Source organism: Marmota flaviventris, chromosome 7 (assembly GCF_047511675.1).
Source record: "Marmota flaviventris isolate mMarFla1 chromosome 7, mMarFla1.hap1, whole genome shotgun sequence".
Lineage (NCBI taxonomy): Eukaryota > Metazoa > Chordata > Mammalia > Rodentia > Sciuridae > Marmota > Marmota flaviventris.
This window is the reverse complement of record NC_092504.1, coordinates 120,256,201-120,328,289: the sequence shown is the minus strand read 5'-3', so window position 1 is coordinate 120,328,289 and position 72,089 is coordinate 120,256,201. Positions and strand designations below refer to the sequence as shown.

At 35.2% G+C, this 72,089-nt stretch overlaps 1 non-coding gene across 1 annotated transcript; it reads right to left on the bottom strand.

Annotated features, from left to right (window-relative positions):
* Window positions 1–30,892: 30,892 nt before the first annotated feature.
* Window positions 30,893–30,966, bottom strand: Trnai-gau (transfer RNA isoleucine (anticodon GAU)). Its single transcript has one exon. It is a non-coding gene; the product is annotated as a tRNA-Ile (tRNA).
* Window positions 30,967–72,089: the final 41,123 nt, after the last annotated feature.

The window sequence follows — 72,089 nt, the reverse complement described above, 5'->3', positions numbered from 1 at the left end:
ATTGAAGGGTTTGCCTCCTCTGGCTCCTGGGAACTTGTGCTGTCCTTTCCTCTTACCTTCTGTAACATCCATCTCCATCTCTTTTGCTGGTTCCTTCTTATTTCGCTGACCTCCCTGCATCAGAATTCCCCAGGCTCTGACCTGGAACTGCTTTTCTATTCCACCACATACATTTACCTAGATTTCATCTAGCCCCACTTAAACATCATCTCTGTGTTAACAACTGGCAACATATATTTTTTTTTCAGCCTGGCTCTCTCTCTCCTTGGCTATTTCATGTTTCCATTTGTAGGTTACAAAACCATCTCAAAGTTTTTATATCAAAACCAAGTCTCTGATTCTCCTCCAACAATCTTCCCATCCTCGACAAATAACATCTCCATTCATCCAGTTACTGAGGCTCAATGCTCATCCTTGAATATTCTCTTTTTACACATCACATATCCTATTCCTTAGCAAATCCTGCCAAATCTACCTTCAAACTCTATCAGAACTGAAAGCTTCACACTATCTTTACTATTAACACTCTAGTGCAAACCACCAATCTCTCACCTAAATGATTAGAGTAGCCTCCAAACCAGCCTAACTCTACACACTATCTGCAGTCTATTCTCAACCCCGTAACCAGAATTTTCTCACTAAAACAGAAGTCAGATCATACCCTTTGTTCAGAAAGCATCCACGGATTCCAATATTACTCAGCACAAATGGAAGTCTTGCAATGCCCCCTATGGCCCTCCCTTATCTCTGACCTCACTTTCCCTATCCTTAATCCCTCTTCTGGAACCACAAAGCTTTCCTTGATGCTCTGGTCAGACCAGGCATGCCCCCACCTCAGAATATTTACATTTGATATTTCTTTTCTTCCAGTACCCTTCCTTCAGATCCCAGCAAGATCACAACCCTTTACTTCCTCCAGGTATATACTCAAATGCACCCTCTGGGTAGACCTTCATCAGCCATCTGTCTACAACTGCAATGTTCCACATCCCACTTTCTGATTTACTTTCCCCCTTAAACCTGATGCTTTTAACATATTTTGTGTTTTCCTTATTTATTATCGATCTCTCCATGATGGAGATTGCTAGCTGATTCCAAAATGACTTTCTCTTACTCTAGGGTCCACAGGTGGACCACGTTTCCCAGGAACTCTTGAAGTTAAATGTGGACAAGTGACTGAGTTCTGGCTGCGAGAAGGTGGGCTAAAACAGTAAGTTCCACGGGCAGTTCTACTGGTCCTAAACACATCCTCCACACTCTTTTTCCTCTCTGGCTGCAGGAATGGAGGTGATTCTGGGACGGCTTTGGAGACAGCAGAGCCACAAAGTGAAAGAAGTCTGTAATTTTTAACAATCTGCCTAGAGGAGACTGATTAAATGAAATAGATTGATTAAAAAAATAAATAAAATTGAAAGAAATTGAGCCACTGATAATTAGGAGTGTAATTTATTACAGCAGTTAGTCTTCTCTTAGCTTATGTATTTGCTCCTTAGAGAGTAAGGTCTATTAGTGTGGTATTTTTAACTTCTTTGTCAATGATGTATCCCCAGTGCTTATACCACTTACTGGCAATCACTAAATATTTGAAGAATAATGGATAAATAAATAAATGATTAAAATTCTCACAGTGTAAAAACAGGCACTCTAGAAAGGGATGAGGACTTTGGTAGAAGAATCTTGTTGTCAATGATAGTTGACAGAAGAAAAATAATATCTTAAGACATCTGAGGGATGTAGAACTATAGGTCAATGTGCACAAATTAGTAAGAAGTCATATTGACATCAAATGCATTTTTTATTTAATATATATTTTTATCATCTTGCACAAATCGAGAATACATGTTCTTTTTAAGCATTTATGGGGCCCTTTCTTAAAGTGCCTATATTCTAAACCACATGAAATGTCTCAGTAGATATTTGAATAATGCAATTGTCAAAAATTAGCTATAAAGATAGCTCATTAAAAGTCTACTCCTCAACAACTTATTGATTAAAGCACAATCACTAGTCAACATAATGCTAAACTACCTTACTTCAAGACTTACTATAAAGCTGCAGTCATCAAGACAATGTAGTTTGGATGAAGAAATACATAAATACATCAGCAGAATGAAGCAGGCAGGAAAGAGATCCACATAAATACAGTCAACTGAGCTTTGATAATGGAGCATAGGCAAAACAAAAGAAAAAGTATTATTCAACAGATGGTTCTGTAACAACTGGACACTGAGGTGCAAAAATGAATCTAGACAGAGAATTTACTCCATACTCAAAAGCTAACTCAAACTGGGTCACCAACCTAAATGCAAAATGCAAAACTAGAAAACTCTCTCTAGATAACTTAGGGAAAAGTCTAGATGACTTTGGTTCAGCAATGATTTTTTTTAATGCAACACCAAAGGCATGATCTATGAAAAATATTGATAAGCTAAGCTGAATTTAGTTAAAATTTAAAACTTCTCTGTAAAAGACACTACCTAGAGAAAAAGACAAGCCATAGTCTAGGAGAAAATGTTTGCAAAAGACATATCTGATAAAAGACTATTATTCAAAAATATACAAAGAACTTAAAACTAAACAATAAGAAAACAAACAATCCCATTTTAAAATTTGCCAAAGATTTTAACAGCACTTCAATTTAAAAAAAAAAAGATATATAAATGGAAAATAAGCATATGAAAAGATGCTCTATATTATATGTCATCAAGGAAATACAAATTAAAACAACAGTGACATACCACTAATATATCTATTAGAAGGACCAAAATATAGATTACTGATACCACCAAAAACTAAATATATTCTTACCGTATTATAAGTCCAGCAGCTTCACTCCTTGATATTTATTATAAGAGTTGAAAACTTATGTCCAAGTGAAAGCCCACACATAAATTTATAGGAGCTTTATTTATAATGGCTAAAACAGAAACATTCAAGATTGTCTTCAATAGGTTGGAATATTATTCAGCACTAAAAGGAAATGAGCTATCAAGACATGAGAAAACAAGGAAGATACTTCAATTAATACTGATAAGTGAAAGAAGCCAAACTGGAAAAGCAATATAGTACATGACCACGATTAGATAACATTCTTAAAAACACAAAGGTATGGAAACAGTAAAAAGATCACTGGTTGCCAAAGGTAAAGGAGGAGAGAGAGATTAATAGAGCACAGAGGATTTTTAGGGAAGTGAAAATACACTGTATAGTGGTAAACACATGTCTTTGTACAATTGTTCAAACATACAGAATGTGTAACATCAAGAGTGAATCCTCATGTAAACTACAGACACTGGGTAACAATGAGGTGTCAGTGTAGGGTCATTAACTGTAACAAATCCATCAGTCTGGTGGGGATATTGACAGTGTATCTCTGAGGGCAGAAGATATAATGGAAATATCTGTACCTTCCTGTAAAAACTGCTTTTTTTAAAAAAAAAATCATTTTAAAAGGGAATAAATCACAATGGAAATTATGAAATATTTAAATCTGGGAATAAGTGAAAATATAACAAATCACTACAAGTGATGGTATCAAAAAGCTTCTTCACAGTAAAGAAAGATCATAAAAATAAAGCCTACAAAATGGGAGAAAATCTTTGCCACTCACACCTCTCAGAGAGGGTGTTAATTTCTAGGATATACAAAGAACTCAAAAAGTTTAGCACCAAATAAACAAATAACCCTGTCAATAAATGGCAAAGGAACAAAACAGACACTTTTCAAAAGAAGAAATACGAACAGTCAACAAATATATGAAAAAAATTCAATATCTCTATCAATGAGATGAAATCTCAATGTAGTTTTAATTTGCATTACTGGAGAAATGCAAATTAAAACTACATTGAGATTTCATCTCATTTCAACCAAAATGGAAATTATCAAGAATACAAGTAACAATAAATGTTGGCGAGGATGTGGGGAAAAGAGTATACACATGCATTGCTGGTGGGACTGCATATTGGTGCCACCACTCTGAAAGGCAGAATGGAGATTCCTCAGAAAACTAGAAATGGAACCAGTTATACTACTCCTCATTATATACCAAAGACCTTGAAATCAGCATAATACAGAAAGGCAGCTACATCAATATTTGAAGCAATTCAATTCACAATAGCTGATCTATAGAATCAACCAGTTGCCCTTCAACAGATGATGGATAAAGAAATTGTGGTATAAGGGGATATTACTCAGCCAAAAAAAAAAAAAAAATGAATGACTTTTGTATGGGTCTGGAGACTATAGTGCTAAGTGAAATAAGCCAATCCCAAAAAACCAAAGGTCAAATCTTCCCTCTGATATATGGATGCTAACACACAATAAGGAGGGGAGGGGAAGACTGAAGTTTAGTGCATTAGACAAAGGGGAATGAAATGAAGAGAGGGCGGGATAGGAATAAGAAACACAGTGGAATGAATCTGACATAACTTTCTTACATACATATGTCGAGAGCTACATAGGAGCTGGGAGTCTCCTAGCTTTGAGCAATGGAGATGCAGAGACTGGCTTCCCTGACCAGGAAGCAGGTGGATCCCCATCTCTGCTCAGCAGAGGAGCAAAGCTTTGGGTGTGGGTGTTACCCAATGGAGTGGGCTGCCTTCTTGTTCCTTTGTAATACTACCCCTGACCTTTTTTGGAAAGAACATTCCATGGAACCTTCCTTTGTGTGTCCCCCCCCCTATATAAGAATAAAGAATTCAGGTGGTGCTCTCTCTTTCCAACAGACCTCTAAGGTTGAGAGCCATCACAGAACCCAAGGAACAAGGATTTTCTGTCTGTGTGTAATTATTTTGTGCCAACCCAAATTTACCTGGAGTGATCCTGAATGATTTAGTTGCTTGTGGAGGCAGGTGGTGCCTGAACAGGGAATTTTACAAATTTAGTGGGTCTGGAATTTCTCTCCAGAAGTTAAGTGTGCTTAGGATTTCAAAGTATTGTGGGTTGATTTGTAGAAAATAAGTGAATTAGATAGAAGAAAAAAATTGTGATGTTAAACTCAAAACATCTGGGAATTTTTCATCTTTAGAAAGAGAAAAAAAATTTATTTTGCAATTCTAGAGATCCTAATTAGGCACAAAGAATCCTCTCCCAAGGGAAAAGTGCTTTGATGGGTATTTCTTAGATTGCTTTTGTGAATTTTTGTATTTTGAAAAATAAGGTAAAGTTTTGGGGGTTTATGTGCTAGAAATCTGTGCTTGGAGAGTGAGGGAAAAAAGGAGAAATGATTTTTTTTTTTTTACAGTGAGACTTGATACAGAGGATTCTTTATCTATCGAGAAGTGGATTTTATTTTTCTATTGTTTTTTGAAAATACTCAATTTATACTAAATCTCTTCACTACATTCTTGTCTTACCAGGTTCAAAAATGACCTTGACCCAACTATTGTTCTGGGACAGATGTAAGGTTTTGACCACTGCCTATGACTCTGTCCACCCCCAGCAGTATTTTTACTCCTTGGAAAACTCAGTCTAAATGCCACATGCAAACTGCCTAAAGATTTGGTAACAGCACCAGTGTCTGCTGAGGGGCCCATTTTTTAAGTTAAAAGATTTTGAGATGCTCACAGGAGAATGCACTACTAAGGGGAAGTATAAAAGATGGGAGCACACTGGCTCTGTGCCATGGTTGGGGCAGGATAAGGACAGCTGGGGAAATTATGGGGACTCCTGGTGGCTTGAGGAGACGGGTGTTTGCCCTGGGCGACAGAGGACAGTTTGCTGGTTGCGATACCACTCCAGGCAGCCACAAGATGGCCCACAACATCATGGACAACTGGTGGGACATGTCCCTGTGTGATGCAGTTGCAGAGGGACCCCCTGCGGGGAAAGGCAGACATATCCAACGCAGTGTGACCAACTGGGGAAGCTCTGGGAGTACTTGCCCTGAACAGGACCCTGCCTTGGGCAACCGCGTGGCTGCGGGCACCACCATAGCTTCCCACGGCTCACTCCTGGGGCTCACCCGCTTGCATCTTCTTCCCAGACTCAAAGCCCAACCTGGGGGGACAATCACAGGCATGAGAGGCCAAGTCAGCCCGAGGGGCCCATGGCAGCAGTGGCTGTAGCTAGTTGCAGCAGCCATGCCTACTGGTTCCACACTGGTCTATCACCTTGACAATCACTCACAGGAGCACAGACTGGACAGCACCAAACCATGGACATGTATTCCCAGGCACAGCAGAACCTCAACCAGGACTGCTATGGTCAGAAGAGAAAATGCATGGGGTAAAAGTTCTAAAATTTCAAGCAAAACTTTGGGTTATGTTCTGGTTCCAGGCTTCTACATGGAAGAAGTCTCAGGGCAACATGGCGGATGAGTCCCACCTCCTGCATTTTCCCTGGGCTTCCCATTGGTCCCTCCCACTGTCACTTAAGCAGGGCTTCCAGCTCTGCTTTTCAGCTATTATCATACTTCTTTCTCACAAAGGCTGACAACCATTACAAGACCTGTGCCCAGCTGTTAAAAAAAAATTCCTTCATGATTTTAATACATTCCCACTAAGAAAGATATTTCCTTTTCAGGCAAAGTCAGGTGTGACAGGCTTCTACATTGCTACTTTAATCCTGACATGTTCTCAAAGCTAAATAACCTGATATTTTCTCTATAACTATATTGTTTTTAAAATAAATTGCAAAAATAATCCTAGGAATAAGAGATACTATGCATACCTTTGTTCACAATTTAACTTTCTTTTTAGAAACTATATTCGGATGAATTTGACCATCATGAAAACAAGCTGGCACCAAAAATGTTTACACAGTAATTTCATAATGGTCAAGTAATCCTTATTCTTTTCATTTCTAACTATGTGTTAGGATGGCCTTAGGCCTGAGCCTAAGCAACTCCATTTTTAAAACTCCAATTTGAAACCTGCAGTCTCACCAGGCACACTCACAGATCCCTCCAGTATGGCCTCAGACAAGTTACTTCCCCTCTCTCCCTGTTAAACAGAGTGAAGCCCCTGGCAGGCTGTCCTCACCTGATGAGAGGGAAAGGCGAGAATATCAGGGTGAAGACCACCAGACCAGATGTTTCTGACCCCAGGGTAAATGATGTCATTGAGAAATCCGGTGGTAGCTGATAAGGATTGAAAGGGGGGTCAAAAGCCCCCAAATTTAGTATAAATAATAGAGCTGATGACCAGGGATTCAGCCAGCGGAAACAAGGATGCACTTGAGCTGGAGAGCCTGATGTGGACCTGACATCCCATCACTTGTCATTGTTCCTGAGCCTCTGGGTGATCCTCACTGCTCTCAAACTCTACAGCCTTGGTGAGAGCCACAACTTCTCCCTTCAACCCTCTTCTCAACTGTTTGTCCACTCAATGGCAGGAAAAGCCTGCCTTGGTTCTGGATCTAGTCACCGCGGTCTGAGTGAGTGTGCATCTGCTGGACTTAAAACCTAAGGCTTCAGACTTTTGAACTTAGCATGCAGAGGGAATGTCTGTCATTAGCCTGTCATGATTAAGTGTGTTTTGCAGTGCTTAGAATTAATCTAGAATTGTTTGCTGTGAATTGATTATGCCTACAATTAAGAATTGTCATTTTCTTGATTAAGAACCTATAGAGTGAAATTGTATTGAGTAATTTGAGTGAATAAAGCATTGAAAGGGGCAGAAGCACGTGGACATTCTTTATTTCTCCCCTCAACTGCATACGTCGCAATTTTGCCCCATGGCGACACTATGTAATTACAAGAAATAAATAAAATGTACATAAGGATCTTATTTTAACTACATCATGTGACGTCACCAAGATATAAAAAGTGCACTCCTAATCAATAAGTTAAAAATGGATCTAAATATTTTAAGAACCACATGGTTTCATAAGATTTATGTAGTTGTAAGCTATACCTTTATTCTTAATGCATATTTTTCCAGGTACTTAAATAATCTATATACTTTACTTTATATGATAATTAACATATATGTGCCTATTTGCTTCTAATTGTTTTCCCTCAACAGGAAGCATGTAATTCATACCTTTTATACATGCATTTATCTGATGCTCTACTTTTTATAGCTAAAAATATTTAAGATAAATGTAATTTACTATAAAATACTTAATTCAAGAGATACTTGAATAATAAAATCAAAATATAACCATCAAATGAAATGATAGATACGATTTTGTAAACAGAGATGTCCAAAAGGCATTTCATTTAAAGAATCTATTCTTATTAAAAAAATAACAATTATTTAGATTCAAAGATTTATAGGAATTCTTCCAAATATAACCAAGGAAGAATTCTAAAAGGAGACAGAAGGAAATACTTCTGCGGAGAGAATAAAAAATTGGAAGAATACGCAGAGGAAGAAAGAAATCATCTCTAGATAAAATAAAAGGTCTTTATATTCTAAATTTTAATAATGAAAGAATTTTTCTGAATAGGGAAATCCTTATATGATTGTCTAGAAAATGATATAGGAAATTAAGGTAGTTTGAAAATAGATTTATATATGACTAGATTAACTATATAAACTGACCAATTCTAGGATATTTCAGGATATTCCCCTGATACTAATATACTGAAGTAAGCTAAGATTTTTGTCCATATTCTGACATGACAGAGCTTAATTATCATTAAGCTTATACATAATGATTTTTGCTATTTGAACAAGGACTTAATTTTTAGTGAATAAAATTCACACATCTTTGGCTTAACAATAAATATTGCCTTGAGTTCCAATTTTGAAACTTCTATTTTAAGACTAAGACTTAATTGATTCCAATAATTACTGCTAATCTTGCATATGTTAGTGTTGAATAATAAAGTTGCAAACTTTATAGGAAATTCATTTTTATCATATAGGGTTCTCTGAATGGACCTATTCTCCATAAAATATATGATAAGACTTGTATGCTACTCCCTATCCTGGGAAATAGCATTAATGAGATTTTTTTAAAGACAACTGAGAGACACCTATTTAAAAAAAATATATTGTAAAATATAAGGATATTTTGAGATCTTCTTTCAGGAAGGGATTACAAGTTCCTTTAGTTTGTCCATTTTACATGCAATATCAAAATGGCTCATCTAGTCTATATACTGGGAAATTACAATGTTTAATAAAAGATGTCTCACTTTTATATCTAGCCTCAATTACTGCCATCAGAGAAGGCCTTTAAACATTGCCTACTGGAAACAAAGATCAAAGGAGACGTCTCAGACTTGATAGAGACCAAAACAAATTCAGAGAGAGTTTTTTAAAGGTCCAAATACATGTATTGTACTGTTTTAAAATTTATGCCAAATGTCTAACCTCACCTAGAAAGATATATGCTAGCACTTAGTTAAATTTTTAGGTAAAATAACACCCTAAAATAATTTTTAAAAAGATTTATCTTAACCATGTCCCAATAACACAGAATAGGGACAAATGTAATAGTTAGTCTGAAGTACAGACAACTCCCCAAAACAGATTAATATCCAACAGATAAACAAAATGCCTAAAAATAATTTTAGTAAGCCTTTAGAAAAATTCTACTATTTTCATGGAGAGGCTCAAAAAGACAGTACAACACCCTGGATTTATAGGGGGCCACTAATTTTCAAAAGATGAGTTTATCATCCAGTTTGCCCTAGACATTCCAAGGGATTTACAAGGTCAACCTAGTCCCAGCCAAGTTTGGATGTTACACCATAGTTAAATGAAGACCAAACAGAAGAAAGGGAAACATAGAGACAAAAAGAACTAAACTGCTAATCTTACCCCCAGATAAATAAGCTACCTGGGTAAAAATTTTACTCCTCTTCAAAATTATAAACAGATTTTGGAAGCCTCTAAACATTGAAACAGGGCCTTACTTCAAACCCCTGTCAACAGTTTGTCACTGAGAAAAATAACCCTAAAAATAGTCACCCCTAAAATACTAGACAGACAGCCATAAATAAATCAGCTCAATAGCCAATAGTTTATCTCAATAGAAAGCTTCAAATCTAATAAACCCATTCTCTATCTTAACTAAAGACAAGGTAATGCCCTACATCATACAGTGGTATTTTTAAAATTAGTAAAGTCATAAATCATACATAATTATTAAAACTAATCTTGCTACATTAAGTAAAATTATTAAAGATGTTTATACAACTGTTTCTTTATACATAAAGGTTATTTTGAAATAAATCCCTCAATATGTCACTGCTAACTCAATATCATATAAAATTCTAAATTAGATCACTGTCTTAAACAATACTGTTGACTTGTTTTTACCCATTAATTTTTAAGGTAGTAACTCCCCATTCTTAAACCAACATGAAGCTTTATAACAATAATAACAGTGTTTTTATAGATAAGTAAATAGAGGGCTATCCATTTCTCTACTTCATTTTTTATTAATGTTAAAAAACAAAATATATTTCCTATGTTTATTAAACACATGTATTTTCTATTCTGGAAAGATGTCTCTCTATATATTTCTCATGCCCCTAGTGAAGGCCACAACTCCTAAATTAAAAACTCTGTCTCACTTCTTTCCAAATTAAGATAATTATTTAAAATTCATCTAGAGCTAATTTCAAAGTACAAATTTTTATATACAATTTATTATATTCATTATTAGTAATCCTGTTAAAGTCAAAATCAAGCCATACATTTAGTAAAGGCTAAGTTTCTATTTAACATGGTTCCTTTCCAATTCATGAATGTTAAACTCAACATAACTAGTAGATGACCTTAGTCAAATTTTATGACATGATTTAGTAAGTTAAATCAAATTTCAAAAGAGTTTAAACCAGTCATCATGGAAAGGCTGAAAACCCAGACACAAGAAGGTAAATCTCCCAGCTGCAGAGTTTACAGCCATTCAAGTTTCACAAGCCTGTAAGGTAAGTAAAAAATTACGAAGAGACTTCTGTGGACCCAATTTCTCAAGTCCACTTTTAATGTACTTTACAATGTGGACTGGAAAATCTAGTTACCCATGTAACTAGATTAATTATATAGACTATAATGGTCAGCTACCTATGTTGATTCTATGATATATGTTGGTCCTTAGAAATTAAGACTATATATCTGGACAATTGTCAACATAGAAAGATTATTAAAATATTTTCCTAAATAGGTCAGTTATTTACAGACTGGTTTCCTAGAATTGACAAGGACAATTGCAGAAGGCTTAACCCTCAGTGAGATGGCATCCAAAAGGATGTCTGATGCTTAACTTCTGCCTCCAGAATCTTTGCATTACTGACAGACCTAAGAGATTCCTTAAATGTGAGAATTAAGAGAAAGGATGATAAATATCCTGTAAAAATGCAACTTGCCTAATTGTATAACTATTTATAATACAGGAAAAGGACATTTATCCTTCATCAACATTCCTTTGTCATATTGTCAGCTAGCATTTTGGAACCGTGGCATGCTGAAATTGACATTCAGGCTTGAAACGGGTGCATGCCAATTAACCAGATCTAGGCAAGCTCTTGATCTCATGATCCTTGAAGTGACTACTTAAAATACAATTATAACTGTTATGGCTATGTATCAAAACCTACAATATGTGAATTTTCTTAATAATTTGTCTTAAATTACTTCCAAGATCCTCCATGGTCAGATGAATACTGATGGAAGGATTAGAACTAAGTTGAACACTCTAGAAACCACTGCAATGAATAATACAAAGGAGCTCTCTCTGCCCTATGGCTTGAAGAAAGGTTTAAATGCCATGCCAATTAAATATGTCTGTGTTACTATGGCCAAACACAATGCTTCCCAATAAAATTGGGGAAAAGATTAAAAATCTGATGAGTGTTTGGCAGAGTAATAATAATAACCTGGGTCTTTTGAAGTGAATTAAATGACTTTAATCCTAAAAATGTGTTGGAACATTCTATATGATATGTTATTGGATATGTTTTTCTACTAATTCCTTTTGTGTCTCAATAGTAGGTCATGAAGACCTTGGACTAAGAATCCAGTGACTGGAAGAAATGATTCCCTAATTGCCTTTATATATTAAGAAAGAGGAAATATGTCAGGGCCTGCCACATAGGAGCTGAGCACCCCTAGCTTTGAGCAAAGGAAATGTGGAGACTGGCTTCCCTGACCAGGAAGCAGGTGGATCTTTATCTTCACTCAACATAGGAGCAAAACTTTGAGAGTAGGCGTTACCCAATAGAATGGGCTGCCTTCTTGTTCCTTTGTAATATTAAACCTGACCTTTTGTGGAAAGAGCATTCCATGGAACCTCCCTGTGTGTATCCCCCCTAAGTAAGAATAAAGAATTCAGGTGGTGCTCTCTCTTTCCAACAGACCCCTAAAGTCGAGAGCCATCACAGAACCCAAAGAAAAAGGATTTTCTGTTTGTGTGTCATTATTCCCGTGCCAACCCAAATTCACCTGAGTGACCCCAAATGACTTAGTCACACATCATGACATATATATATGAATACACTGCAGTGAATTTCACCATCATGTACACCCACAAGACTGGGATCCTAATTAAAATAAGATACATTCCACACATAAATATATCAAAATAGATTCTACTGTCATGTATAACTAAAAAGAACCAATAAAACTTTTAAAAGAAAAAAATGCAACATGTCATATCTGTGGAAAGCAGGCAAAGTAGTATTAAGAAGCAAATTCATTGCCTTAAATATATTTATTAAAACAAAGTAACAAATATTTACAATAAACATTCAACCTTAATAGATAAGCAAATATATATGTATATATTTATATATATTCATATATATTTATATATATGTATATTAAATGCAAGGAAAGTAAAAGAAAGAAGCTAATAACAATGAGAAAAAAATCAGTAATATAAAAAAAAAACCTGCCAAAATATGGCATAGCAGAAGCCATCAACAAAAGCTGATCATTTGTAAATAATAACACAGTATACAAAGGTCTAGGTTCCAGGGGCTGCAAAAAAAAGGAAGGAAGGGAGGAAGGGGCAGAAGGAGGGAAAGTGAGACAAATATGCAATACCCGGGACTAAAGGCCAGGCTGAAGACAGACAGGCCAGGTAAGGCAGCATAGTAAGGAAGGTCCAAACCTCCAAGACCACACAAAGATTCTAGGTCTTACATGGAAAATAATAGAGAACAGGAAAAAGATTCCAGAGAAGAGCATGATGCACACTATTGGGAGAGGCAATACTTAGTGCATCAGGTGCCCGTGAGCTAGCTCTTCCTTCTAAGTAAAGGAAGAACTTTCCTTCTAAGTAAAAAGCTAGCATTACATAAAATAAAATCAATGTAGGCTAGAAGGCCTTTATTAAGGACTATTTATAGAAGATTAATATAATCTAATATAGAAGATTAATATAGCAGAAGGCTGAGAGTGAATTTCATTGTTCTGTTACATATGTGAATAGCTCATTAATAGAAATCAAGGTATTCATTAAAAAAGCACAGCCAATCTTCCTCCAGAGAAGAATCCCTCATGACACTACTTTCCAGGGTTCTTGATTACATATGCTAGGAAACAGCTTGCCGGCATGGAACACTGATTATTTAATTTTTATTAAACTGAAAAATGTAAACATTAACCAGTGAAGTCAGAGCGTTAGTTTTATATATTTTTATAGACCTATATTTACTTTCTTATATTTGGCATATTTCTGAGGTATGTCAGAACACTATAGGGAAATTTAGAAAGTCAATCAAAAAAATAAAAACCACAGGGCTAGGTGTGCAGCTCAGTGATGCACCATTTGCCTAGTGTTTCTAAGGCTCTGGGTTAAATTACTAGTACCATAAAGAAAAAAATAAATACCAATTGTGAGCGACAAGTATAGGTTCATTGGCAGAGTAGTTGCCTAGCATGTGTGAGGCACTGGGTTCAATTCTCAGCAACACATATATAAATAAGTAAAAAATAGTGACAACTAAAAAATATATTTTTTTAAATTTAAAAATCATTTATCAGTGTAGTAAATAAGAAGTAATAAAATTAAGATACAGTAAAATAATGTTAGGTAAAATATTAAGAAAATTGCATGGTGGATTTTTTTAATTATATCTAAGAGCTTAAAAATGTGGAAGTTCTTCATTGATCAGGAAATTTGAAGCATATGTGAATTTAAAAGTAATGAATAAAACAAAATCAAATTAAGTCAAAAATTCTTTGAAGTTAGCCTCTGATGGCTTATCACCAGTGACAGGGACATGGAGCTTTATCAGGAGGGCAGCTTGAAAGATGACACTAGAATCCAGTCTGGATATCCAGACTGCATACTCTAACCATCCTGCTACCTCTCTAGCATGCATCAGAGCAAACTGGGCCAAATATAAATGAGTAATCAAACATTTAATGCCACCTTCTGTGAGGCAGTACTACAGAGCTAACTGACAGGATTTTCTTACTCATGCAGCCCCTTCCTTAAGAAGATGGAAGCATTGACATCCAGAGTCTAACTCTAACCAGAGTCTAGCTCTTGCAAGCTCTGCTCCTCTGGCCCTTTCTAAATGGCAATCAATGTCAGAACACTATAAGGAAATTTAGAAAGTCAATCAAAAAAACAAAAACCACAGAAGCATACTTACTCTCAATTGCTTTGCTATTGAATGTTTCAGATAAGAGTTTTACATGATGAATTTGCAAAAAAAGAATGTTTAGTTTAGATAAAATTTTTAAAAGCCCATTCAGTTGTAGCTCAGGGATAGGATTCTACACAGACCTTAATAGTCTTTAAAAGGCAAATCCCCAATATTTTATTTATATGACTTTTTTTTCCAAATTACTCTTATTAGGGGTTTCTGGAGATGTTAATCTGTTGTCATGCTGCCATTTTTAGTAGTGGCTTTAGTAAAAATGTTAAATTTAAATACATATTTACATTTACATGGGGTGCACACACATGTGTATATATGCATGTGTGCACACACAAGCATACACATTCACAGCCAGGACTGTATTCCCCTAACTCCATATGAATTTAAACAACAAAGGCCAAGCAGTACATTCAATGAGTGAGATTAAAACTTAGCTCTAATCTAACATTGGCCTTCATCCTAAATATAATATGGCTTCCTCTCTGTACAGTTTATCATCATCACTGTCATCACCAGAAAGCAATGGCATAGACAGTACATTATGCTGACTAGTGTACAGGCCAGCGTGATTTATATGACATCAGAGAGAACAAGCAAAAACACCTAGAATGCCTACTAAGCTGTTGGTTGAAAAGTCAGACAAGCAGGCACCAAATCCAGATTTGGCAAAATAAACATTTGCAATAGTTGCAGAGTATTGTATTTTTGCATGTAGAGTTGAGGAAGCATACCAAAATACATGCAAAAGACATGATTTTTAAGAGGTTCTAAGGAGAAAAAGAAATGTAGAGAAGCCCAAATTCCTGAAGGGAGATGCTTCTCCCCTAAATTGGAAGATGAGAGATAATCTCACATAGGTTCATAAAATATGAGAAACTGGGATAGGAAGCCCTCAGGGTAGGACTCTCTATGCTAGACCCTTTAACTCATTATCTTGTTGAAGATACACATAATAGCTCTGGTTTTAGTAATAATAATCTCAATTCTTAAGGGCATTTGAGTTTGCTCTTGGCCAAAGAACTACAGATGGCTAAGCCAGGATTCAGCCCAGACCCCACCTACTCAAAAACTCCAGCTCTTACACACTGGGCATCCTGCCATTCACTATGAAATAAACAAGCAAAAACTCCCACAGGAAGATGCAATGCCTCGTCAGGAACTGGAGGAATCTCTGCAATAAGGAGAAATGACTGAGAGCAGAAAGTACTCAATGGCCCGGCAGATAGAGAGGAGCAAAGTGCCTTTATTTGCCAGGGAAAGGATGAATTTTTCTGAAGGAAAAATAAAGTCCAAATTGACCTTATGAACAAAGTGCTGGGGTCAGTACTTGGTTACCAGGAAAATCTGGACTGAACTCAGGATGCTACAATACCCCCACTGCAGGAGCAGGCACTACAGACATCATAGCTGGATCAACATTTGCCATCCTGTGAGAAGTTTCTTAACAAAAATAACAAGATTCAACATTTGTGTCAATCTGGATGCTGCAAAAATCAGGAAAGATAAGTAAGAGGGCCCCAGAGTGATATTTGGGTCTGCCACCAACCCAGAAAATGATAAGGCAGAGCTGAGAGCCACTACATATAGGAAAAAAAAATAATGTTTTCTTCTCCCAAATCACTTTAAAATCATTTAAACAGATAAAAAATACCAAAATCTATTTCTTCATAAAATGGCCTTGTAAAGTTTAGAATGTGACTAATATATTTATGGAACCGATGGGCTGGCTAATGCTGGGATCAGGAAAACCAAGAGTGAAGGTTGAGTTCCTCAGGAAAGTCTGCCTCTGAAGGAAATGCCTCCAGTAATAATAGTCAGCACCTGTGAAGCAGGAGGCAGACACGGAGCAAACCAAAATCTCTGTGAGAGCTACTCAGGGAAATCAAAGATAAAGTATTGTTGAAGATGAGAGGAAAGACCATCAGGAGCTCTTGGTTTTCTCTATTACAGGTTGAATATCCTTTTTCCAGAATGCTTGGAATCTGAAGTGTTTCCGAGTTCTGACTGGTTTTTTTTTTTTAATTTTGGAATATTTGCATACATATAATAAAATCAGGGGTTGGGCCCAAGTTTAAGCATGGAATCACTGATGTATCATACACACTTACTAGCCAGAGTCTGGATGTAATTTTGTTCAATATTTTTAATAGTTTTGTACATGAAATTTAAGTTTCGCAGTGCGGAATTTTCCACCTATTGTATTGTGTTGGCACTCAAAAAGTCGTGAATTTTAGAGCATTTTGGATTTCAGATTTTCAGATTAGAGATGCTCAACCTGCACTGTATTTCCCTGATGTGCTAAACATTTACTATTTTGAAATCATCACCCCACAAATGGCAGAATTGTTATGAAAGAATCTTTGCATAACAAAGATAGTTAATGAAAACAGAAAATTCCCTGGGTCCTCAACGGCACAGGATTTGGTTCTCAGGTTTGTAAATTAAGAAATTCACTACATATAGCTTTTTTTTTATTTTTAAATTCATTGTCACTATTGCTTCTCTTTCTACCTTAATGGGAAAAGGTAGGAAAAAAAGGAAGGGGGGGATTAATGCTTAACCTAATAGTAGTAAACATATTTTTTCTTTACCTAGGACTAACTGAAATAATTTTACCTAGTGAGATTTCTAACAATAACAAATATTATGTTTTCAAAATAATATACAGAGAAGGATCATATTTCGTAAAAATATAAATCCAATTATGATACAAAACTATATGCATTATATCTTTTAAAAGAGGGACTAGGAAGAAGAAAATACTAATAAGATGATTTTTATAAACAAAAATCACCTCTCATCACCAAAATGGCACTGTACGTATTTTTTATAGTAACTATCATAAAAATCTTAATGGAGTTAGGTATTCTCAGACACTGTCATTCACGAATTTTCAACTGGGTAACATCTTTGCCTGAGAAAACTTGACACATACATTTTTGTTGTTTTATTGAAATTCTTACTCTATAGCTCAACTTTTCAAAGATCTGTATTCATTTCAAAATACCTCCATAATATATTTTTCTTTTAATTATATTTAATTATTCAGTTCCTATTATTTTAGAAATCACACAAAATCACTTCTCAAGGAGATGACAGTAAATAGCAAATCCCATCCATGCATGAGGCTAGCATAGTCACGGAGAGCAATATCTTGTACTCTTGTCCCCAGTGTCTAGGGTGCATCTTGTTTTACATATTTCCTACACTGATGATGTTGGTGAGTGTGAAATTTCCAATACTGCAAATATGCATTTTGGTTCCAAACTAAATGGTCTGCTGAACTGTGTCATCACCACTGCTGATCATTAGTATTTCCTAAGGAAAATTATAATGGTATGAAGAACCAGTCCTTATGTGTAAATAGCATTTAAAAATATAAAAGAATGAATAGGAAGGTAAGTGGGGCTATGAATACATTTTAAAATATTCTAGAATGGACTTTTGTAAACATACATGTACTAGGAATGCCAGTTTAATAGTTTAGAGTATTTACCATTTTTAACTTAGAAGTCTGGCCTAATTTTAGTTATATGGGCCTACAGAGGAAAAAAAAAATCTGTCTGAAGTAAGTGTGACAACCAGTCCCATGTCTCATTGAAAGTCACAGCCCCAGTGAAATTTATCACCACTGTAAGTTCCCAGAAAGATAACTCAACTGGAGATGAGGTTGTTTTCACACATTTTATATTTTGCTTAAAATTAAGCTATTATTTCATTTTTTAAAATGTGAAAGATGGGTATATTAAACCATGGCCAATCATGACATAAGCAGAAACAGTTTCATATCACTCTGGAGCCTTGTGTGATTCAGAGATTGGATTAACTGCAGCATCCAGTGACCTTGCCCACATTACTATCTCTGCTGATAATAAAACCAGAGTTAGAATTGGAAAGTATATTTACTAGATAAAATCATTTTCTATCCCAACTTTGGATGGGGATATAAAGCCTAATAAATTGCACAAATAACCAACAGTCAATAAGAAAAAAAAAAACAGTTAAGCAGAGATATTATGTCAAATATCATTGCCTCTCTTTAAACATTTTTGGAGAAGCACATCTGGAAGTTAAAATCGAAACTTATTTAGGATCAATTTTCTGAACAGCCTACACACCTCTCAGGAACGTTAATGTTTGCCGCCAAGAGTCCCAGCATGCAGAATCCAGCCTGTGACGTTTCTGTCTGTAATAAGATTATCCCAATATTTTCCCCACTCTAATCAGGGTGAGGTTACTCAGCAACAGGAGCTCTTAAACAGGGACCAAGGATCATTACGGAGAATACTCATGAGACTTGGCAATTGAATCACATACTTACTGAAGGATTAAGATGTGTGAATACTCTGTGGAATTACTTGGCACTAAGAATGATGAACAAAACAGCTGACAAACTTGAGCCTTTGAGGCATTTTATGTAACTTGTCCACCAGAATAATTAAATTCTCTGCTGCAGCTGAAACTAAATATAGAAAAAAAATATTTAGAGATAATTTAAACTATTTGACATATTACATTAGATCAAATGCTTTTCAAAGGAATATTAAAACCTCTACAGATCATATAGTAAAATATGCAAATAATCTTCCATTATAAAGATTTATTGGTGTTTGCATTTAAATATAAGGAAGTTTTACTAACCCTACATTAGAACTTACCTAACTTTAGAATTTCTCACTAAATGTCTGTCCATTCTTGACCAGCTTTCATCCTGAATCCCTTTCTCATTCTAAAAAGGTCTCTTAGTAGAATTTATCTGCACCCATGTATCCAAATACCTCCTGAGGTCCAGAATATATAGTTTGACGCCTGTTGGACGTATCCCACCAAGTAGTCCATCAGGAATCACAAACTCAAATTTGCCAGATAAGACCCATGGATTTTCACATTTAAAACAAGCCCTTCTCTATATCTGTGCAAATGAAATGACCAACCATTCTAAGTATGGTATGCACATGGGGGGAGAGAAAATACAGCCCAAGTTCCTCAAAAGTGCAAAGTGAGATTAGAGACCAACCCACACCAAGCCTAGATCACCAAAATGTGTGGTGCTGTACAGATAAAAGAGCACACAAAACATAGACCATGGCCAGGCACAGTGGCTCATGCCTGTAATCCCAGTGGCTTGGGAGGCTGAGACAGGAGGATCTCGAATTCAAAGCCAGCCTCAGCAACGAGGCCAGGCCCTAAGCAACTCAGTGAGACCCTATCTCTAAGAAAAATACAAAATTGGGCTGGGGATGTGGCTCAGTGGTTAAGTGTCCCTTAGTTCAATCCCCTGTACAAAAAAAAAAAAAAAAAAAAAAACATAGACCATGTTACACTAATAAAAAAAAAAAGGATGGAGTGATTATATTAATAGTAAAGTCTATTTCAGAGCAAAGAATATTATAAGGGATGAAAATATTACTCTATAATGACAAAATGGTCAACTCATCAAGAAGGTAAAACAATCCTCAAGGTTCATGGACATAATAACAGAGCTTCCAACTGCTTTAAGTAAAAACTATATATAATACATATATTTTTACATATATATTTTATTTTTATTTACATATAAAATATGTATTTACATATATATTTGTTTTTACACATATATTTGTTTTTTACATATATATATATTTTACATATATATTTTTACAAATATATGTATATATGTATATATACATATATAAATAATTGCAAAGATAATTCCACAAGTATAGTTGAGAACTTTAATATCTTTTATATCAATAATTAATATATTAATATAAAAATATATAAAACAGTAATATAAAAATAGAAAAAAGTAAGAATACACAATACTATCAAGCGACATGGATAAGACAGGGTCTTCCCAAGTTACCCAGTCTGGCCTTGAACTTATGATCCATGTGCCTCAGTCTCCCAAGTTGCTGGGATAACAGGTGTATGCCACTGTGCCTGGCTTCCTATATCTATTGTTAAAATTGATCATGTAGTTAAAACTTTTTAACAAACAAAACTCCAGACACAGAAAACTTTACTCCTGAATTCCACCAAATATTTACAGAAAATACAATATCGATTCTACACAGGCTCTTCCAGAAAATTGGAAAGAGTAACTACTTTCCTGAGGCAACAACTCTCATGAGGCATGGATTAAAGACATAAAAATTACCAAAACTAAATTTAAAAAAACCTACAGATACTAACCTTCATGAATATGAAAATAAAAAACTTCCACAAAATATCAGCAAATAAAACTTTGCATGGAAAATAAAAAGGGACAACAAGGATATGATCATGATAAAATAGAGTTTACCCCATAACACAAGTTGGTTTAACAATCAGATATCTATAAGCATAATTCACCATATTAACAAACTAATAGGTAAAAACCATATGATCATCTCAATATTCAGAAAAACACGACAAAGTCTAATATGTGCTCTTAATATTATAAACAAACAAACTAAACCTCTTTGCAAGCTATGAATAGAAGGGAATATTCGTGTCCTGGCAAAGAACGACTATGAAAGTTTTACAGTTGGCATCACACTAAATGACATAAGACTAAACAATTTCCTCCTGCAATCAAGAACAAGGCGAAGATGGCTGGAATCATCCCTTCTTTACAGCAGTGCACTAGAGATTTGAACCAGTGCAATTGGCGAAGACAGTGAAATAAAAGGCATCCAGATTGCAAGTGAAGAAAAACTCTATAATTTCTTCAGTTCTCTTACTATCATAGCTCTAACTTTATGATTTAGATTTTCTCATTTTTACATATCTTAAATAATGAAGGAATTCCATAATTATATTAAAATTAGAACAAGGATATCTATCAATAATTATGTACTTCCTATAAATAACATGATTATTTTTGGTGAGATGATCAGGAAAAAACTGCTATCTGTTTAATAAACTGAATATTATTTGATGCCAAGAACCTCCTAACAACCACTTTGAAATCTGTTTTTTTAAATGCCTACTTAACTTTTGACCTAGAATTATCATTTAAATATTTGCTCCTGATAAACACAATGTCTAATTATAGGAAGCAAGTAAAATTAAAACAAAAGAATAAAGATGTTAAGGTTTGGATATGAGATGTACCCCAAAAGCTCACATGAGTCAATGTAAGAAGGTTCATAGGAGACATGATTGAAATGTGTCTTCACCCAATCAGTAAATTAACCCCCTGATTAGGGGTTAACTGAGTGGTAACTGAAGTGGTGGGGTGTGGCTGGAGGAGGTGTGAATTGGGGCGTGACTTTGGGACAGTGAGTGGAGAGTGTCTCTCTCTCTCTCTCTCTCTCTCCTTCTTGATCATGATATGAGCTGCTTCCCTCTGCCACACTCTTCCACCTGAAGTCCTCACCTCAAGTCTGAAGGAATGGAGCCTGCTGTCTATGGACTAAGACCTCTGAGATCATGAGCCCCTAAGAATTTATAATAAAATCACCTTTGCTCCTCTACAGTTGTTCTGGCTGGGTCTTTTAGTCACAGAAGTGAAAAAGCTGATTAAAGCAAAAGACTAAAGACAAAGACCCCCTGAAAATAATTATGTCATAGTATCTCTTAAATTTCCCTCCTGTTACAAGCTAGCAAATTTAGCCTTTCAAAAATATTCCACAATATAATGGAATTCTTTGCATTTTTATCTGATAAGACTCACAGACTAATAAAATTTTTCATTAAAATCTTTGTTATTTATTTGTTGCTAAGTTACTTGGTATGTACTTCTTCATAGTAATTCTTTGAAATGTGGTATGTTCAAATCTATTTCACAATTTTATAATAAAATCACCTTGTAGATTCTATGTTTACAGTAGTTTTACTCTCACTCGGGAACAAAGTCGAGTGAATAAAAAAGCATAAGTTCTTGTGATTGCTAATGAATTGTTATGATAACACTTTTATTATCTTTATTAAAAATAGACCATGCTAAGAGATTTATTTTTTAATCCTAATAGGAGGTAACATTGGAAGAATTTTGAAGAAAAATAATGGTATTTTTTTAGCAGGATGACCCTATGTCCCATTTCAATCTGTTAAGTTTTTCTTTGCACCTAGTAACCCAGTTCCATATAGTTCAGTATTTGTTCTGCTGAAGGTGTTCTAGTAAAAGTTTGGGTGATTAACTAGATGGTGACCCTCTCTTTTAAAGAGACTCTTCTGAGCCTTAGGAAATGTTCATACCTTTTGATCCATTAACCCTTCAAGAAATCTGTATTAAGAAAATTGTCATGGATGCAAAGATATTCATTTGTATGCAAATATGTCTACTATGAGAGCATTTATAATCATAAAAACATGAACAACTTAAAAGTCCAACAATAGAACTGTTAAGTTTACAAATAAATGGAATATTATATAAAGCATAAACATTTTTAAATGTTCAATGACTGAAAAACATTCAAAATATAATACTGACAGAACAAATAATATACACAATGTGTTCATAATTTAATCTCTACTTTATCACATACATTGCATACATAAGGACATACACATTCACTCATCATTCAGAAAAACAAATTGCAAAATAATGAACGGTTATTCATGGATAACATACCCACAAATATATTATCTGTAATATATTTCTTTAAAATTTGATGTAATTTCCAGATTTTTAAAATAATATGTCATTTTTATAAACAGAAAACAATACACATAACCACAAGAACATAAGAAGGAATCAGAGTGATAGGAGATCTACCATTTTAGAGTATTGGCAATAAAGTGATCAATTTGAATAAGAGAAACATAAAGCAAATTTTTTTCTAAAAATAACATTCTAACACAGGTTAGTAGCATAGGTCTTTTTTCTGTGTTTTCATCCTTTTCAGATTACTAATATTATAATTAGTAATTCAAACAAAAAATGTCTAAAAACTGAGCTAGTACAGTCTCATAATATTAGTAAAAGTCTTATAAACTTGTAAGAGCCACACATCATCTTGATTCTCATATTACAGGCACTTTAAAAGAAACATATTTAGAAATGGAACATGTTTAAGGACAGCAAGTAAGATTTTAAAAAAAAAACTTGAAAGCATGCTGTAAGGAGAACTCTTTAAACCCCAGATATTGCTTATATGAATTTCAGTGGACATGGGTTCTGTGTAATCTAGTGAAGAAATAACTAATGGTCAAATCTAGCTAAGAATGAAATGGAATATCTCACCAGGCAACAAGTCCCCCCTTTCATGCAAAAGAACCTGCATGACAACCACGTTGACATCTGTTATTGTTTTTAAATATATCCTTCTTAATCTTGTCTAAGAAGAGCTAGGCATCAGATGGGCATTTAAACTATTCTCTAACGATCTCTTCAAATCTGGCATGGTGTGATGTTAACAGTACTCAAGGTTGAAATCCACATTGCTCACATTTCTTTTTACATCAAACTGTAAGATAAAGCTAATGTGCCATCATTAATAGCCAGTTAGTGATTATCCACAGCCCCCTGATTGTTCGTTAGTACTCCCACTAGAGGTGGAGGGGGCAGAGCAGAGCTCATTCCAGTGCATGTTAGAAATTTAAAACATGATTTCATGCATGAGCTTACTGAATACCACTGGCCAAAGTGGTAAACTGGTATTATGAGTGCGCTCCCTTAACGCCATCCCTATTACCTATTTCCCTTTGCATTTGGCATTTTGGGGTTGTTAACTAACTTTACAATTAAGATTTTAGAACAGTAATCTTCTAGGCTTCCCTGAAATGCCAACTTTGTAACACTATGAATAGAAAGTGCTGAGCTCATCTACCCTAACTCAAAGTTCCAATGTTACCATAATTGAATACACATTATAAAAATGACCCTTTGTCCTCCTCCACCATGACTTCCAAAGTAAATGTTAATGTTGTTCACTCCAGGATGAATGAATGTTAATAGCTCCACACTTCACTATTCTAGATTTAAGAATAATGTTAAGTTCCTCATCCAGAAAATTTATTTACAGAAAATAGAATACATTGACCATGTAAAAAAAATGTGGTTTTCACTTTGGGAAGCAGTATGGAGATTCCTCAGAAAACTTGGAACGGAACTACCATTTGATCCAGTTATCCCACACCTTGGTATATACACAAAGGATTTAAAATCAGCATACTACAGTGAAGCAGCTACAACAATGTTTATAGCAGTTCAATTCATAATAGCCAAGCTGTGGAACCAACCTAGGTGCCCTTTAATAGATGAATGGATAAAGAAAATGTGGTCTGTATACATAATGGAATATCACTTAGGCATAAAGAATGAAATTGTGGCATTTTCTGGTAAACGGATGGAACTAGAGACTATTGCTAAGTGAAGTAATCCAATCGCCCCAAAACAAAGGCTGAATGTTCTCTGTGATATGTGAATGCTAACGCATGATGTAGATTGGGGATAAGTGCATTGGACTAGACAAAGGCAAATGAAGGGAAGAGAGGGGATGGGAATGGGAAGGACAGTAGAATGAATTAGACATAACTTTCCCATTCCTTCCAGTTGTTCTTTGTAGATATATATGACAGTAGAATATATTTTGACACCTTCTACACATATGGAATGTAACTTCCCGTTCTTGTAGTTGAGCATGATGTGGAGTTATTCTGGTCATGTATTCCTACAGGGACATAGGAAAGTTATGTCCAATTCATTCTACTGACCTTCCCATTCCCATCCCCCCCCTCTTCCCTTCCTTCCCCTTTGTCTAATTCAAAGAACTAACCTCCACTCTATATCATGTTAGCATCCACATATCAGATAGAACATTCAGCCTTTGTTCTGGGGGAGGGATTGGCTTATTTCATTTAGCATGATAGTCTCTAGTTCCATCCATTTACCAGCAAATGCCACAATTTTATTCTTCTTTATGCCTGAGTAATATTCCATTGTGTATACATCCATCTTATCTGCAGAGGGAAATAATGTTTGACAGCCTTGTTTACTGGGACTGATTGATTTTTTTCCTCTTCTCACGTATCTTTTTATAACGATTTGTTTAAAATTGAAGTCAAAATTAGAATAGTATTCCACTCATTAAAAAAATAATAAATAAAAAATAAAAAGAACAAATAAAAATAAAGTTAAAAAATGAAAGCCATTTCTGCATTTCCTAAACCTACAAAATCTGTGAAGATAGTTCAGACTTGTGTGTTATTGTACATATATGTTTATTAACATGGGATTTTTAGCAATAAAAATTACACTCTGGATGAATATTTACTGACATGAAAGAATTTGTGGTAGACTGATAACTAAAAAATCAGGTTGAAACAATATGAGCTGAATCGTTGTTGTAGTAAATAAATGTATAAAATGGTTTTTTTTAATTGTTTTTTTTTAACTCTTTGGTCTCTGTTATTGGAACACATCTTCTGCAGCCCCAAGATGACTGAATCAAGGCACTTTTCTTTTTAATTAAAGCAAAAGGTGCTAAAATATTCCTGAATACTTCAAAAAACAAATTATATATATAAATTTAGCTGCACATTTGAGTCTATTTTCTCTGTAATATGATAGCATCCTCTCTACCCTCTCTCAACCTATATTTTCATTTCCCACCCACTCATTTGCTATGTAGGTATCAAATTATAAACAGACATGTCTAAGTCACAGACAAGTGATTTAAAAAAAAAAAAAAAACCTAACACCACAATGATACATTGAACTTGGTTCCCTCCTGAGGGACACCGGGAATGTGGATGAGGTTCATTCGTTTTTTGATTATAGTAAAAAAAAAAAAAAAAACCTAGCACAAAATTTACCATTTTTATGTAAAAAGCCTAATAATATAAAACATATCTCCATTGCTGTGAACCAAATCTCCAAAGCTTTTCCACTGTGCACAACAGAAATTCTATATACATTAAACAATGTCCCATTTCCCCCTTTCCCAGGGTTAGTACGTGGTAACCAACTTTCTATTTTTTATTTTTAAAACTTTTACATCTGTGTGTGTGTGTGTGTGTGTGTGTGTGTGTCGGCAGAAAGAAATGCCGACTAATGTTTCAGCTAATTTATTTTTATAAAAATCAGTCATAATTCAGAAACACGGTTTTCCTGAATGCCACAGTATGTAATGTTACTCAACTATAGAAGCAATCTGGAGAGTGATGGCCATTTTTTCTTATTAGAACTAGAAAGTGAATGTTAGAAAAAAAAACAAGACGCATTTAAATAGCTTTTCTTCTCAGTTTTGTTCCAATATAGCAAGAGTATAATTAGCTGAACAAGTTGGCTAACTCTGTAATACATGTCACCTCCTCGACTTGCAAACCTGAAGCAGTGACAAGTTTTGCAATAAAACCAAAAGTCTCTAATTCCTTAAAAACATACATTCAGAAAGAGGAAGTAAAAAAAAAAAAAAAGAAACTCTGATTTTCTCCCTTTCCCTCGAGGAATGTATATATAAAAGAAAGGTTAGAAATACATATATATTTTTAATTTAGAAAGTTAAGATGCCGCAATAATTAGAAGACGCTGCCTCTTCTCACCACCAAGTCATCACTTCCACACTATTAGACAGTTTCATGAGCCTGACTGCTCATTGCCATTTAATGATGCTGGAAAGAAGCCAGCATTTTTCTTGGGTTCTTTTGCCAAGAGGGAAAAAAATCCAAGAAGTTTCTTAAGGCAATGAAGCTACTCAATTGTTTTATTTCATTTTGCAGTATTCCTCTTTTTTTGTGAACATTCAAACAATGAATTATTTTCCTTCACACTACACCCAACTTTAAGGTTTCCAAGAGATAGAACTCTTGAATTTGCCCAAGTTCTTGCAAATGATTAAATATAAGATCTTCTCTGAAAGAAGTATCTTATTGCTTCCCTAAAAATGAATGCCTCAAGACTTGGCCCAGGATGTGTATTAACCAGATTAAAAAGAAAAAAAAAAACTGATGCAGTTTAACATCAACAAACTGAAATCTGTAATAATCTATAATAACCTAATAAGCCATTCATAGAAGTTCAGCAGAACCTTAATACGTCAATTAAGAGACAACAAAAAATGAATCCCCAAAGCTACAAAAATCTACTAAATAATCTGATAATATAATAACTATCACCTCTTAATCCCCAAACTTCTAATGTTCTTCCTGGAGTACTGTTTGCCAGCACTATATATATATATATATATATATATATATATATATATATATGTATATATATGTATATATATATCATGAACTATATATTATATAGCAATTTTAACTAGGCTGTTAACCAGATTAATGATTCTAAGGATATATTTTACAATTTTTTAGCAGTTGCATGTCTTAAATTATCCTTTGTTTGCACAAGTTGAAAAAAGTTTGCATATTATAGAGCTTTGAGTTTCTCCAGTTCACCTATTTTAAGTTCTGATATTAACCAAAGTAATGATGTTTGTTCACCAGGAAACACTATCTATGCAGGTTCAAGTATCTATTTTTTAAATAGTCATTAATTCAAGGGTTAAGTGCATCCTAAATGAAAGACACTCTACTTGTCAGTGTTGGTGACACAAGATAGACAATTATTCCTGCCCTCATTCAGTTTTCAATCTACTCTCATGTCAGATGTAACAGCTATGTCCACATGTCAGAGGGTAACGACTGTATTTTGAGTGATGTGTAAATCTAATTGATAAACACCCCAACACAATAAGGTCACATATGACAAACCCATAGCAAATATCACACCGAATGGGGAAATGTCAAAAGCTCTTCTTCTAAGAAAGAGCTGCAATGAAAAGAAGTGATACCACCGGTGACCAGTGACAAGTCCTACTTCCTGAAATGGTGAAGTTTGAACATTACAGAAGCTCTGAGGCAAGCATGTAAAACCGATTTTATTTAAAAAGTAGTAATACAGACTTCTCCTGGGAGGGAGAAGGGGCTATAGCTGGTATCCTGGTATTCCAAGAAGGGAGAGCATCCTGCCCCTTTTATATATTTTAGACTTTCTTTGTTCCCCTGCTCTCTTCCCCATTCTCCCTCTCCTCCCTGGTACATAACTAGGCCCAGGAGTTGCTGGTGGGATGGCTGAAAGGCGGGAAGAAAATGGGCATGGGGAAGAGCCAACTGGAGTGATCTGGACAGAAAGGGAGCAGCAGCCCAGGGGCATTAATTAGCAGCTCCCTGTCTGTTCAGGGGGTGCTTCGGTAACAACCTTCTGGGAGGTGTGGTATAGGCAGGTAAACTTGGTGATCAAAGTGCTCTGGAGACATTAACACTCCCATCTTCTCAGACTCAAATTGGCCCCCATTTTCTCCATCCCACTTAATTGCCTCTCTACACTGACTGCCTGTCTTTAATTCTTGCTTCACAAGGATGGCTATTTCACCACTCTTTTTCCACACAGAGCTGGAAGTCCTCGTCAGAGCAACAGGGTAAGAAGAGAAAGAAATAGAGGGTCCAAATTGGAAAGAAGGATGGCAAATTATGGTATGCATCTGGTTTGCAGATGGCATGATCTCATATGTAGAAAATCTAAAGACTACCAAAAAATTGTAAAAACTAAAAAGAAAACAAACAAACAAAAAAATTCAGTTTAGTTGCAGGATACAAAATCAACATGTACAAACCAGTAGCATTCCTATGCACCAGAAAGAGAAATCAAGAAAACAATACATTTTCAATAGAAATGAGTAAAATAAAATTAAAAACTTTGGGATAAAGTTAATGAAGGAGATCAAAATCTCTACAATGAAAACTACAAAATGCCTCTCAAATAAATTAAAGAACACACACCACATACAAAAAAGGAAAGACATCTATGTTCATAGATAAATACTGTTAAAATGTCCAGGATAACCAGAGCAATTTACAGACTCAATACAATTATTATCCAAATCCCAATGTCATCCTTCGCAGAAATAGAAAAAAAAAATCCTAAGATTCACATGTAACCATAAAAGTCCCCAAATGGCCAAAGAAACCCATGCAAAAAGAACAAAGATGAAAACATCAGAACAACTAACTTCAAATATGTTTCAAATCCTGTAGTAATCAAAACTGCAGGGCTGGGAATATAGTCCAGTGGTAGAGTGCTTGCCTAGCATGTGGAAGGCCGTAAATTCAATTCCTAGTATTGTAATAATAATAATAATAATAAGGAAGAATTAAAAAAAAAAAACATCATGATCCTAGCATAAAAATAGATGCATGATACATACACTAATGGAATGAAACAGAGAACCCAGAAATAAATCCACATATGCATAGCCAAATAATTTTGATTTTCAATGAATGTGCAAAGAACATACACTGAAGAAAGGACAGTCTCTTCAATAAATTATGCTGGGAAAACTGGATATCCTTATGGAGAAGAATGAAATTAAACCTCTACATCTCACCATATACAAAAGTGAACTCAAAATATCAACTCAAAGACATAAGTGCAAACCCTTAAACTATGAAGCTACTAGAAGAAAACATAAAGGAAATACTCAAGACCTTGGTAGAGGGAAAGATGTTTTAGACAAGAGTTGCAAAGCACAGGCAAGTAGAACTATATCAAAATAAGAAGTTTTTGTGAAGGAAGGAAACAACAGATTGAAGACAGAAATTCTGTAGAATGGGAATAAAAATTGTAAACCATCCATCTGACAAGGGAATAATACATAGGATACATAAAGAATATAAAGAACTCATCAGCAAAAATATCTATTAATCCACTTAAAAATGGGCTGATGATATGAATAGACATCTCTAAAAGGAAATATGCAAATGGCAAAAAAAGTATATGAAAAAAATTCAACATTAATGATCAGGAAATGAAAATCAAAACTACAACAAATATTGTCTTACCCCAATTCCTATGGCTATTATCAAAAGGATTTTTAAAATGGTGACAAGGATTCAGATAAAGATGACTCTAATACACTGTGGGAATGTAAGTTAGTGTAGCCATAATGAAAAACAACACAAAGTTTTCTCAAAAAACTAGAAATACAACTACCATATAATACAGAAATCCCACTAATATGTATGTATCCAAGAGAAGAAAGTCAGTATACCAAAGAGGTAACTGAACTCCCATGTTTATTGTAACACTATTCATATTAATCAAGATCTGGAATCAATCACATTGCCCATCAAAGGAGGGATGGGTAAAGAAAATGTGATACACTTAAACAGAATGTCATTAGGCTATAAGAAAGAATTAAATCCTGTCATTTGGGGCATAATGGATAGAACTGGATGATATTATGTTAAGTAAAATAAGCCAGGCATAGAAAAACAACTGCCTCAAAGCTTCATTCATGTGAGAGAGCTAAAAAAAAAAAAAAAAAACTGATCTCATAAAGACAGAGGAATAGTGATTACCAGAGGTTGGGAAGGGTAGAACAGTAAGGAGAAGAGAGAAGGGTTTATTAATGTATACAAAAGTGTAGTTGATAGGATTGAGTCCTAGCATTTTATGCCATGGTAAGGTGGTGGCCCGTACGGGGATCGAACCCGCGACCTTGGCGTTATCAGCACCAAGCTCTAACCAACTGAGCTAATAGGCCAGCTAACGAACCTTATGCTGAATTTGTAGATAGGCTTATTCAAACAGCTACCAGAGTTTTTGGAAATACAGAACAAGCAATGCCATTACTAAAACAACTGGCTTATGAGCAAGCGAATCGTTGGTGCAGAGATATCATTAGACCATGGAAACATGAAGATTTAAACACATATATTAAATTATGTAGAGATATTAATGAACAAGAGCAAGTCGTGGCAGCTGCAGTAAAAAAGGCTTTAGATGCCAGAGACATTAATGAACAAGGGCAAATTGTGGCAGCTGCAGTAAAACAGGCTTTAGATGCCAGGCCAAGAACATGCTACAATTGTGAACAAACAGGACATTTTAAAAGGAATTGCCCCATAGGAGGAGGGTTTAACAAAACTAGGTATCAAAGGAGTAGAATACTGGGTATTTCCCCACGATGCCGTAGAGGGAGACATTGGGCTAATGAATGCCGTTCTCAAACCACCATAGAGGGTACTCCATTATCAAAAAACGAACAAGGACCAGGTGTTTATCCACGATATCGTGGAGAAAGGCATCGGGCTCCATTGCCAAAAAATGGACAGGGGGGCCCAATACCACAAATATACAGAGCACTGGAGGAACCCAGCAACCCCATCAGGGTAGTGCCCACGACACATTGTCCATCAGATCCCTCATCAGACAAACCAGAGGGAGCGCAGGGTTGGACATCTGCGCCTCCGCCAGAGCAGTACTAACTCCAGAAATGGGAGTTCAAATCATTCCCACAGGGGTAAAAGGACCTCTTCCCAAAGGAACAGTAGGCTTATTATTGGGACACAGCTCTTCTACTCTAAAAGGACTTATGATAAGTCCTGGGGTAATTGATCCTGATTATGAAGGTGAAATAAAAATTATAGCCAGTTCTCCAAAGGGTATATCAGTAATTTCACCAGGAGATAGAATAGCACAGTTACTAATAATACCCAGCCTACATGATAAATTTTCCAGTCGTGCTGTAGAAAGAGGTTCCAAGGGATTAGGCTCCACAGGTGTAGATTGGGCTATGCTTTCTTTAAATTTAGATTCTCACCCCATGCTAAAACTAAATATTCAAGGACATGAATTTAATGGGCTACTGGATACAGGCGCAGACCTTAGCATCATCTCTTGTCAAGAGTGGCCAAAACATTGGCCACTACAACAAGCCACTCAAACACTTCGAGGCCTAGGAGTGGCGACTAATCCCCATAGAAGTGCAATGGTATTAGATTGGAAGGATCCTGAAGGATGTGAAGGAACTATAGAGCCATATGTATTGGATCATCTTCCCGTAAATTTATGGGGACGAGATGTCCTAGATCAATTAGGTTTGACATTAACAAATAACATCAATCAAAATGCACCCACTATTATGGCTAGACAAGATTTTAGGAAAGGAAAAAGATTAGAAAACAAGAACAAGGTATAGCAGCACCAATACAAATAGATCAAGGAACAGACAGACATGGGTTGGATATTCAGAAAGGGCCACTGAGACAATAAAAATTACTTGGAAATCAGAAAGACCAGTATGGGTTCCTCAGTGGCCCCTGACTAAAGAAAAGATACAAGCAGCCCATGACCTGGTCAAACAACAATTAGCGGAAGGACATATACAACCTTCTGTATCTCCCCATAATACTCCCACTTTTGTCATCAAAAAGAAATCTGGTAAATGGAGATTATTGCAAGATTTAAGAGCTATTAATAATGAGATGGTTATTATGGGACCTGCTCAATCAGGGATTCCTCAATTGTCTGCTTTGCCAAAAACCTGGTATGTTTTAGTAATAGATATTAAAGGTTGTTTTTTTTCAATTCCAATTCATCCTGAGGATAGTCCACGTTTTGCATTTACTATCCCTGCACTGAATCATGAAGGTCCTGATCAGAGATATGAATGGAAAGTACTCCCTCAAGGGATGGCTAACAGCCCAACTATGTGTCAAATTTATGTTAACAAAGTAATCCGGCCACTTAGAAATCAAAATCCTGAACTACAAATATTTCACTATATGGATGATGTATTATTAGCACACAAAGCTAAAAACACATTGCTAGAATGTTATGCCACACTTACAAACTTATTAAAAAATTATAATCTAGAGATAGCAATAGATAAAGTACAATTAAATTTTCCAATTAATTATTTAGGAGTTCCATTATCCTCAACCATGGTCCGTCCACCAAAAATTCAAATACGAGTAGATCAACTCAAATCACTTAATGACTTTCAAAAGTTATTAGGAGACATAAATTGGATAAGGCCTTATCTAGGTATACCAACAAGAGAGTTGGGACCTTTATTTGATATCCTAAAAGGTCCATCAGATCCAAATTCACCCCGAATGTTAACGCCTGAAGCAAGAAAGGCATTAAAAATCATTGAAACATATATGGAAAATATGCATTTGGATAGAATTGATATAAGTTTGCCTTTATTATTTATTGTACTACCAACAAAAAATATTCCTACAGGAGTATTTTGGCAAGAAGGTCCATTATTATGGATACATTTATCTTATTCTCCTAACACTATTCTTACTAGGTATCCTGAGGCTGTAGGACGATTAATACTCAAAGGAATAAAAGCAGCAAAGGGAGTGTTTGGAATTTCTCCCAATAAAATTATTACTCCATATACTATGAATCAAATTGATGAGTTAGCTAATGAGTTAAATGCTTGGGCAATAATCATGTGCAAATCTAATGTTTCATTTGATAACCACTTACCATCTAATCCTTTATTGTCTTTTTGGTCATCGCATCCTGTAATTTTTCCAAAAATGACAAGAAAAACACCTATCATGAATGCTCCAAATATATTCACTGATGGATCAAATAATGGTACAGCAGCAATAGTTACACCTGATCAAACTTTTACATTTTTAGTACCCAAACAATCAGCTCAAAAGGTAGAGCTTAATGCAGTATTACAAGCTTTTGTGATGTTTAAAGATTCTGTATTTAATTTATTTTCCAATAGTCAGTATATAGTTAACGCTATAGTATCCCTTGAAGATGCTGGTAGGATTTCCCCTTCCTCTACTGTTTTCTCTTTGCTTTCCACTATACAAAGTCTAATCTGGGACAGAAAAGATCCATTCTTTATAGGACATATCAGGGCACATACAGGATTGCCTGGAGCCCTTAGTTTGGGCAATGATTTAGCAGATAAAACTACACCTGACATACATATTTTCTCTACACTAGAAGAAGCTATAAATTTTCATAAAAAGTTCCATGTCAATGCTAATACTTTACAAAAGCATTTTAAAATAACTAAGGAACAAGCTAGACAAATAATAAAACAATGTCAAAATTGTGTGACCTTTTTACCACAAGTTAATCTTGGAGTCAATCCTAGAGGATTGATACCTAACCATATTTGGCAGATGGACGTCACACACTTGCCAGAATTTGGAAAATTAAAATATTTGCATGTTACAGTTGATACTTCTTCTGGATTTTTGATGGGCTCCCTTCATGCCGGAGAAAAAACTAAAGATGTTATAGCTCATTGCTTACAAAATTTTGCCACTGTGGGTGTTCCAAAACAGTTAAAAACAGATAATGCCCCTGGTTATACTTCTACCTCTTTTAAACAATTTTGCTCAACATTTGGCATTACTCATATAACAGGAATCCCATACAATCCACAGGGACAAGGCATAGTTGAAAGAGCTCATCAAACTATTAAAATGTACTTATTAAAGCAAAAAGAAGGAATTGGGAAGGGGTATATATTCCCCAAAGATAAACTTAAAATAACCCTTTTTACTCTAAACTTTTTAAATTTGGATTCATCAGGACTTGGTGCTGCGGAAAGGCATATGTGTCCAAAAAATGTGCATAAGCCCAAGGTACTTTGGAAGGATATTCTAACAGGACAATGGAAAGGTCCTGACCCAGTAATTGTCTGGAGTCGGGGGTCTGTTTGTGTGGTTCCACAGGAAGAACAGCAGCCAATTTGGATTCCAGAGAGATTAACCAAGGTCCTGACCCAGTGATTGTCTGGAGTCGGGGGTCTGTTTATGTGTTTCCACAGGGAGAACAGCAGCCGATTTGGATTCCAGAAAGATTAAAGCAATTTCTACAGACAAAAAAGAAGATGATTTGGCTCAAATCCATAACAACTGATATCCAAAACTCCAGTTTGGCTATTCTTACATCTGCAACAGAACCAGGATGCTTTTTTCAATATCTATTTTATTATTGCCCTTTGCCATATCATGAAGTTCTATTTTGTTTTTTGAGCTCTTACAGACCTAGGTTAATGTTTTGCTGATCAGTTCTATTTTTTTTTTTGACTATAGAGTTTTTAAACATTGCAATGGAGATTTCACCTGTAAAAAGTTATAAGGCCTTTACTATTAGGTTATGTGTTGTATGTATTATATGTGTGCACACTTGTGTTTTGTGTTATATGTTTGAATGTACGTATGTCCATATATCATATATGATGAGCGCTCATGATAAAATGGATCCAAATATTTTTTTTTCACGTGATTTATATGGTTTAATTTAAATTGGGTAAACAACTGTTGAGGATTGTTTTAATATGTAAACAAAAAAGAAGGTTAACAGATCTGTTTGTTTACTTTCACCTTTCCTTTTCATTATATTTAATAATTCTCTTAAAGACAATGTAAATTGTTAAGAAAATTTTTTTCTTTTAGTGCCTTCTGTAATGTTACATAATTTTTTCTTTAGCCATTATTGCCAGAATTCCTATCTTCATCCCAGTGCTGGTGAAGACAATGTAAATTGTTAAGAAAATTGTTTTCTCTTAGTGCCTTCTGGAATGTTACATAATTTTTTCTTTAGCCATTATTACCAGAATTCCTATCTTCATCCCAGTGCCGGTGAAGACAATGTACATTGTTAAGAAAATTGTTTTCTTTTAGTGCCTTCTGTAATGTTACATAATTTTTTCTTTAGCCATTATTGCCAGAATTCCTATCTTCATCCCAGTGCTGGTGAAGTCAAACATAAAACCAATCTACAGCTTCTGCAATAGCCATCACTGAACTGCTTGCAGAACTTGCCTGGACACATTGTGAACTCACCTGTATGCATTGTGAACTATCTGTTGGTGCAGCGACTTGTGGTAGTGTTGGGGTATTTTTGCTGATGATGTCATCGGTGGTACAATTTTTCCAAAAGGAGCCGTCAATTGGCTTGGTGTATCTTCCTCCCTTCTGCTTGTCATGATCGTCCAGCTAAAATTTGGGGGCCAACAGAGGTGAGGCAAAGAACCTCACCCCCCCGCTGGTACAAAGACCTCTCCACAGGTGTGGCTGTATACTGGACCGGTAGTCAGTGACGGGTAAGATCCAATTGCAATGGTACCAACCTAACGGGTAAGGCCCATATGTACTATTGGACAACCTAAGGCAGGCACGGTCCCTAAGCCACATGCTTGTTGTTTAAACAGAGAGGGGGAGATGTTGAGAGCCACAGCGGAAGGGGCCCCAGCAAACTTCCAGCTGCCAGCAAACTTCCAGCTGCCGGCTGATGATTGGCTCACAGCGGCCCCAGCAACATCTAGCTGATTGGCTCCTCTGCGGTGATGCTCATTGGGCTGTTTCCCTGCCCTTTCAGACCAAGGAGCTGCTCATTGGGGGACTTTTTTTGCTCCGCCCACATGACCCAGCCAATCGGCCTCAAGAGCAGGAGGATTGTGGGAGGTGGAGAGAAGCTTGTGTGGGAGAGAGAGGCTTGTGGGAAGCCGGTGGTGGCAGTTGAGGCTCTGAGGGTTTTTCCTGAGAGGCTGTTTTGTTTGGCATGTGTGGTTCTAAAAATAAAGTTAGTTTCTTTTGACAAGTGGCTCCTGATTGTGCCCAGCCAGACTGCGGCAGTAAGGGAACTAAAGTTAATAAAAATGTCTTGTATATTTCATCTAGGTGCAGTGGTACACACCTGTAATCCAGCAGCTCGGGAGGCTGAGATAGGAGAATTGCAAGTTCAAAGCCAGCCTCAGCAACTGAGACGCACTAAGCAACTCAGTGAGACCCTGTCTCTAAATAAAATACAAAATAGGGCTGGGGATGTGGCTCGGTGGTCAAGTACCCCTGAGTTCAATCCCTGGTACCAAAAACAAAACAAAAAAGTTATTGTATATTTTAAATAGCTAGAAGATAAGATTTTCAGTGTTCCTAATACAAAGAAACAATAATTGTTTGGAAGATAGAAATGATAATTACACTAATTTTGATCATTATATATCATTATATGTTGTATACATGTATCCCATAGGTTGGGAAAGGTAGAACAGTACCCAATACTGTTGTGTATTGGGTTAATAATACACTGAGTAGATTAAAATGGATTCTCAACATATTAAAATTTATGAGACACAACTAAATAGAAAAATATAGTTAGTTAGAAGGACTAAGTCCTAGTATTCTATACCATATTAAGGTAGATAAAGGTAATAAAAATGTATATTTCCAATGGCTAGAAGAGACATATACAACTGAAGAACTGTTGAGAAGGAAATTCTATAAAGATTTATATTAGAAAATGGATTCTGAAAATTAAAGCTTCCACCTCCAGAACCTAGGAAAAGAACAATGAAGAGAGAAAAAATCAGTTCTTTGAAAAGTTAAATATAATCAACAAGCTTCTTGAATAACTGACAAAGAAAAAAGAAAAAAACAGAATACATATCACTAATATCAGAAATGAAATATGATATCACTTTGGATCCTGCAGACATCAAAAGAATAAGGTAATACTTCAAATAACTCAATGTACATAAATATGAAAACTTAAGTGAAATAGACAATGCCTCCCAAAGTACAACTACCATAATTAACCTAATAAGAAACAGATAAATTGTTTTGCTTGTCTATTATTTGATTGGTTCCTTTGGTAATCTTATCCTTCCCTCTCCCCTTGCTTTATTAACTCTAGCTTCCACATGAGAGGAAATATTTATTGTCTGAATTCAGCTAATTTCACTTAGCATGATTTTCTCTATTTCCTTCCATTTACTGGCCATAATTTCATTCTTTTTAATGGCTGAGTAGAACTCCATTGTGTGTGTGTGTGTGTGCACGCGCGCGTGTGCGCACACCATAATTTCTTAAACCATTCATCTACTGACAGGCATCTGAGTTGATTCTATAATTTAGCTATTGTAGAGGATTGTGCTGCTATAAACATGGATGTGGCTGTGTTGTTTTAGAACGCCAATTATCAACTTTTTGGAAAATACTTAGGAGTGGGATATGTGGGTCATATGATGGTTCCATATAACCACAAACTGCTTTCCAGAGTGGTGGTACTAGTCAACAATGTACAGGTGTTCCTTTTTCCCCACAACCTCACCAGCATTTATTCTTGTTTATATTCTTGATCAATGCCATTCTGAATGGAATGAGATGAAATCTTAGTGTAGTTTGACTTGCATTTTTCCCTGCTTGTTAGAGATGTTGAACAATTTTTTCATATACTCATTGGCCATTTATGTTTCTTCTTTTGAGTTCTTTTGCAGTTTAAAAAATTTATTTGTTCTCATGAGTTATACATGATAGCAGTTCTCATCAGTTATACATGATGCTGTTCAATTCATTGTACACTAAAGGAGCACAATTTTTCACTTCTCTGGTTGTACACAAAGTAGGCTCACAACATTCAAGAACATGGGATCTCTTTCCATCCTCTAAGTGAAATAGACAATTTAATTTCTTTCTTCAGTATTCTACAATTCTCATTGTACAGCTCTTTTACCTCCATGGTTAGGTTAATTCCCAAGGTTTTTGTTTATTTGTTTGTTTGTTGAATTGTAAATGGGATTGTTTTGTTGTTTTCTTCCTTAACTGGATCACTAATGAAATACAGGAAAGTTACTGATGCATGAATGCTGATCCTGTCTCCTTCTACTTTGCTAAATTCATTTATAAGCACTAGAAGCCTTCTGGTGGAGTTTTGGGGTCTTCTAGATGTAGGATCATATCATCGGCACACAGGCATAGTTTGGCTTCTTCTTTTCCTATTTGTATCACTTTGATTTCTTTCTCTTGCCTGATTGTTCTGGCTAATGTCTCAAGGTCTGTGTTGAAAAGGAGTGGGGAGAGTGGACAGCCTTGTCTTGCTCCTGATTGTAGAAGAAATGCTTTTAGTTTGTCTCCATGTAGTATGATGTTGGCTTTGGGTTTGTCATAAATGGCCTTTGTGCTATTGAGGTAAGTTCCTTCAGTCGCTAGTTACTCCAGCATTTTTAACATGAATGGGTATTGGATTTTATCAAAGTTATTTACTTCTTTTTTTGACTTTTGTCCTTCATTCTGTTTAAGTGTTGGATTACATTTATTGCTTTGTGCATGTTGAACCAACCTTGCATCCCTAGAATGAAAACCACTTGATCACGTTGTTATCTTCTTGATGTATTTTTTAAATGAATTTGCTAATATTTTACTTAGGATTTTCACATCTATGTTCATCAAAGATATTGGTCTGTAGTTTTTTTTTTTCCCTTGATGCACCTTTGTCTTGTTTTGGTATCAGGGTTATATTAGCTTCAGAGTGTTCCCTCTCCTTCAATTTTGTGGAATAATTTGAGAAACAGTAGTATTAGTTATTCTGTTAAGGTCTGGTAGAACTCAACTAAGAATCTGTTGGGTCCAGGACTTTTGTTTTTTTTTTGAAGACTTTTAATTGCTGTTTCAATTTAATTACTTGATATTGGTCTGTTTAGGATTTCTATATCTTCCTGGTTCAATACGGGCAGGTCATATGTGTCCAGAAATCTGTCCAGGTTTTCTCGATTTTTCAGTTTATTGCAGAATGAATTTTCAAAATAGGATTGGATAATCTTCTGGATTTCAGAGGGGGCTGTGTTGATATATCTTTTTTCATCCCTGATCTTGTTGGTTTCCTTCTTCTCATCCTTTCTTTTGGTTAGTTTGGCTAAGAATTTGTCAATTTTATTTATCTTTTCACAGAATACATTTGTTAAAAAAAATTTTATAGTTGTAGATGGACAGAATGTCTCTATTTTATTTGTTTATTTTTATGTGGTGCTAAGGATCTAGTGCCTCACATGTGTTAGGCAAGTGCTCTGCTACTGAGCTACAGCCCCACCCCCACAGAACCAACTCTTCATTACTTCATTCATCCTGGTATTGTTTTCTTATTTTCAATTTCACTGATTTCAGCTCTCATCTTAATTATTTCCTCTCTTCTGCTGGTTTCGGGGTTAGTTTGTTTTTTCTTTTTCTGAGTCCTTGAGATGGTGCACTGCTTATTTATTTAGGATCTAATTTTTAATATAGGCACTCAGTGCTATAAATGTACCTCTTAGAACTGTTTTCATACTGTCCCAGAAATTTTGATATGTTGTGTGTTTGTTCTTGTTCATTGCTAAGAATTTCTTTATTTTGGTTCTCATTTCTTCTTTGATCCATTCTTTATTTAAGAGAGTATTATTGGGGCTGGGGATGTGGCTCAAGCGGTAGCGCACTCGCCTGGCATGCGTGCAGCCCGGGTTCGATCCTCAGCACCACATACAAACAAAGATGTTGTGTTCGCCGAAAAAAACTAAAAAATAAATATTGAAATTCTCTCTCTCTGTCTCTCTCTCTTAAAAAAAAAGAGAGAGAGAGAGAGTATTATTGTCCAACCTCCATGTGTTTGTGGGTTTCTATATTTTTCCTGCTGTTGATTTCTGTTGATTTCCATTATGATCTGACAGGATACATGAAATTAGATCTTTTTAAATATTTTCTAAAATGTGTTTTATGGCCTAGAATATGATATATTTTGGGAAAAGTTCCATGAGCAGCTGAGAAAAAGATAAATTCAGCTCTTTGTGGATAGAATATTCTGTAGATGTCCATGATGTTCATCTGAGTTATAGTGTTGTTCAGGTTGGAAATATCTTTGTTGATTTTTTCCTTTGATGACCTATTCATGATAAGGGTATATTTAAATCCCCCCAGTATTACTGTGTTGGGGTTTATGTGGAATTTATTGTCATAGAGTATTTTTCCCATGTAATTAGGTACATTGACATTTGAGACATAAATGTTTACTATGGTTATATCTTCTTGTTGGATTGTTGCCTTTACTAGGATGTAATGTCTTTGTCTCTTCTGATCAATTTTCACTTGGAATCTGCTTTGTCAGATATGAGATGAACTACTCCTGCTTGTTTTCTTGAATCACATGCCTGGAATATTTTTTGCCATCCTTTTACCTTCAGCCTGTGAGTGTATTTCCTATAAGATGGGTCTCAGCATATGGTTGGACTTTGGGTTTTGATCCATTCTGCTAATCTGTGTCTTTTAACTGAGGAGTTGAGACCATTAACATTCAGTGTTAGTAGGGATAAGTGTTTGTGGTTTCCTGTCATTTTGTGGTTTTGCTGTATTTTATCCCATCTTCTCATTTAGTGGATTATTATTCTATTGAATTTCCCATTTGTGGGCTTTGGGAATTGCTTTTTATTTCCTCTGTGTTAAGGGGAGGCTGGGAGGATTAAATGAACTCTAGATAGAGCAAAGGGGGAAAGGGGAGGGAAAGGAAGAGAGGGGGCATAGGGATAGGAAGGACGGTGGAATGCAATGGTCATCCTGACCCTAAGTACATGTATGAAGACATGAAGGATGTGACTCTACTTTGTGTACAACCAGAGATATGAAAAACTGTGCTCTATATGTGTAATATGAATTGTAATGCATTCTGTTGTCATTTATAACAAATTAAAAGTAAACTAAAATAAAATAAAAAACTAAAAAATAAAAGTTTATCTTTGAGTATTCTTTCAGTGCTGGTTTGGTGCTCATGAATTCTTTTAGTTTATTCTTGTCATGGAATGTTTTTATTTCCCCCTCCAATTTTAAACTGAGTTTTCTGGACATAGTAACCAATCCTGGCAAACAGTTGTTTTCTTTTAGGATTGAAATATTTCATTCCAGGCCCTCCTTGATTTCAGGGTCTGAGCAGAGAAATTCGAAGTGAACCTTATTAATTTGCCTCTAAATATGAACTGATGTTTGTTTCTCTTTTGGCTTTTATATTCTTTCCTTTTTTATTTTGATAGCTCTTGACTTTGATATATCTTGGCAAGCTTCTCATTTGGTTGAGTCTAGTTGTGGTTCTGTAAGCCTGCTGTATGTGGATATTTATCTCTTTTCTGATATGAGAGAAGTTTCAGTAACTCTGGTAACTAGTCTGTTAGTGATGCCTTCAAATGAGTTCGTAATTTGATTGATCTTGTTTTTATTTCTAGGAGCTCTGCTTAGTTTCTTTTCACAATTTGTTTCTTTACTATAATGGTCTTTCATCTCCTTTAATTGCTCTCTTAATTCTTTGCTTTGATCTTCTTGAACACTTTGATAATCAGGTTTTTTTATAATCTTTCTCTGGGTTTTCATCTACCTCACTATCAGTGGGTTACTTTGTTGGGGAAGATTTTTTTTTGGAGAGACATTTGTTTGCCTGTTTTCTCATGTTTCAGAGGTCTTGATCTTGCACAGGAATTGAAGTGGATTCCTCTACCTCTTTTTTTATGTGTGCCTTTTTGCGTGTAGTTATCTTATTCACTCTGGGATTTCTACTATTAATGTAAAAATAAATGCCAAGTGGTGGGACCTAAGTTTCCTCCCTGATTGTTCCCTCTTGGGTTCTTGTTAATAGTCTGAAGCTTTTGGTTTCCTTCCTTCTTTGAGTTGGGAGTAATTTGAGGAAACACTTAGTTCTGCAGCAAAATCTCTACTTGTCAACTTTTAGTGTCTATGTACATTCCCAGTACCTCACAGAATGGGGGCAAGATAAACAATAGCAAAAACCGTTACAAACAGTAAACAGTGTTAAAGTAAATTGCCAGATCCTACTATGATGTCTTCAACATTAATTGCCACCAATAAACAGCAATGGTGGGTTCAGCAGCAGAAACAAACCTGGAGTTAGCAAATAGCAGGTATCAAATATATCGTCCATAGTAGTAGTGATTGTAATAGCATTAATGGTGGGGGCATAGGTTATATAAGCCATTTGGTTCTGAATGATGGTATAGATACAGTTAACTGGAGAAAAAGAAAATGTGTTAGGAACTTAGAAAAGATTTACAATTTCAGAAACTGAACAGAGAATGCAGAAGAGCAGTAGCAGGTGATGTTTATACAGAGGGAGAGGAAAAAAATAGAAGCAGCACAGTCCTGGGAGAGAGGGAGAAAGAACAATAGAATTAGGATGATAGCAAGAGAAGATAAGATTGAAAGAGAAATAAACACATAAAAATAATATAAAATCAAACTATGATGCACAATCCAAGGAACCCCAACTCTCACAAGACAACCATTGAAAAAGATAATTACATTTTTAAATGCTAAATATGAGAGAAAAGAAGACAAATAAGTGTACATATAGATGTGCCCGAAAGAATTGGGACAGCCAGAATTCACAGGCATGCATGTGTGCCTGCATGCACACGCACACACATGGAAGGAATAAGAAAAAAATGATTTATGTATATTTGTGTGTGTATGTGTGTGTGTGTTTAAAAATCCAATATCTTAGTTTAGACTGAAGAGACTTTTTCCACCTAAATGGTCAAAATATTTGTCCATAATGGGTGGTTAATGTCTATGTCCAATAGTCTTTCTTACCAATCATTCTTAAGTAAAGTACTGATAGAACAAGGGGCGGGAGTGTTACTCCTTCCTGTTATTGTGTTCTGAGTTACCAGTTGGAGTGGCCTAAAATTGAAGTTGTTTGATATAAGACTCAATGTCCCTTCTCACCAGTTTGAGGTGCAGTTTGATGTACAGTTTGCGATTTGACCCTTCTACCAGATCCATGCGATCCTAAGGTACCGCTTCTGCAGCACATTCCATGAGGGCATATCCTGCAGGCAGTCCCACCAGCAATGTATAAGAGAACATTTTCCCCCACATCCTTGCCAACATTTATTGTTACTTGTATTCTTGATCATTGACAAGTGACGTTTTCAATCTCAGATTTCCCTGCACCAAGCCATACCTCATTGCTACCTGAAATGAGGCTTCCTCTAGTCCCCCTTCCTCTGTGCATGGTGGGTCAGCTCAGGCATCCACCACCTGTGGTGGGCTTTCTTCTTGATTTTATTGTATGCAACCTTCTGAGTTCCCAAGCTGTTCTGTGTCCAGTATTAAATCCCAGTGAAATCCCTCTTTCACCCTCCTCTCTGAGAAGCTGTCTATCTGCTGCCTTGGTCTCACGCCATGCAGCAGCCTGAAAAGCAGCTTCCTCTACTTCACCATCTTTCTTTTTCTCAGAAAGAGGTCATTTGTATAGCTTTATAACTATTAAGCAGATTGAGTTGGTGATCTTCAAATTCCCCCAAAAGAAATCACCAGACCTAGATGGTTTTCCTGGGAAATATTACCTACTTGTTTTAAAAAGAATTAACATAAATTCTTGAAATTTCTTCCAGAATGCAGAGAGAGAAAGAAACACTTATAAGTTCATTTTACCAAATCAGTAAAACCAGACAATAATAATACCAAACAACCACAACGCACCCCGACCCATGACCCCCATGAACATAGACATGGATCCTTAACAGAATAGTAGTAAATGAAATTCAGCTAGCAGTTTTAAAATTATACACCATGACCAAGTGGAATTTTTTTAAGGGATCCAATTATGGGTCAACATTCAAAAATCAAGAAATGTTATCCACTATATTAACAACTCAAGAAGAAAAATAGCACGATTGTGTTGATTGAAGCTTTTGACAAACTTCAACACCCATTCTTAGTAAACACTCTTAGAAAAACAAATACAAAATTTCCTCAGTTTAATAAAGAGCATCTACAAAAAAATATATAGTTAACATTATGCTTAATGCTGAAGACTGAATGTTTTTTCCCTAAGAGGGAGAACTCATCAAGAATTCCCATCCTCATCACTCTGTTTAATGGATAATAAAAATTCTAGACACTGCAGCAAAACAAGGTAAGGAAATAAAAGATATCCAGATTCAAAAGGAAGAAACAAAACTATCACTACTTGCAGATGGTAAGACTGGCTACATAAAACATCACAAGGAATCCACCAAAAACCTATTAGAACCAATGAGTGAATTCAGTACAGCATTATACAAGATAAATGAGTATATTTCTATACTGCAATGAACCTATACATACAAATGAACCCACAGATACAAAATATAAAAACACAATGCCATTTACAATCACCCAAAAAGCAAATAAAATATCCAAATGTAAATATACAACAAAACATGTACAGAACTTATATAATGATAACTACACAATGCTGCCCAAAGAAGACAAAGATCTAAATAAATGGAGAGAGATTCCATGGTCATGGATTGGAAGAGTAGAGCACAATGTATTAGTCAGTTTTGCATCTCTATGACCAAAATACCTAACAAGAACAACTTAGAGGAAGAAATGTCCATTTAAAAAAATAGTTTTAGTTGTAGATGGACACAATACCTTTATTTTATTATTATTTATCTTTATACAGTGCTGAGGCTCGAACCCAGTGCCTCACATGTGCCAGGCAAGGGCTCTACCACTGAGCCACTACCTCAGCCCAAGAAATGTGTATTTGGGCTCACAGTTCCAGAGGTTTACTCCATGATTCAGCAGAGTCCACTGCTTCATGGCTGAGGACATGGTGAGAGAGCACTACTCCATTCAAGAAGAGAGAGGGAAGAGGGAGGAGACACAGGGACGATGCACCCTTCTAGAGCAGTGATTGACCCACTTCCTCCAGCCACACCCCACCTACCTACAGTCCCACCCAGTCAGTCCATTCAAACTACGATAGACTGATTAGGTTACAGCTCTCAGAATCTAGTCATTTTACCTCTGAATATTCCTGCATTAACATAGAAGCTTTGGGGCAACACCTCATATCCAAACCATAACACATGAGGAAGATGTCAATTCTCCCCAAACTGAGACGCTTTTAAAACAATTTCTATAAATACCCTAGTCAATATTTTTATATGGATACACAAGATTCTTCTAAAATGTATGTGAAAAAGTAAAGAACTTGGAATTGCTAAAAAAAAATGAAAAAGAACTTTTTTAAATGGTAGAAATCAGTGTACCCAAGTTCAAGACTTATTATACAGTGACCAAGACATGCGGCACTGGTATAAACACACAGAGCCCTGGAAGGGAAGGCAGAACACAGAAATGGACCCACAAAACTCAGGTCCAAGTTTGCAAATATGCAAAAAGAATTCAATGGAAGTAGAGTCTTTGAAACAAATAGTGCCAGAAAAATTAGATAAACTGACTAAAAAATGAAACTCAACCACTTACATGTGAAATAGAAGTGTAGGTTTGGAAAGTCAAAACTGGGAAATGAAACAGATAAAGAATTAAATGAACAGGCAGCCATTCATTCACTCAGAGAAAGCAATCATTTATTAAAGATCCTGCTACAGAGACTCCAAATATGCATTTGATTTTTTAATATCCTGAAATACATATTGACAACTTTACACTAACTCTCAAACACTGAATTAGCACTGCCTATGAGGCAATAGGTCAGGTTTAGTAGGATCATTATCTTTATATGATGGTGTTTATAAAGATATTTGAATTTTTATTGTATCACTTCATTATTTCACAAAAAATGTGTGAAAATCTGAAAAATCCAGATTCCTAGTGATGGAAAATATAAGCCATAAAAATCCAATTGAATTTGAGAGAAAGATGGAAGTTATTGAGTGTACCCAAAATAACACATTCTTAATGCTCATGAGATACTTATTAGGTTTCAGTCATCTAGTCTGATGTCAATACAAAAGAAAATGACAAAATTAAATTTACAACATAAAATATTTGAAACTTACTGTTGAAAGTTGACATTAAAAGAAGAGTGATAATTAGACATGTTATGAATATTTTTAGCTGTATTGAAACGGAACCTATGTTAGAACAAGTAAATACTGCCTAACTTTTGCACATTTGCATTGGTAGATCAGTCTGGCAATACAGCTCAGTGATTCTTAAATGAGTCTCAGCATGAAGATTTCAAAATCCAATTAAAACACACACACACACACACACACACACACACACACTGGGAGTATGTGACCACCATCCTATTTAAGGAGTCTCATGATCCAGGACATCATCAGCAACCCAATGTGGACACCAAGCTAATCTTTGGCCTTAATGGAATGACAATGTTTTTTTTAAGTTTATTTTATTATCAATTGATATATAAAAATTATACATATTTGGGGGGTATAAAGGGATGTTTCAGTGCATGTATAAATTGTGTAGTGATCAAATCAGGCTAACTAACATATTCATATCTCAAACACTTATCATTTTTTTCTGTTCAAACATTCAAAATCTTCTCTGCTAGTGATCTTGAAATACACAACACATTATTAATAACTATAGTTCACCTACTGTGCAATAGAACCCCAGAATTTATTCCTCCTATTATTTGTATGCATTAATCAGCTAGAGTAACTCTTAAATATATTTTTTTCTTTAGGGAAAAAAAAAACCTTTAAATGAAGCTGCACTGAAATTTTCTGATGAAAGGAATGAAAAGAGTCTTATTGCACTGGAAAGAAATATAATAAAGGAAAGTAGGTACTACATTTAATTTCCTAGAAGAAAATTAAAAGTAATTTTAAAAGCCTACTCCTACACGGGGTGTAGGAAGCAGGTATATTAGGTAAATAATTTCAAGAGTCAATTAAAAATAAAACTTTAGAAATTAGTTGTTCTATTAACACAAAAAGTTAGCTCAATATCCAGGTTGACTTGCTGATAATGTCCTAGATGACAGAACTTTACATCTGGGGTGAGAGTCAAACTGGCACAGTGTTTCTTTTCTCCCTGTTGTGAATTATAACTACTCACAGACCTCCTCCACCTAAAGTGTATTTGCTTATTGTATTTCCCCATGTACTAGAATATAAGCCATAAGAGGGCACAGACTTCATTTTGTTACCCTATATATGTGAAACATTTTATTGAATAAATAAATAGGTAGATATGTTAATGAATGAATTAAGAGCAAAGTGAACACACTAAGACATAGAAGAAATTAACAACTATGAAGAATAAACAAAATAATCTAATATAAGGCTAAATTCTACATAACAAACCGAACAGAAAAAGCATTCAGGGATATAATAGACCATAACTTCCCAATTTTTAAAGATCCAGCAAGGAAAATGATAACCTTTTTTTCACTCATGGGAATTAAGCTGACTTCATACTTCATCATAGCATTTGCCAGAAGAAAAAGAAGAAATGATTTAAATATTCTAAAGAGAGTGTGACCTTAGAATTTTATACTCGTCCAACTTTTCCTTTGAAATCCAATCAATTTTAATAAGCACACAAAATCATTAAAATTATGATTTCTACAGTAGATTCGGGAAAAGTGAAATCCTGCCTATCAAGAAATAGATTAAATAAGGAACTCAGAAGTGAAAAGACAACTGATGAATAAAGTAAGTGTTGATAGGCATTAAATCAATTTAAATCTATTTAAACAACCACAGGCATTGACTTTAAAATATTATTTCATTGCTTTAAGCTTTGGCAAAGAAAATGATTTAACCAACAAAACTTAAAGATTTGTGAAAAGGTAGCTGGAAGAAGTGAAAGAGTAATTACTTCCTTGTAATTCATGTAAGGGAGAAAATTAATATTATCTCAAATTGAAGCATGAAATCTTTTTCTTCCTCATGACCTAAACAACTTAATTATCTTCCATAATATTTTTTTTTACCTTAAACCTCTTAGAAATTCTTTTACAAATCTTTTCTTAAATGGTCAAATAGGAAATATTGCAGGCTTCTTAGACTCTGTACAATATTTGTTATTTATTATTCTTTGTTTCTTTCCTGTTGAGAGCCACAGCCGAAGGGGCCCCAGCAAACTTCCAGCTGCCAGCTGATTGGCTCCTCTGCAGTGATGCTCATTGGGCTGTTTTCCCGCCCTTTCAGACCATGGAGCTGCTCAATGGGGGACTCTTTTGGCTCCGCCCACGCGACCCAGCCAATCGGCCTCAAGAGCAGGAGGAGTGGGGGTTGAGAGGCTCCCTGGAAGCCGGTGGTGGCAGTTGGGCTCTGAGGGAATTCCTGAAGAGCTCGTGTGGTGCGGTGTGTGTGTTCTAAAAATAAAGTTCATTTCTGCTTGACAAGTGGCTCGTGAATTGTGCCCAGCCAGACTGCGGCACTTTCCCAATTCTTTAAAAACATAAATATCAATTTTGGCCCTTAACTGTATTAAAACAGGCCATGATCAGGTTTTGTCCTGCTCACTGAAGTTTGCTGACTCTTGGCTTAAGTGAAGTAACATCGAGCCAAATTTCTGTTGTTTGTCAGTATCACTCTAGAATCTTTTGATTGTGTTAAGTTTAAGTAAAACTTATTGTATTATTTTATGTTTCAAAAATATGTGATAATGTTTAAGACTTCTACTTCTGACTGAGAAGAAATAACAAAGACTGGATTTCCCCCTCTAACTGGATAAACTAAATAAATGAACCTAATATATGAAACATGTCAAGTCTCAGAAATCATGTAATGAGGGGCTGGGGCTGGGGCTCAGAAGTAGAGTGCTCATGCGTGAGGCACCGGTTTGATCCTCAGCATGACATAAAAATAAAATAAAGGTATTATGTCCACCTAACAACTAAAAAAAATTTTAAAATTAGGAAATTAGAAAAACTATCCTATTCACAATAGCCTCAAAGAAAATAAAATATTTTGAGAATGAATCAAAAGAGGTAAAAGATCTCTACAATGAAAACTATAGAATACTAAAGAAAGAAACTGAAGAGGACCTTAGAACATGGAAATTTTCCCCATGTTCTTGGATAGGTCAAATGAATATTGTCAAAATGGCAATATCACCAAAAGTGCTCTACAGTTTAATGCAATTCCTATTAAGGTTCCAATGATGTTCTTCATAGAAATAGAAAAAGCAGTCACGAAATTCATTTGGAAAAAAAAAGAGATCCAGAACAGCCAAAGCAATCCTCATCAAGAAAGTGAAGCAGGTGGCATCACAAAACCAAACCTTAAACTATACTACAGAGCTATAATAACAAAAACAGCATGGTATTGGCACCAGAAAGGACATGTAGACCAATGGTACAGAATAGAAGACACAGAGACAAACCCATATAAGCACAGTTATCTCATACTAGACAGAGGCACCATAAACATACATTGGAGAAAAGATAGCCTCTCTTCAACAAATGGGATACTGGGAAAACTGGAAACCATATGTAATAAAATAAAATTAGATCCCTATCTCTCACCCTGCACAAAACTCAACTCTAAGTAGATCAAGGACATAGACATTTTACCAGATACCCAGTGCCTGCTTGAAGGAAACAGTAGGCCCAGACCTCCATCATGTTGACTTAGGCACTGACTTCCTCGACAAAGACTCCTAAAGAACAAGAAGTAGAATCAAAAATCAATAAATGGGATTATATCAAACTAAAAAGCTTCTTCACAGCAAAGGAAACAGTCAAGAGGATGAAGAAACAGCCTAAACAATAAATGCTGGCAAGGATGTGGTGGAAAAGGTACACTCATACATGGCTGGTGGGACTGCAAATTGGTACAACTACTATGGAAAGCAGTATGGAGATTCCTCAGAAAATTAGGAAGAGAACCACCATTTGATCCATCTATCCCACTCCTTGGTTTATACACAAAGGACTTAAAATCAGCATACTACAGTGATGCAACCACATCAATGTTTATAGCAGCTCAATTCACAATAGCTAGACTGTAGAACCCTCCTAGGTGTCCCTCAATAGATGAATGGATAAAGATACACACAATGGAACATCACTCAGCCATAAAGAAGAATGAAATTATGGCATTTGGTGGTAAATGGATGGAACTGGAAGCTATCATGCTAAGTGAAATAACCCAGTCCCCAAAATCCAAAGTCTGTATATTCTCTCTGATATGCAGATGCTAACTCACAATAGACCTGGGGGTGGGCAGTGGAGGGAATGATTGGACGGGGGGAATAGGGGAAAGAGAGTAGGGATGGGAACAGGAAAGACAGCAGAATGAATTGTACATAGACTTTCCTGTTTTCATATATGCATACAACCACAACCAGTTTAACCCCACATCTTGTACAACCACAAGAATGGGAAGTTATACTCCATGTATGCATAATGTCAAAAATATATTCTAGTATCATGTATAACTAAAAAGAATAAATAAATAAAAAGTTAAAAATCCTTAAAAAATAAAAGCCCAGGACCAAACGGATTTTCAGCTGAGTTGTACTTGACCTTTAAAGAAAAAAATAGCACCAGTCTCTCTCATATTATGCCATGAAATTGAAAGGAAGGGAAGAATCACAAATATATTCTATAAAACCTGTAGAACACAAATACCAAAACCAAACAAAGACACAATGAGAAAAGAAAACTAAAGACCGATTTCCTGATGAACAGATATGTAAAAATCCTTAACAAAATATTAGCAAATTGCATTAAAAAATACATCAAGAAGATCATACAACATGATCAAGTGCATTTCATTCCAGGGATGTAAGGTGGTTCAACATGTGGAAGACAATAAATGTAATTCACCACATAAATAGAGTTAAGGACAATAATCATAGGATCATCTCCATAGATTCAGGAAAGGTCTTTGGCAAGATCCAGGATCCATTCATGTTAAAAATTCTGGAGAAACTAGGTATGGAAGGAACTTACCTCAAGATTATAAAGGATGTATATGATAAAAAAAAAAAACCCAACAGCATACTGAACAAAGAAAAGCTGAAAGCATTTCCTCCAAAATCAGGAATAAGACAGGATGTCATTCTCACCACTCCTATTCAGTGCAGTCCTTGAAACTCTAGTCAGAGCAATCAGGTAAGAGAGAAAAGTTAAAGGGATACAAATAGGAAAAGAGGAAGTCAGATTATTATTTGCCAATGACATTGTCCTATATCTAGAAGAACCCAAATACTCCACCAGACAACTTCTAGAGCTGAAAAATTCATCAGGATACAACATCAACATCCATAAATTAATATCTCTTATAATGAATCTGGTGAAGAAGAAATCAGGAAATCTATCCCAATCACAAGTTAATAACTTCAAAACAATAAGTTAATAAACTAAGTTAGTAACTTCAAAAAATAAAATACTTGGGAATTACGGAGATTATGGAAGTATGGAGACTCCTCAGAAAATTGGGAAGAGAACCACTCTGTAAACAAGGAGGTGAAAGATTACCACAATAAAAACTGTAGAGAAATGAAGAAAGAAACTGAGGAAGATCTTAGAACATGCAAAGACCTCCCATGTTCTTGGATAGTCAGAATTAATGTATTCAAATGGACATATTACCAAAGGTGTTATGCAGATTCATTGCAATACTCATCAAAATACCAATGGCATTCTTCCCAGAACTAGAAAAACAGTCCTAAATCTCTAAGAATAAGAGACCCTGAATAGCCAAAGCAATACTGAGTAAAAAGAGCAATGCCCATCAACTTATCCTCAGCTCCGCTCAGCAATGCAACTCTCCTCAGTGAGACCCTAAGCAACCTAATGAGACCCTGTCTCACAATAAATAATAAAAAGGGATGGGGGATGTGGCTCAGTGTTCAAAAGCTCCTGAGTTTAATCCCTAGTTCCCAAAAATAATTAAGTAAGTAATTAATTTTAATAACAAAAGAAAATAAGTTAAAAGATATATGACAGAAAATATATTCCATCTTACACTAATTTTTAAAATATTGAAAAGGTTACATTAATAACACACAAAGTAGACTTTAGACAGGAAATATTATCAGAGATAAAAGAGTCTTTTTATACTGATGACAAGGCCAATTCATTAAGAGGACATAATATTCTATAACAAGTACATACCTAAAAATATAGCTTCAAAATACATGAAGCAAAAATTCATAGAGCTAAGAAAAATCCATAAAACAAAAAAAAAGTATAGTTAAAAATTTCAACACCACATTTAAGTAATTAATATACCAAGTTGACATAAAATTAGTACAGATGAACACATAAACACATCTACCAACTTAATCTAATTGGCATTTATAGGATACTCCTACGAACAATTTCCTCTTATGTGATCCATTCTCAATAATTCTACTCAGAACAATTATTGAGATGACCCACATAAAAGGAAAATAATAAGATACATTTAAAAGAATACAAATTATGTAAAGTATGTTCTCTAACAATACTAGCAATAAATTAGATAATAAAAATAGAAATATAGAAAGCAATAATAGAAATACAGGTGGAAAACTCTCAAAGGTTTAAATCAACTTAAAAAATAATTGGCTGTTTAAAGCAAATATAATAACAATGTACTGTGGCATTGTTAACATCTTATAGAAGCAAAATACTGTAAACTAAGTAACACTCCTCTAAATAACTCAAAGGTCAAAAAAGAAATCAAAAGAAATTAGAAAAAGTTTGTGAACTATATGCACATATATCCACCATATATTAAAATTTTGTAGGATTCAAAATTTAAATAAATAAATACATTTAAAAAAAACATGTGGGATTCAGTTAAAGTAACACTAGCATAGAAATATGTACTAAATATCCATATTATGAAAGCATAAAGTTCTACAAAATACAACTTCAGCTTCCACATTAAAAATAAAACAAAAACTAGAAAAAAAAGAATAAATCCAAATAAGCAGAACAAAATCAAACAATAATAAAGATTTCAGAGAAAACCAATAATATAGAAAAAAATGGAGAAAAATCAATGAAATCAAAAACTCCTTTGGAAACATCGGTAAAATTGATAAAATTCTACTGCACTGATGAGCAAGAAGGAGAGACAGCTTACGAATATGGATTGGGGATGTGATATCACTAAAGTTTTCAGAGAAATTAAAATAATTTCGAAGGAATATTTTATCAACTTTATGTCAATAAGCAATTTAGATGAAATTAAATTTCTTGGAAAACACAAACTACCAAAGCTGGCTCAAAAATAAAATGATAACTAAAATGGCATGGTATCTATCAAAGGTATTCAAAGTGCCGTTTCAAACATTGCCAGAAAGAAATTTCCTGGGTGGCATGGCTTCACTGGTGGCATATGCAAACACCAAGAGTCAGAAAAAACTGGGGACCATCCTTAGCCTGCCTGCCTGAAGGAGCGGAAGGCATCATCCCATTTAATTAAGCTATTGCTATCTCTGCATCTATCGCTTGAACCATCTGTAATATAGAGAATGTTCATTTAAGTAGGGAGGCCATTTCTGAGTAAGGATTTCAGGCACTTTGCAGCTTCATTCCTAGTAGCTTTATATGAAATTGATGCAAATCAACTTTACAAAGTGCCCCACTACAATAATAGAACATTATTATTTTAGAAAAGAATAAAGGTTGAAGAATCAAGTAAGTGTGCCATGTCACAAAATCAATGAGGAAGAGTATTTGAATGTGTTCCACAGAGCTACATTCAGCAGAAAGTTTCCAAATCAAGAGAGCCGAGAAGAGGCCACTCGGTTAAGTCATTGGGAGATCAGGACAATTTCTCTGAGGTGCAGATGGACAAGCCAAATTACAAGGTGTTAAGGAGTGAGTGACTGGCCAGGTAGTGAAGAAAATGGCTTAATGTATCTGATTGGATGATATCCATACCCCACTGTAACTACAGGAGGAATCAGAAAATAAATAAATAAATAAATAAACAAACAAAGAGTGAGGGGCTGGGGTTGTGGCTTAGCGGTAGAGAACTTGCTTCACATGTGTGAGGCACTGGGTTCAATCCTCAGCACTACATAAAAATCAATAAACAAAATAAAGGTATTTGTCCATCTACAACTAAAAAAAATAAGTAGGGTATCTTAGAAAAGCCATCTTAATCAACTCATGTAATTGTTGGAAAGCATCAGTGCAGAGAGTGACATCCACACAAGGAAAGAATGGGGGAGAGAAGATGATATGAAGTAAAAGACAATTTATCTTCAAAAGGGAAAGCAGGTGAGATTACACATGTCCTGAAAGAGAGTCAAGTATTTCTTCCTACAAAATAAAACAAGAAAAAGACATCCTAAAAGCAGTCAATTAAATGTACAGAACAATGTGATCAAATTGGCCTTATTGTATCATTAAGACTATACACTGTACAAGAGTGCTCTGTTTATATTCTCCAAAAAAACCCTTCAATCTGCCTTCCAAAATCTATCAATAGAATTTCAAAGTGTTCTTTAAATATGTTACTGGAGAGGCGATGGAAATCACATTCCTCACCACATCCTTAAGAGTGATTATCCTCTGTGGTTTCACTTTTTAAACAAGGAAATCAAATCAGTAAGTTGATTTCAGTATATGTGAAAAATTCTCAGGTGTATCATCTTAAAATTCATCTCCTATAGACATTTTTAAGTGTCTCTTAAATTGGCAAGGTATATTTAGACATTTTTTAAGTCCTAAATGTCTAGTAAATTTATATTATTTACCCAGTGAAAATGCCAACTGTTCTATTGTCATTTATCTATTTGAATAAATCAGATTTTACCAATTGCATTTTCCCCAAGAAAAATTTTTGGTCTAACCAAACATTATAGATGATTATAAATCAGACAGAAAATGCTAATAAGGAAAGATCATTTCGATAGCACCAATGTTTTGTCTACTTTGATGATTTCAATGGCACCATATTTTTTTTTCTACTTGGTTTCTCTGCTGGAAATGGAATGCAGAAAGCCAAATGAAACCCTGTGGGTCTTGTCTTTACACTCCAAATTGTTCATCAGCAAACATCCTGCAGAATCCCTGGACTCTTAGGAGCTCCATCCCGGTATGTATGTGTCTTCAGCAGAGTTGTTTGGTTCACATTCAGTCATTTTAGGCTGGAGATGAGGCTTTGTGTCAGTGTCCACATTTGTCCTCTATTGAAGAACTGGTTGTGGTGATAAGCCTGTCAGTGTGTCATGACATGTGGCCGGAAACATTTGAACCCCCTCAGGCAAATATCTGCTCCAGTCATTTATTAATCATATGACAATGAAAAGGGTGAAATTTCAGATCAAGAGACGTGAGTGTTGGAAAGTGCCTTCCTTAACTAAAAAGAATATTTTACTGTAAAAAAAAAAGAAAGAAAAAATACTAAAAAAAAAAAAAAAAAAAAAACTCATCAAATTAGTTAGCTCCACAACTATTCCTAAATCACTGTTACTTTAGACCAACTATACTATCAGAGAGTCATTCTTATCATATATAACTTGGCATTTGTTAACAGTTATTATTTCATTTGCTGTTACTGTTTAATATTCACCACTTAATAATTTTATGTTGTCTGCCTTCCACAGAGAAAACTATTAATTGAGATCTTTTCCTATTACAAGTTTTAGAAAGTAATGTAAAATCTGAACTCAACAAAGGGAAATTAATAAGCTCATATCATTAAAAAGTCCAAAGTGAAACTTGTTCCTGGCATGTATAGATTGAAGGGCTTAAATAATTTGTTGGGAATCAGTTTCTCTGTATTCATCTCTTGGCCCTTATTACCTTTCTGTTAGCTCCATCCCAAACAAGATCCCTATTGATGAAAAGATGGCTTCCCTCAGTTCTAGGTTTCTACCTTAATTTTAACAAAGACCCATGGATTGATTGCCTTTAGCTTAGAGAGCCTGGTCCTGGGCCTGGTTACATCTCCATCCTGACCCAATCAAACACTTTGGACAAAGGCATATGATATTTTCCTTGGTCTGCCTTGTTTTATACCCACCCCTGGAGATATATCCAAAACACATGTACTAAAATTGGTTGGCATATCAGGAGCAACAGAGAAATCTTACTGAAAGAAGCAGAAACAATGGTGTTCAGGAAAAAAAAAAAAAACAAATGTCTATTACAGTAATGAAATAAACCCACTGTCTCAATAAGATGAGTTTTGGATTTCTCTTCCCAAAGAATTATATAAAAATCTAAATAAGCTTTTTTCATCACCAAAGGCACAGAATGTAATGAGGTCAGGTAGTGCATTGGAAAGATATATTATTATACAGAATTTGAGTCCAAATTCTAGGTAAATTCTTCATGGCTCTTAGATAAGTTCCTTATCTTCTTAAGCCTTATTTTCCTCAACTGTCAAGTATGAATGATAGCACCTACTTCACTTGGTTCTTATAAGGATAAATGTGAAATAATGGAAAAATACGCTGTAAGCTATGAAGCATTCAACAAACATTAAAGTTAGGTGGAAGATGACTCACTGGAGTCAGAAATAATATCTAATACCAGAAACTTTGTTTTTCATTATCCAAGGCTAATAGCCACACCCATGTACAGACCAAGTTGTAATACTAATATTATTTAATTTAGGGATTTCCAGATCTCATGTGCTATAATACACAGTTTCTACCAGAAACTACCAGTTTTCCAAAGGATAAAACCTGTCAGAAGAAAGCAACCAGGTTCATAAACAAAACATTCTTGTCACACACCATTAATAGGAGGTGAAAACAAAAAAAATAGAAAATTTTGTTTAGATTCAGAGCTATTCACTAAACCTGAGTACAGCTCATAGCAGAAATAAAAATATCTAATACAAGCTAAAAACAAAATAAAACAATAAGAAAATGAAAACAATTTTTTTAAAAAACACACTTTTGCAGATTCATCCAGAAAATCAATTTAGAGAGAATAGCTACTATACTGACTCATTCCTTGGCTCTTCTAACCTTTAAACTTGTCCCACTTATCACCCAACCACAAGTTCAGCCCTGCATGAAGTCTTCTAATCCTGAATTTAAAGACCCCAGACCAACAATTCTGCATTGAATCAGGCTTGCTATTGGCCCCTGGTTGACTTCATTTTCTGGAACTAATAACTGGATTGTTGTTTTATTCATTAAAATAAACCCTCACTCATATTGCAGTTACAAGGCTGCCTTGTTCCTGAGTTCATTTTCCTGTAAAACCCTAACCTCTAAATCAACTTCACTTCATTCATTCACTATTCCAGTAAATGCTTATTAAGCATCTGTTGTTTTCTAAACATTGTGCTCGGAAATATGGATGTGGACATCACAGTTGCCTTCATGTTGCTAACCATGGGCTATTTCCAGACTCCTCTGGTCCCACACCTCACCCACTCACTGGGGTGAGAGTAGTTTGCCAGTGACCTCTTAACACCTATCACCTGAATGCCGGCCTTTCACAAGCAGCCTAGGGAGCATAAATAACATCCAAGGGCAACACACTGTTTGTACCCTCTGTGCCAGAACAGAATCTGTTTAGAAATTTACTACATGTGTGTATGTTCCTGCAGCGCTTGTTCAACATTCCAGGGCAAAATGGAGAACAAAAATTATCAGGCCATTAGTCTAATACTAACGACCTGTGGTTGCCTCTTTCTCTTCAGTATGGTTCCAATATTCATGCATCACCCTCTGTAATACATGACTCCTGCTTCCCAACCTCCACATGTACGCCTCCACGCCATCATCAAGGCTGCCTTCTCAAAGTATGGCCCTTTCTTGTCTCTTTAGTTTAGCCACCAAGTAGTGAATTTGTGTTCTTTACTAGAAGGGAATTGGAGATGTCAAAAGGAAAAATAACACACACACACACACACACACAGGGTAAGAATAATTACCTTGGATTGGTACTGAATACAAGCTACAGCTTATAATGGTGCCTGACATACAGCATTTTACAGTTCCACAAAGAATATTCCCCCATATTACCTCAGCTGAAATCAGAGAACTTTACAAAAATGTTAGCAAGCAGCAAGCAAAGGGGGAACAAAAAACCCCAACTCGGGCTTTGTTGTAACACTGATAATGGAAATGTCCACCCTATCTTTTGCAGTCACTGAAGAGCTTAACTGCATGATATTCTGATAAATGCTCACCTCCATTAATCAAAACCCAATCATGCCATAATCTGATTTAAACTTTTCATGGTTTTACACTGTTTTTATGAAGAGGAAAAAAAAAAAAAAACTTTTTAACACTCACCAGGATTTCATGATTTAGTTGGTTCATTCCTCCCCAGTTTTATCTTCCCCTGACTCCCAGAACTAACTGATTACTTTGATTTCTACTTGGCCTTTCTGATTTCTACTTGGCATTTACTGCCTTCCATTTTTATCTCCAAAGCATCTTGCTTTCTCCTTCCTCGGGACCTTTGCTCTTCCTTGGAATGCTCCTCCATCATCGCCTAGTAGGTAATTCCTATGCTTCCTTCCTATCTCTGCTCAGGCTTCTCCAGCCGGCATTACTCATGCCCAGAGAGCTCTATCCTCTTCCTTGAGACCATTTATTATAGTTGTGGTTTTATTTTCAGTATTATGAATATTTTATATTATCAATCTTCTCCAATGAGACTATAAATGTAAGAGGGGAAACTGTGTCTATTTTTACGTATCACTAGACCTACAGAACCAATGTACAATTTAATTATAATAACTCCCAGGGATCACTATTTGCAGAGGGTTTGGAATATGTTAGTAGCTAACAGCAAAGTCTTCAGCGTCAGAAAGACCTAGTTTCAAATTCTATTACCACCCATGAAATTTGGGGCTGGCTGCCTAATCTTTTGAGTCTTCATTTTTTCATTTTTATAGTAAGAATAATAATGGTCTAGCCAAACCATATCTTGTGAAGATTTTAAAAATCACACAGAAAGCAAAGGTAAATGCTCATTTCCTCTCACTGCCTACCACTGGGTCTCAAATATACAATTTACATTAGGAAGGAAAGTTCAATGGTTAAGCATATGTGTCCACTTGATGGAGCTAAGAGATGGCCAGGTAACTGGTAAAATATTATTTCCAAGTGTGTCTGTGAGGGTGTTTCCATAAGAGAGAAGCATTTGGATCACTAGACTGAGTAAAGAATCACCTTCACAAGTTTGAGTTGGTATCATTCAGTCAGGTTGAGGGCTCAAATAGAATCAAAACATGAAAAGAGGGCAATTCATTTGCTTCCTGAAATGGGATGTCCATCTTTTCCTGCCCTCATTCAGACGTCCTGCTTTTCAGGCTTCTGGACTCTGAATTTACACCTGTGCCCTCCCTCCATCCAGGTCTCAAGCCTTTGGACTTCAGCTCTCCTGGTACTAATGCTTCAGACAGCACACAGTATAACTTCTTGACCTCCATAAATGTGAGAAGCCTATTCATATAATAGAACCCTTTCATGTCTGTACATATCTGTGGGTATCCTATTGGTTCTATGTCTCTGGGGAACCCTAATACAGAAGATGAATAATGTTTTTATTTAATTAAAGTCTTTGCCAGATTGGATGTGGTGGTACACATTTGTAATACCAGTGAGTGTGGAAGCTCAGGCAGGAGGATCATAAGTTCAAGGTCAGCCTTGATAATTTATCAAGACTCTGTTCTCAAAATAAAATAAATGAATAAAAGTGGCTGGGGATGGAGTTCAGTGATAAAGTGCCCTGGATTCAATCCCCAGTACGCCCCAAAAAAATCTTGTCAATAAAATCACCTAAGTACAAACTCTACATTGAATCTGTTACTAGAGAATGAAGATCTTGAAACATGTTTTCTGATGCAAGAAACTTTAAAATGTCTGTAGGATTGAATAACTCATGAGATGATTTAAGATGATGATTAGAAAATGATGGCCTGCTTTGTTCAATTAAGGGATAAAGATGAAGCGGAGGGTCCTTGCATAATTAAAAATAAAATTCTTCCCAGAACATAAACTGAAGCCACAATGCCAAGGTAAGTAACTACAAATTCTATTCTGAGATAACTCAAGGGTCAAGCCAAATACCAAGGAAAAACACGCATACTCACGTCCCTCTAGTATCCATTTAATGGACACCTAGTCGAGAGTCTGGTGACTGAACTCAACCATTCAATTTTAGTGTTCTTTATATCTTTAAGTTCATCATCTCAATACTAACATGAAACAAATATGAATTTACACACATTAGTATCCTCCTATATGTTAGGTCATTGACATCATTTTAGAAAGAGCATTGGTGATCACAGAAAATCAAAACTTCAGTAATTATAAAGCAATATAATCTAACGTACAAATAATTTTGAAATTAAAAATCCCAATTAAAGAGTCAACACTGGCACTGATGCAGTCTATTTCATTACACATAAACCATTTTTGTAGGTAACACAGTTCACTGACAAATTTCATTAGTGTCTTTTGTTGTTTTTCTCCAGCTTTCTTTCATTAACTATCATTTTCAACCTGGAAATTATTTTAATGAGTTTTCTACAGCTATACTATTGAATGATGGAGAATTCCAAAAGGTTCACTGTACATCAGAAACATAACCTTGTTTTACACAATGTCCTTATTTTATGCCATCTCGATGTTTAGATGAAGAGCGTGTAACAGAATAAGCAGCAAAGCTCCAAGATCCCATATGATCACTTGGAAACAGTCATCATTGCAAACAGTACACATTTAAACTATCACACTGGAATCCTAAATCTTAAACTCAACACAGAAATTAAATACCAGTAGAAAAATAAATATGGGTTGAGAACTAAAATGTTTTTCCTTCAACACATGAAGAAAGTGTGTATACACAACTGACATCAAGAACAAGCTAACCAGAGACCAAATTGATGCAAACAGGATGCCAAGCAAAATTCAGCTCTCTGCCAAAGGTTTTCCCCAGGAGGTGAATAACATTTTCCATAAGTCTATGGAAATTGCAGAATTGGTTTGGTAATGAAATACTCTTAGCCACTTTTTATGTGTGATTTAACATTTCTGTTCTCTACTGAACAGTATAGGTTACATTAATTGCATCAGAGGGGAACCCATATTTATATTCAGTGAAAGATTAGTGGTATTTTAATTCACTTGAGAAAATTTTACCATATGTAAAAATGAAATATGCATTTTTAAACCTACTTTTGATAGTGTAAGACTATTTATACAATTATAGTGTAATTCTGCAAGATTAAAAATAAATATAAAATTTTCAGCCAGGAGCACTTCATATTATGTTAATCCACAGAGTGTCATAATTAAAAGAGTTGTATTGTAATTTTCATAAAGTTACAAGTGTAGGCCAACTTGTCACTAGAAAGCTAGATCATTCATCTTGGGGAAAAGAAGAAGATTTTTAAAAATACTTTTCTGTCCAATTGGTCCTGAAATTCATTATAGGTGATTTTCAAACAATAGAAAAACTTCGCATATAAGTAATCTTGACTTTTAGCTTTAACACATCTTCAGTTACCTTCTTTGCAATTCCATGTGTTTATAAAAAGAAGTTGCAACTGACTGCTTTTCTGTTTCTGTGCTTACTGTTTTCATTTTACTAGAGCATTCCCAGAGATGAGAAAAGCAAACAATCAAACAAAATTATGGAAAATACAAGTGATGCTGCAAAATTATAGTGAAGCCTTGAAACAGTCTCCAAATTACTCAGGAGAACAAAGGCTTTCAAAAGTTTTCAACCATGATGCTAAAGCAGGCTCTACACCGGGGCCCTCGGGCCTTTTATCAGCCGGGCAATGTGCACATGCAGTAGATTGTCCTGGAACTATTCATAAATTGTCTACATCCTTGGTCTGGCACCTGTGATGACTTAGAAAAATTAAACTTCACATTTGTTTATCTATGAGGTCATCACAAATCCCTCGATGGTATTTTGGCTTAATGAAGAAGTGTTAAGAGAGATTTGCATCCCTTTGCTAATTCACGTAAGCACTCCACTGGCTTAGTTAGTACATGGCTACCTTCTGACTGAGGAAAACAGGAGTCCATGGCATTTTAAACCCAAGATCTTCTAGAGAAACTGAGATCTATTTTCTGTTGTAATCTTGATTCTAAGTGTTCAGGGTCAGAGCCACCTCAAATTTTCTTCTATGCTAAAGGAAGGAGACAGATGATGAATTTTTTATTAATTTCTTATTCTTTATTTCTAGACATCTCTTTCCCCCATGGTTTTAGTCTTTTACTTTACCCCTCCTAGGTTCTCTCTACTAATTTTGCCAGCTTCTATCCCACTCCCTCAGTCCTTTCCTGCTTCGTAACTATAAGATCAGGAAAAACCAAACATTGCTTTAAGCAATATTCATTCTAAGCATATATTGCTTGAAATGTGGATGAATTGTTTTTAGTTGTTTTACTTTTGCCAGAACACAAATTTGCAACAACAAAACTTTCACACGTTGTACTGTAATACTTATGGTTTAGACCAGTGAATTTTAAATATTAGCCATTCAGAGGCTGGGGAGATAGCTCAGTTGTTACAGTGCTTGCCTAGCATGCACAAGGCCCTGGGTTCAATCCTCAGAATCACAGGGAAAAACAATTATCCATTCAGCAAGTATTTACTGGGTCACACTGTCCATTAACTCAGTCCATGATAGAATCTATGAAGAATAAAGAAGGGGGAAAGAAACCTAGGAGGCACTTAAAACCTAAATTCAATTCTCCTAAAAGTATATGAAATATAAAAAGACCAAAAGCATTGAAATTTAATATAACACTTTAAATGAACGCTACTGGTGAGACAGGATGGATGATTGAACACAAACATTTGCTTTTCTCCCAAATAATACTGAAATGAACTGAAAAGTGTAGAAAAAGAATATAGTGGCAAAAAGCAAATGAGGTAGGAAATCAGAAAAAAAGCAGAGTGCAGGTGATATTACTATAAAGCTAAGAAAAAGACTGAGATTTCTGAGATGTGCAGAGTTCATTGGTCTATAATTTCCAATGATTATAAAAGAGGATTACTGATTTTGTGGTAAGGAGAGAGATAAAAGAACTCCATGAGCACTTCTCAGTCTTTCAGTTTATGCTGTTGGCAAATGCTGGCCCTACCATTCCTGTTTCTGTGGTAGTGTTGCAGATATCATAGTAGGCAGTGGGTATTTATTTCCATGCTGCAAATTGTTTGCTTCTGTTGTTTCTGTTGATTGTTCCCCCTACTCCTTTTCTATGAGGTCCTGGAGAATCAACCAGGACAAGTTGATTGCAAGTCCACAGTATAGAGACTCTTGTTATCGAGGTAAACCAAGTCAAAAGACACTACATCTTGCTCCACACACAAACTAATCACACTCTAACTTCAATGATGTTTTAATACAGACAACAAAAGAAATAAAACCCCCAAACTAATGACTAGGCCCCATGTATGAATGGTTAGAGGGACCCTCAGCTATTACTCATGGACATCCACTTCTACAGCAAAAATAGATCTCAATCTAGATCACTTCCATACCCTTTTAGAATATACAGAGTTGTTAAATGAAGAGGAGCAAACACAGAGAGAGTATCCCACATACCCTATAATACCACACAATTTCCGTATCTTCAAGAATTCCACTCTTTTGAGACTTACAAGGAAAGTAGAATCCTCAAGCTCTCACATAATATGTATTGTATCAAAATACACCAATCATCATCAAAGAACTAGCAGGGAAAATATACTACAAAGTCCACTTGGAAATGCACTAAGAAATTTGTAACAAGCTGATATCCCAGAACACATTGACAAGAAATAAACCTTCCAAAATAAGCAGAAATGAAAAGAATTCACAACTGCCAGCACTAAAGAAAGCACTTAAGGAAATACCACATATAGAATAAAGCAAAAACAAAACCTAGTATAACCCAAATGGACAAATCTCACTTAAAGAATAATAACAGCTTGGAAGGCTGAGACAGGAAGATCACCAGTTCAAAGCCAGCCTCAGCAACAATGAGGTGCTAAGCAACTCAGTGAGACGTTGTCTCTGAATAAAATATAAAAATATGTTTGGATGTGGCTCAGTGGTTGAATGTCCCTGAGTTCAATCCCCAGTAACCCCCCCCCAAAAAAAATAGCTAATAAAATGAGAAACAGGACCAAATTAAACATTAGAAATAAATGAAAATGGCAGGAGTTAATAAATATTTCTCTATATAACATTGAATAAAAATGGACTCAAGTCTCATATAAAAAGGCATAGGCAGCTGGCAGCATGGATAAAAAACAACACCCAACTGTATGTTGTTTGTAAGAGACTCACCTACAAGCAACAATCACCACAGGCTGAAAATGAGAGGAGAGTAATAGATATACCATGCAAAGGAAGCCTGAAAACAAGCAGGAGTAGCTATTCTCATATGTGACAGAGCAAGCTGCATGCCAAAATTAATCAGAAGAAACAAAGAAGGTCATTCATACTGGTAATGAAAATAATACAACAATGAGATACAATGATAGTGAATATTTATATCCCAAATGTCAGTGAACCTAATTACATAAAACACACTACTCAAAGACTTGAATAGATCCCAGTACAATATTACTGGGTGATTTCGACCCACCTCTCTCATCAACAGATCATCCAGAAATAAATTCAATAAAGACATTTCAGACCTAAAATATATAGATCAAATACACAACAAACATTTATAGAGTATTTCATTCAACAGCCAAATTCACTTTTTTCTCAGCTGCTCATGGAGACTTCTCCAAATAGACCATATTTTATTCCACTAAGCAACTCTCAGCAAATGCAATTATATATATACATATATGTGTGTGTGTATAAAATTTTATTCATCTTATCTGATCACAATGGAATGAAATTAGACATCAACACCAGAAACTATATAAATTCAAGGAGATTTAGTGTGATAGACATCATTGTCCAAAGTACATCTATGAAGACGCAAATTGGTGTCAACATACTTTATATACAACCAGAGATATGAAAAATTGTGCTGTATACATGTAATAAGAATTATAATGCATTCCACTGTTATTTATTTTTTAATCGATTAAAAAAAGGATACACTTTGAGTAAAATACACTATGAGTAAGCAAAATATACTAAAGTGCCTACATAAGAAAATCAGAAATCTCAAATAAACAACCTAATGCTTCATTGCAAGGCCTTTGAAAAACCAGAACAAACCAATTCTAAAATAAGTAGAAACAGAAAGAAATAATTAAGATTAAATCAATGAAATAGCGAATAAAGAAACAATATAAAGGATCAAGAAATAACTCTTTGAAAAGATAAACAACATATAAACATTTAGTCAAATAAACAAAAAGAAAAAGAAAGATCCAAATCAATGAAACTAGATATGAAAAAAGAGAAATCATTACAGACATCACATAAATCCAGAGGATCATTAGGTGCTATTTTGGTAAAAGGCGAAAGATTTATACGATCTGAAGAGAAACCAGAGTATAAAGGTGCTATTTTGAAAACTTGTACTCCAATAAATTGAAAAATCTAGATGAAGTGGATGGATATATTTCTAGACACATACAACCTGCCAAAATTTAATAAAGAAGAGAAAACTAAACAAACCCAAAACTAGCAAAGATATAGAAACTAATAGAAACCCTTCCAGGAAAGAAAAGCCCAAGACCAGATGGATTCTCAGCTGAATTCTATCACACCTTTAAAGAAGAACTAAGGTCAATACTTATAAATATTATATATGAAAAACCCAAAGTAAAATGGTGAATGGAGAAAAATTGAAGGCATTCCTTTAAAACTCAGAACAAGAAAAGATGTCCACTCTCACCACTCCTGTTTAATATAGTACTAAGAATTCTACTCAGAGCAATGGAAAGAGATATAAAATAGGGGGAAAAATAAGTCATATTATCACTGTTTGCATTTCATATGATCCTATACTCACAAAGTCCAAAAAGTTCCACCAAAAAAATGCTAGAGCCAATAAATAAGTTCAGCAAAGTATCAGCTTACAAAATCCACATACAAAAATCTGTAGCTTTTCTATACTCCAAGAATGAATATGATGAGAAATAAATCAGGAAAACAATTCAATTCACAATAACCTCAAAAAAAAAATACAATACCGAGGAATGAATCTAACAATGGAGGTAAAAGACCTATACGATGAAAACCATGGAACACTGAAGAAGGAAACTGAAGAAGACTCAGGATGGAAAGATATTGGAATAGCTTTTAGTTCACAGCTAGTAACTACGAGCAGCTCAGAGCTAGGAAAACCTACACTTGTACAGGCCTGAGAGGAACACCTGCAGGATGGGGTGCTCTGCTCTAGCGAGCTGTCTGTGAAACCACATCCTCAGCACTTGTGGTCAGCGTTGCCAAGCTACCAGACTACCAGGTCAGGAAACCAAGAGTCAAGTGCTTCAGGGATGTAACCCCCGACTCATAGCCCCCCTCCCTTAGGGACAAAGACCCTTCCAGACTGCCTCCCATCATGACAGCAATATTTAGCACTTCCTCCTGGTGTGGTTATATTAGGCATGAGATGATTAGCTTATAGATGTTAAGGTGCTTCTGTGTGATTGGCAGGCATGCCCTACCTGAACCCTATAACAGCTGTATGCATTCCAAAAATAAATGAGCCTGAGCTTGCTGAATGTCGACTGAGCTTGTTGAATGTTGACTCCGGTTTCTCATCAGCCAGCTCTCTTACCAACTCCCAGTGTCCGTGTGTTGATTTGACACTGTGTCTCTACCCCCACCCCCAGCAATTGAGGTAGCCAAGTGACCATCAACCACACCAGGAACGCAGAAACACATATAGAAAGAGCTCTCCAGAATTAATATTAATAGAATATTAAGATTGCTAAAATGGGCATAGTACCAAAAGCAATATATAGATTCAGTTCAGTCCCTATCAAAATAGAAAGAACAGTACTAAAATTCAATTTGAAGAATAAAAATTCCAGACAAGCCAAAGCAATTCTTAAAAAAAAAAAAAGAAAGAAATGCTAATTTCACAATACCTGACTTCAAATTACAGTACAGAACTCTAACAACAAAAACTTCATGCTACTCTTAGAAAAACAAACAAACAGAATAGTATACAGAGAGACAAACACAGATAGAGGTGCCAAAAATAGATTAGATAAAAGACGACCTTTAATAAAAATGGTGCTGGAAAAACTGGTTATCCGTATGTGGAAGAAGGAGACTAGATCCTTATCTCTCACCCTGCACAAAAGTTAACTCAAAATGGGTTAAAGGTCTAGAAATTAGATCAAAAACTAATTATTGGGGGGGGGGGATAGATCAACACTCCAATATATAGACACAGGCAACAACTTTCTTATTAGGACTCCTAAAACTCAATAAATAATAACAAAAATTAATAATAGGATAATATTTTTTAAGTTTCTTCTTCACAAAGAAAATAATTAAGAATCTGAAGATAGAAAATACAAAATGGGAGAAGATCTTTGATAGCTACTTTTCTGATAGAGGATTAATATCTAGAATATATACATATGCATATATATATATAAAAATTTAACCCCTCAAAAAAGTCCAATTAATAAATGAGCAAATAAACTAAACAGATGCTTCTCAAAAGAAGAAATACAAATAGCCAAGAAATATAAGGGAAAAAAATGTCCAACATTGTTAGCAACAGGGAAATGCAAATCGAAACTACACTGGGATTTCCTCACTTAGAATGGCATAAATAATAGCCCAGCAACTCAGGAGGCTGAGGCAGGAAGATCACAAGTTCAAAGTTCAGCAACAGTAAGGTGCTAAGCAACCCAGTGAGACCCTTGTCTCTAAATATAATACAAAATAGGTCTGAGGATGTGGCTCAAAGGTGAGCGCCCCTGAGTGTGTGTGTGTGTGTGTGTGTGTGTGTGTGTGTTTATAATAAATGCTGGATAAGATGTAAAGAAAAAGGAAAGTTTTACACAGTTGGTGGGATTGTAAATATCACCACTATGAATATCAGTATGGAGGTTCCTCAAAAGATTAGGAATTAAATTTTGATATGACCCAAATGTACTACTACCCTGTATTTTTTCTAAAGTATTAAAAATCAGCACATTATAGCAATATTTACAATTTACCCATATTTACAGCAACAAAATTCATAGCAGGCCAAACTAGGTGTCCATCATAGATAAATGGATAAAGAAATATATATGAGTTTTATTTAGCCATAAAGAAGAATGTATTTATGTCATTTGAAGGAAAATGGATGGAACTTGAGAACATTATGTTAAGTGAAATAAGCCAAAATCATAAAGTCAAGGGTGAAATGTTTTCTCTCATACATGGAAGCGAGAGAAGAAAAAGGAGGAGGGAAGAGGAGTAGGAAAGGGAAATAATGGGAAACAACATTAGCCAAATTATACTGTTATATCATGTGCATGCATGAATATGTAACGACAAAACCCATCAATGTGTATAATTTTAATGCACAATAAAAATATGGGAAAAAATAAAAATAAAATAATTTTGCACATTTTTATTTCTAAATTTTCTCATCACACAAGCGTAACAGCTATTAAAGTGTTAGATCTGTTTGCATAACAAGAATTTGTAAATGTTCAAGTATTTCCAATTTCCTACCAATATCATCTGTTGCTGTTAGTGAAAAAAAAAAGCACTTAACACCTATAATGGTTTGATTTTGTTTTTCATCTAATTTACGCACTGAAATTAAATCTCATGAATGCTCATCCAGTCAAAGGTGAAACATCTGACATTTTTGCAAATAAGCATGTAACACCAGATAAAAAAGCAGTGTTGACAATTATTTGTTCTGTGATAGTAATACAAATTTTGATAGAGCACAATGACAAGATTAAAAACAGCAACCACGCTAAATTAAGACTGGAAAAACGTACTTGGAGCTGACTGTGGTACACACATAATATATAATTGTATTGAAACAAGCTGTGTTTATCTGCCAAATGAAACAGAAAATTCAATTGTCAAAATATGCAAAATATTGAGTGTCTAGAAATATTAAAGGTACTAATCTAGAGGTGTTTTGTGAAAAGCTATTGTTAATTTTTTCACATGTGTATACCTTAATATGGAAATATGTGTATTCTTTTTTTTGGCTACTCAATTGAATTTTGAGAAATATTAGTTTTGAATATTTTATGAATCAATCTTTACAATATGGCCATAAACTTTCATAAGCAAATGCTTTAAATTCTGATTATACTCTTGTCAATATTTGTTGGATGCTTTTAATCAAAGTTGCCAATGAATAGAGGAACAAAAATCTTTAAGCCTTAAGTTTTAGTAAATTTCAATTTTTGAAAACAGCTTGGAAACAGGAAAATATACTTGCATCCCTGCAAAAGCAAAGGAGGGAAATGAACAAGTTAAATAATGAAGGCTTAAAAGATATACAGGATTTATTATTTTGAAAATCTCTATTTGTGTTTCACATTTCTCAACTTAGAAGAACTCTTGGTACAGCTCTTATTTTTAAGAGAGGATGAATATAGATCCTCTATCAGACTAGTGAAATTTGGAAGGCTATGACTTTGCAACATCTAAAGTTTATGAAATATTCACAGGAATTATAAACAAAAAGAAATTTGACAAGGAGTCTTATAAAAATATTTATCAAAAGAAGTTACTCTAAATGAAGGTTAAAAGGTAGCAAACAAATACCTTTGAACATATTTGGGTTGAAATAGTAACATATTTTATTTTTTTTAAATAAGAACTGAGGCCAGGTGCAGTGGCAAATGTCTGTAATCCCGGCTACTGGGGAGGCTGAGGCCGGAGGATCACAAGGTCAAGTCCAACCTTGGCAACTTAGCAAAATCCTGTCTTGAAATTAAAAATTTATAAAATGTTGGGGATATAAAACAGTGATAAAACCACTCCTCTATTCAATCCCCAGTGCTAGAAAAAGAGAGAGAAAATAACTGAGGACATTTTTATTTAGTAACACTTACCATGCCTTTACCAGGCACCTCAGCACCTATCCAGAGTTATTTTCTCAGTTAAAAATAATCATGGGGAAGAACCAGTGTAGGTGTCAATGAGTTCAATTTTGTGGGGGAAAAAAAACTAAAAATAAAACAACTATGTTGAAAAATAAAATTTTCAGATAAATACTATCACTGGAATAAAAACAGGCTGAGAGTTACTTTAGTACATATCTCTAGTACATGAATGCTTCACTTACCAAAAATAGTTATTTCACTTACAGTTATTTTTCTGCTTGTTTAGCTTAATATATATGGATATATTTATTCTAATTGTTTTCAAGATTTTTATCTTTGAAAATTGTCTTCAAATAGAACAATTTTATTGGCAATGACCCAAAAACAATCAATTTGCCAATAAAATGCATTAAAATGAGAGCTCTTCTGCAATATCCAACTTTACTGCTTTTGAAAGGTTAAAGTAATCTTGATACACAGGAAAAGTCTGGAGAAGTCTAAGATCAGCAGCACAACCTTCTGTTTGTTCCTTGCCACTTTAGGATGCACTCTGGTTAAGTCTAACACACAGGCATTATCAAAGTGATGCATGGGACCCATTGCTTAGAGCCATTTTGATCATAAAGCATTTCCATTTCATATTCTGATAATTACACAACTGTCATTGACAGTTTCCATCAGGACATGCTCTGGAAATCTTTCAAATCTGTAGAGTTGGTTACCACAAGTAAGTGAGACAGATGAGATATAGTCTGCTAAGAATATTTCATAGGTAAGGATTTCATTTATCTCTATCCCCTAGTAAATACCTAGAGTCTAATTAATTACTTGTTTTTCTTTCTCCCTCTCACTCTCCCTTCAGTTATTCACCTAGCTGCTAACCATTTTCTGCTCATAGATATTAGAATGTTGAAGTCTCCATACCAACATAAGAAGTCAGTTTACGGATCAACATACAGATTTTTTTTTTTTAAATTTTATTGTTGGTTGTTCAAAACATTACACAGTTCTTGACATATCATATTTCACACTTTTTTTTCAAGTGGGTTATGAACTCCCATTTTTACCCCATATACAGATTGCAGAATCACATCGGTTACACATCCACTGATTTACATATTGCCATACTAGTGTCTGTTGTATTCTGCTGCCTTTCCTATCCTCTACTATCCCCCCTCCCCTCCCCTCCCCTCCCATCTTCTCTCTCTACCCCATCTACTGTAATTAATTTCTCCCCCTTGTTTTTTTTTTCCCTTTCCCCTCACTTCCTCTTGTATGTAATTTTGTATAACCCTGAGGGTCTCCTTCCAATTCCATGCAATTTCCCTTCTCTCTCCCTTTCCCTCCCACCTCTCATCCCTGTTTAATGTTAATCTTCTTCTCATGCTCTTCCTCCCTATTCTGGTCTTAGTTACTCTCCTTATATCAAAGAAGACATTTGGCATTTGTTTTTTAGGGATTGGCTAGCTTCACTTAGCATAATCT